General features: G+C 47.1%; 2 protein-coding genes across 4 annotated transcripts; one reads left to right on the forward strand and one right to left on the reverse strand.

Annotated features, from left to right (window-relative positions):
* Window positions 1–39,984: 39,984 nt before the first annotated feature.
* On the reverse strand, window positions 39,985–50,532 carry BLCAP (BLCAP apoptosis inducing factor). Its single transcript, XM_037044033.1, has 2 exons — window positions 50,084–50,532; window positions 39,985–41,910 (listed from the first exon to the last, which is right to left on the reverse strand). Exon 2 carries the CDS (start codon window positions 41,732–41,734, stop codon window positions 41,471–41,473), a length of 264 nt encoding a protein of 87 aa, XP_036899928.1. The 5' UTR covers window positions 41,735–41,910; window positions 50,084–50,532; the 3' UTR covers window positions 39,985–41,470.
* NNAT (neuronatin) lies at window positions 43,443–45,976 on the forward strand. 3 transcript variants are annotated; one of them, XM_037044030.1, is made up of 3 exons: window positions 43,443–43,846; window positions 44,757–44,837; window positions 45,060–45,248. In XM_037044030.1, exons 1-3 carry the CDS (start codon window positions 43,628–43,630, stop codon window positions 45,147–45,149), a joined length of 390 nt encoding a protein of 129 aa, XP_036899925.1. In that variant the 5' UTR covers window positions 43,443–43,627; the 3' UTR covers window positions 45,150–45,248. The 3 variants fall into 3 exon arrangements, with proteins under 3 accessions (XP_036899925.1, XP_036899924.1, XP_036899926.1); XM_037044029.1 differs by lacking the exon at window positions 44,757–44,837 and adding an exon at window positions 44,027–44,129 and having other exon boundaries at window positions 43,445–43,846; window positions 45,060–45,976; XM_037044031.1 differs by lacking the exon at window positions 44,757–44,837 and having other exon boundaries at window positions 43,450–43,846.
* Window positions 50,533–71,196: the final 20,664 nt, after the last annotated feature.

The following is a 71,196-nucleotide window of genomic DNA, read 5'->3' on the forward strand; positions in this document are numbered from 1 at the left end:
TCACACGTGATCTTGGATGGGGCGTGCGCTGCATATTTTGCTCTTGTCCTCTTCTGTATTCTTGAAATCTATTATCCTAAAAACAGCAATACCTGAACATTGCAGAAAATCTGGAGAGCAACTACAGCATGAAGAACAGACAAACCTCAACAAGAATCCCAGCAGCCACGGTCGTGTTATGTGAAAATACCTCTGAAAAGCACATTTCGTCTCAGTCTTTTTCATGCGTTTGTTTACAACGAATGCTTTCATTATACGTATAATTGTGCACCATCCTTTAACACCGATTATATGCTAAACATTTCCCCATGTTAGTCAGATTCTTTGTAATTATTATGTGTAACAGTTACCTAATAAGCCATTTAATGAAGGAAGCAGAATTCGGTGAACCATTCTTCTGGAGTTGGAGATGTCGATAGCTTTCTGGGGCTTTTTCTTTCTTTTTAGCTGTTATGGATAACGCCACAGCACAGGTCTTTCTACACCCTTCTTCGGACAGGTTTGTGATCATTTTCTTGGGATGAGCTTCTTGTGAATGGAATTTCCGAGTCAAACAGTACGAACCTTTTCGTGGCTCCTCATGCATCTCACCCAAATGGCCTTCTAGAAGGGTTTTGCCACTTGAGAGCCCTGCTGTCTGTGCAGGAGAGGTCCCATGCCACCAGGACAGGCGGCTCTGTGAGACTCTCCTTTTGGAGTGCGCTTTCGATGGGCCCGGAGTGCGCGCTCTCCATTCTCATTTGGGTTGCTTTATTACGACAAGTTCAACATTTGCAACTGAAGTTGCCTTTTGAACTTCATCTTTCACAAATGGACTCTTACCTCTTTTTATTGCCTCAACGTTTCATTGTGAAAATTCTGACTGCCTCTGAGAATGTTTTATTTATGAGAATTTTCTACACACAGAAGCTTTATATTTCCCACAGTCAGTTATATTTGTATCTGTTATATTTGTATCAGTTATATTTGTACCATTTTAATTCCCTCTATTGCTGTGAAGGCTACAATGGCCTCTCTCAATCACAATTTGGATAATAAATCATTTCCATTTTTTTCTAGTTAGTGGTCTGCTAGGTTTTTCGTTTGTTTGTTTGTTTTTGCACTGGGCTGTTTAAAAGTCATCTGGCATTGATTTTGGTGGTTAGTATAGGAGGTAAAAATCGCTTTTTGTTTCCTAAATAGACAAAAAGCATTTTCTAGCCCCACTCGATGACAAATCCTTCCTTTCCCCGTTCACCTGTGACGGCTCTGCTCCCGTAGGTACCTGCTCGCAGCAGCAGGCATCCTGCGGTTCTGCATCTGGGCTTCTTGTTCTACTCCATTGTGATGTCTTTCTATCTTTCTCTTTCTCTCTCTTTCTTTTCTTTTCTTGCAAAAAAAATTCTTATTTTGTTCTATATGGAATGCAATATCTGTTAAGATGAGAACCCTTGAAATCTCCCATGTCAGATCGGCAGCTCAAGCATCCAACTCAAGTTCCCCACAGCTCCGCTTCTTCACACACATACGCATTTTTTCTGGCTATCTCTTTTCCCAGGAAGGCAAATGCATCACTGTGGTCTGTAATGGCAGGTGAGTGGAGGGTACAGCCTTGAAATCAGGAGGCCACGTCAGGAGATTTGGGTTGGACCACTGCCCCTGCCAGCCATATGCCTCAGTTTCCCTCTTTTCAAAATGGGGTTTCAAGGACCGAGTGAGGTAAAGACCATCGACACAGCTTTATTCGTTCTCCTCTCAGCTCACGTGTGTAAGGCGCAGGTATACCGGAGTGGTCAGGGAAGAAACCGTCTCTGAAGAAATGGCCTCTGAAGAGGGGCCTCCTTGGGGTGGGGGGCTTCAAAACAGAGAGAAAAGGCAACTCCAGAGAAATTGTTACAAGGGCCCTGAGGAAGAGGAACAGGACACTGAGGAAGGAATGGGGCAGGGCCCTTGCTCGGGACAGGTGTCTGGGGAGAGCCTCGCTGAGGGACACTAGAGCCTAGTGGAGAGGGGACAGGGTGGGAAACTTCCCCAGGGTGAGGGACGATGGGAGCTTGGTGCCCTGAGGTGCTGAGAGCTTTAGCTTTTCGGGGAACAGGACATGGAGCATCCGGGGTGGGTGGAATACAACGGGCAGGTCAGGGGAGTTTGGGAAAACAGCGAGACTGGATTGTGTTCTCAGAGCAGTAGGAAGTCACCAAAGGCTGGGAATACAGATGAGAATGACTCAGTCCTGTTTGTGTTTGAAGAAGTCTGTTTTCACTGCTACGTGGAAGGTGTGAGGCCCCAGTGGGAGACAGGAGGTGGCTGGAACCAGGCAGCAGCAGTGAGGGGAGGAAGGGCCAGATGCTGGAGACAGAGGTCGAGGATTCCCTGGAATTGGGTGGGACAGGTGAGGGCCGGACAGGCCCAAAGATGACTCTCAAGGGCTGAGTTTGGGAAATTGGATTGAAGGTGAGGCCTTTTGTGGAGAAGGGGACGATACGAGGGGAGCAAAAGTTTTGGGGAGAAGTGAGCATTCCGATCGGCTGCGGCAAATTTGGGGTGATGTCTGTGAAAGACATCCAAGTAGAGCTGTCAGCTGGACAGTCGGGCAGGCCAGTCTCAAGAGAGTGGGGTGGGACACAAAGTGAGAGTCATTAGTGACACCCAGAGGGAGAAGACAGAGGAAGACGGAAAGGGCTCAGATGTGAGTCTTGTCCCGAGGGAACCCAACACCTAGATGGTGGGGGGAGGAGGGGCCACCGAGGGTAGGGGTACACTGGGAGACCTTGGGGCCATGGCAGCGTCCTGGAGGCCAAGGAGAGGTGCTTTTAGGAGGGAGTGGTCCACTGTGTCAGATGCTGTCATGAGGCCGAGTGAGTTGAAGGAGAGAAAAGCGTCCTTTGGATTGGGCAGTGGGGGTTGTCGAAAATGGCAGCGGTGACCAGGTGGGGGTGACGGCAGGCCTGTGGGCACCACTGTGCCCCGTGAAGAGCTAGGTCTATGTGGGTAGGAGCAGTCCTACCCCTTCCTCCTGTACACGGCCTTCGAGCACCTCTCCTGGTGCTCAACCGTGGAACTACCTGGTGACGCTTCCAAACCCTCAACCCTTCCCTCCTCGGCTACCCTAACAGCTTCTTTTGCCTACAGTCTATCTCACTGACTCAGAGTCCCCGCATCGTGCTTTTGGTTGAAAGAAAACTTTCTGAACCTCCGTGTCAGACGTTGATTTCCAGCAGAAAGTAATTACTCTGCCCCTACCTAGCTCGCTGCCTGTTGCTAGGTGCCCAAAGGTACGAAGAATGAATAAGACATGGCCCCAGACACAGGCGGGATGAAACCACTGCTAATTAGAGCTCTAGTTAAGCACCCAGAGGGCAGAGGAAAAGCCTCCAGGAGAACATGAGGATCAGGTGACTTGGTAAAATGTACATAAATCAATTTTGTCCATTTCCGCCAACACAACTAATCCCTTCACCTCTGCACTTAATCCCAGCGCTCTGGGGCCCCTTTCATGACCTGTCCTTGCTCTTCAACCCCAGGCTTACTCAGCCCCCCTCCCCTCAAAAGTCAGCGTGTGAGAAACAGCGCCTCCCCTGACCCCACTGTCCCCTTGAACGTCTTCCCCCCTTTCCCTCTGCTTTCTTAACCAGTTCATTCACCACTCAGGTGGGCTTCTCCCTCCCCCAAAGCTGCCATGGGAAAGGTCCCCAGTGACCAGACCCCGGAGGTGCCCTCACCTCCCCGACTTCTGTACATCTGACCCGGCAATGTCCACTGTGCCCTCTGGACATGCTCTTTCACGGACTCCCCCGGTCCCCCTTCCCTTTCCTTCTCCTCTTTCTCAGACTCCCCTCCCCAGGTCCGTTGGTCTTGGGCCTTCTTATTCACTGTGCACCTTTCCCCTAACACTTCGCCTACTCCCGGGGGGGCTGGTTCCCCAAGCTGAGAGTCCATCCAGTGCAAGCTGCCTCTGACCTCCAGGCCAACGTGCCCGTCTTTCTCTAACAACGGGCCTTCCTTCCATTTGCAGCCCAGAGCTCTGCTCTGAGCTCCAGACCCGGATGGTCAACGACCTACCAGCAACATCGCAGACGTCTCAGCTACAGGACCCAAATGACACTTCCGGGCTCTTTTTCTCTTTGGGCTACTTTACCTCTTTTTACTCAAACCTTTCTTCCCAAATTTGTGTTCATCTGGTGTTTTTTATTTGGGGGAATGACAATACCGCCACAGGAGACACCTGACAGTCCCCCGAGTACCTCCCCCTGACTCACCTGCCACATCCATTGTGAGGCTGGTTGATCTACCTCTAACCGCCTCTGTCATCAACAGTCGATTAGGCCGGGCCATCCTCTCGTGATCGGTGCACTGCCGTTACCTCCTTAAACCCATTCTTCCCACCAATAATCCACCCGCTACAGAGCAGCCAGGGTGGTTTTTTCAGAATACGTATCTTTTTTTAGGCCCACATCCTACTTAAACTCATTCAGCCGCCCTCGGAATAAGGTCAACTTTGATTCGCCCAGCTTCATCATGGGCCGCCTCCCCCCTCCACCAGACGTGGTTCCTGCCAACAGTCTCTTCTGCTTCGTTCTTGCTAACAGAATGTCCCTCTCCATGTGGCGTAGATTGACCTGAGTCTCAGTGGTCAGGTACACTTTTCTTGCCAGTGATTGGTTTTATGAGTGGGCATTGGGTACACATCTGACCAATGAGAGGTGGTAGTGGTGGGGCCGTCTATAAAAGGTTTCTTAGCTCTTAAAAAAAAGCACGAGGAAGAACCACTTCCTTGTGTCAGTCTCTGGGTCCATCGCTGCACGGTGGATACAATGCCTGGAGTGTCTCCAGCCACATGGTGACCGCGGGGATGAAGTCCACATGCTGAGCCTGGAAGAAATGAAAAATGAGCAGAAACGGGGCCCTTGGTGACATTAGAGCTGCCTCCTTCGGGACTTCTCATGACGTGTGATCATCAATTTCATAGTGTTTAAATGGGTTTGAGTCGAATTCTCTGTCACTTGCCTCACAGTCATTCTTACCAAAACGTTTTGTAGCCACAGTGGACTTCTGGTTGCTGGCAGGCACCTCCCTCCCGCACATGTGCCGTTTCCCTGGGTGCGAGGCTCTCCTCGTTCCCGGTTAACTCCACGAACTGATCTAGGACTGTTTCTCCGTGGCACCTGTCAGTTTCAAATTACGGATTTCTTTATTCGCTTGATTACTATCTGGCTGCTTCGCTGGACTGGCAGCTTGCGCGGGCAGAGACCTGGTCTGTCTGTGCTCGGCATTGTGTGCCCCCCTCGTCATCTGTCCCAGCACTTAGAGCAGGGGTGCCAAACTCATTGTCACTGGGAGCCACATCAGCCTTATGGTTGCCTTCAAAGGGCTGAATGTAACTTTAGGACTGTATAAATGTAACTACTCCTTAACTAGGGGCAAGGAGCTCGGCACTGCTGAGGGGTAGAAGCAAGGTGCCGGGTCAGATAAAACAAGGTGGAGGGCTGGAGTCGGCCCATGGGCCTTGTGTTTGCCACCTGTGGCTTAGCCAGAGCTAGCTCACTGATTCAGTCAGGGTCCTGGTAGGAAGGAGGGTGGTAGGAAAGAGTTTGACCAAAACTAATTTAGTGAAAGAACTATGCAGAGTGTGGCTGATCTAGGCGTTCCAAAAACGACAAGGGTCCCAGGATGAACAACAGTTGGAAGCCATTGCCCGTTCCAGGACTGAAGGGGTGAGAAGTGGGTGTGGGTTTTCAGAAACTGGGGAGAAAGCTGTGGCTTTAAGAAAGGGACCCACCTGTGGTAAAGGAACACAGTCAGCACCGACCCTCAGCACCAGCCCCACCCCCCTGCCCAGCAGCCAAGGAACCTTGCTTTCCTCCCTCCCTCCATTGTCTTGCTGGTTCCTCCACTGGTCAACTCCACTAAAAGCCAGAGGGTGGTGCCTGGGTCATGTCAAGGCTGGCCATCCAGGGCACAGAACAGGGTCGAGAAAGGTAGGAAATGTCTTTCAAGGGGTCCGTGAAGAGTATCTGAGCAGGCATCAAATGACCTTCTAGCTGGTCTATTCAACGTGAACAGGAATCAGATGACCTTCTACCTACTCTGCTCAATGTGCCTGTTCCCTTTCTTATCAGTCTCAGCCACCCTGCAGAATGTGACAGCGCAGACAGCCCCCCGCACAAGGTTTTCAAGATCGGAAAGGGCATCACAGGGAACCTTTTCCGTGTCTCGCCCTCGTCCCTCGACACACCTCCAGTCACAGCCACGTGCTTCCTTTCGACTGGGCTCAGAGGCTGGACCCAAGCTCACAAGCTGTCCCTCTCATCATCCTTTCCCTCTCTGCTAGAGCCTTCTTTCAAGATGAGAAAGTTCTAGGGTCTCTTGTTTTCAAAAAACTTCCCTCGATCACCCCCACATTTTTCTCCCTGCCACCCGGTTCCTCTCCCCGTCACCCAACCTCCTCTCCTACACCGCGTGCTCTATTGCCCCCTGTAAGCTAGCTTTGACTCCCTCCCTCCCCAACAGTTCTCACCAAGGCTCATAATAGCCTCCTGATTGCTAAATGGAAAGGACTTTGCTTTGTATTTTTCTGAGATTCGGGCCATATAGCAGCCTTGATTACTTTCTCCTTGAAACTCTTCACTACCTTGGTTGCCATGGCAACCCCCTCTCCAAGTTGTTTGTCTCCTCTCTCAGGTCCTTCCCTCTCTCTCTCTCCTTGGTCAACCACCCACACCTCAGTCAGCCCCTCAAATGTCGCAGTAATTCACGATCCTGCCCTGGGCCTTTTCCCATTTTCTCCCCACCCTCTCTCTCGCTGGAGTTCCCATTACTCTGTCCCTGGGTTGGCCCTTCCAGTCTAATCTCTTCCTGAGCCTGGGGCTGTGGGAACCAGCTTCCTGCTGGGCCTCTGACCCCTCAGCTTCATCTGTCTGAGAATGGGTCCATTGTCACCCGCCTCAAACTGGCCCCCATGCTGTGTTCTCCATCCTAAGCACTTCCCTACAACTCACTGCCCCACCCTGCTCTGCCCCCAAGACACAGGAAACCCCACCCTTGGCTCTGTCCTCACTCTCACTCTGAGAGTCATAATCAGCAAACATTTCTGACTTTATTTCCTACAGATTTCTGGGTTCTGTCCATTCCCCCTTCATTGCTTCAGGTCAGGCCTAATCCTATCTTGCCTGGACCATGACCACAGTATCTTAGGTGGTCTTCCTCCCTAGAGACTAACTTTTCAAATCAAGCCATCACGCTGGCTACCACAGCGCTTTTCCAAACCACACATTGGAAATGTCACCGGTGTAAAAACTTGCACTAGTGCCCACCGACTATAGAATGGTATCCAAACTTCTTGATGTGTGTGGGGCATTCAAGGCCCTACTGGCTTGATCTCTGCCCTCTTCCTTGGTGACACGCTTCCCGTCCCCTCCTTGCTACTCCTCACTTCCTGGGCCTTGCTCGTGCTGTTTCCTGGGCTTAGGATGCCCTTCCAATCCCTCCACCTTGCTCATTCCTACTTATCCTTAAGGAGGCAGACCTGTGCTCGCCTCCCCTGGAAAGCCCCGCGCACGTCTGTGTTCCATTATGGCACCTACCAGACTATATTATGTGGTCCACTTAAACGTGGTGAAGTGGGATAATAGTTTATATATTACTCAATGTGCTTTCCCTCACATTTCCTTGACCAGCACTGTTTTGCGTAATAAATGACCCCAAACCTTAGTGGCTTAAAAACATAATTTATTACTTTTTCGTGGTTCTGGGCGTTGATGGGGCTCAGCTGGGTGACAGCTGGGCTTGACTCAGCGAAGGCTCGGCTGGGCTTCCTCCACATTAATGCCCACTCGTGTCGCTCGCCGTCAGCTGGGAGCCCAGCCGAGGGTGCTGACTGGAGAGCCTCACGGGGACCCACCACACGGGTTGGACTTCTCGTAGCACAGCGGCCGCGTTGCGAGAGAGAGTGTCTCAACACCAAGTGTTTCAGGAGGCCTGTGCTGAAGCTACAAGTGCCACAAGTCCCAGGTGTCTCTTCTGCTACATTCTATTGGCTAAGGACATCACTACAGCCAGCCCAGATTCCTGACGAGGGTGAGTAAACGCCATCTCTTGATGTGAGGAGCAGTATGTGTACAAGAAGGTGGGGGGTGGGAGTGGAATGGGTGGTGATCGTCTTTGGGGATGACCGGGGTCACTTTCTTCTGTTTGAGTCAGGGCCTCCGGGGAAGGGTCAGTGTTGTGGACAGCTCTGCCTGGTTCTAGGAATTGTAACTCTCCCCTCTGCGGCTAAGGAGGAGTCAGTGACCTCTGGAATTAGAGCCGCAGGAGACAAAGCTTGTGTCTGGTAGCAAATGCTGCCTCAGTTTCCTCCCTGCCCCCAAAGCATGGTCAAAAGTCCTTGATGAGTAAGACCTCTCAGAGGAGGGGCAACCTAGGCCAGACACGACCACATGGGAGGCCATCATGGAAGGACTTGAGGAGGCTGCAACAATGGACTACCCCCTGCCCCTCCCCCCGGCTTTGACAAAGCCCGAGTCCCCATGTACTCTGGGAGAAGTGCTTCCTGGCTCTAATCCTCTTAAACCTGAATACCTGATGGGGAGGGGTGCAGTTCCTTATCTTGCTAGGGCGGGTCCTGGGGAAAAATCTGGCATCACAAAGAATTCCTAAAAATCCTGTGGAACTTGCTTTGCTAAGAGTACTTTCATTCATATGTTAAGGGTCCGAGCAGGAAACCCCAAAGTTTCTGCAAACTCCCTTCCTGACAGACTCTGACTCAGACTAAGCCCTCAGATTTCTTTGAAATGTTATCTACTGTTTAATCCTCACCACCCTGTATTCCTATGTACTACAACCCAATAAAAGCCTTTGGAGGAAGGGGCTCAACGCCTTTTTCCCCTGAAAAACTGGCCACTGCTCAAGGCCTTTTTCCTCTGGGAAATTGGCCACCTCTCCTCCCCAAGCAGATCACATCATGTCTCAGTCGTGTTTACTCTCATCCGTGGCACACAGGGGGACGTGGCACACAGTGGGACGTGCGAGGAAAGTCACCCCCACAGGTCAGTGTTGCTGCAGCAGGGATGCAACGGGGAGACAGCCACTGGTTTCAAACAGTCTCCTGAAACCCACGGCAGAGGTGGTGTTTGGGGTTGTGGTTGCTGGCCTTTTGTGTAAAGAGAAAAGAACCCAAGGAACTACAAACTAGAACTTGATGCCACAAACAGTAAATAGGGAAGAAGGCAGAAGCTCTTTTCTGCCTGGAAGGAAATAAATGTTTGACCAGCTTCTGGGAGCAGGAGAGTCCCATGGAGACGTAAGTAATAGTAGATACTAGACCCCCCAAAGGCAATTTGGAGTGTCGCGGAGTAGAAGGGGCTGTTGCCTGGCATCTCGTGGTCTCCCCAGGAGACCAAAACCTCCCAGCTTGGGCTGGAGAGGGTGAGAGCCCTGCTGGGAGGGGGTGTCTGTGGGTGTCCTGTGGGGTCCTGTGTGTACCCACATCAAAGTGCTGATGCTGGTGGTATATTGAGTGCAGCTGGCGGAGCTGGAAATATTGGGTCGGTCAAGGCGTTCGTTAGGCTCTTTTCTGTACAATGGCGCTAGTGGCATTTAGTTGTCTTTAACCTCATTTGAAACAATTTTGTTCGATTGTATTGTGACAGTTGTCATATCAGTGTGAATTAAAAAAAACTTATCAATTGGTGAATTTTGGCATAGCCATTCTAATATTGAAGGTGGAAGAAATTCTGCAACATTTCTGGCATATTATGCTTTATGAATTTAAGAAAGGTAAAAATGCAAAAAAAATATGAAGAAGGTGCTGTGACAGATCGAACGTGTCAAAAGCAGTCTGCGAAGGTTCGTGCTGGTGGAGATTTCTCACTGGACCATGCTCCCTGGCCAGGTAGACCAGCTGAGATTGATAGCAATCAAATAGAGATGATGAGAACAATCAATGCTCTGCACGTGGGAGAGAGACACCCTACTCAAAGTATCCAAATCAATAAAGCTACTAGTGAAAATGAAAAACGTGTCTTTTATTTCACAGAAAAAACTGAACGAACTTTTTGGCCAACCCAATACTTTGTGATCAGGACAAGGAGCCGCTGAAGTGCCTCAACCCAGTGGGTAGATCCCCGTGATCAGGATGCCACCTACCCCCTGGGGCCAGGGCAAAATAGGAGAGCCCAGAACCCAGACCACCCTCGGGAGAAAAGAAGGAGCAGCGGGAAGCAGAGAAGCTGAAAGTGGATCAAGAATCTACTTAGGACAGACTTAGGAAAAGTCCAGATGTGGCTGCATTTACCTTGAACTTGACAAATTAAGTTTGTGCTACTGAATAGAAAGGTGGTGGTGGTGGTGGTGGTGAGCGTGAACTTGAGTCATGCAGGAACAAAGAAGCTATATGTTGGCATGTCTCTGTTTGTGGCACTTTCTGAGCCAGCAACCTGGGGCCATCCTCAGCCTTACATTCTCTCTCATCTCTCATGTCCCCTTCGTCTTCCTCTTGAACTTCTCTCGAATCTGTCTCCTGTCCATCCACACTGTTGTTGAGCTCAGCCAGGCCTCACTTTTTACCTGGACAACTGTGGTGGTCTCTTAGGTACGTCCCTACCTCCAGGCTTGTGAGACCCTCTTCAGACCCTTCTGTGCGGGCAGCCAGAGGGATAACATGATACATCCATTGTTTTCTTTACCCAGACCAGTGCCAACTCCCCTGAGAATTCTTGCTGTGCTTCAACTTACCTGCTTTGAATGGAGTTTGCCTTACTACATAACCCATCTTAATGGCCATCCCTGATTGGACAGGGTAATTGTGCCCCTGACTTGGACTGAGCCAGTCAGAGCCCTTCCCCAGATGTTTTGACTTCGGCACAGAGAAAGCTCATAACTCACATTTCTGGAGCACTACCCGCATGCCAGGCCCCAGGCTGAGCATTTTGCAGACGTTATCTCCTTTGGTTGTGACAACACTCCAAGAGTGGAGCTGTTGTTACTCTCCCGTTTCACAGATAAGGACACTGAGGGTAGAGAAATTAGACAAAATAGTGTGTAGCAAGTAGCACTGACTTCAGCGAGGCTCCTTAACTCTGGCACTCCCACCTTGGTCTCTGATCACAAACCTGAGCGTGAGGCTGGCGTGCAGCAGGAGGTGGAGGCGTGGAGATGAGGCAGAGTGAGTCTGAATGTCACGCACTGGCTCCAGGAGACCTGGAGGCTCAGGTAGTCTGGCCTGTGCTTTGATTATGGAAGCCGAGCAAATTCTCTTTCTGATGGAGCTGGGTTGAGTTGAGGTTCCTTTACTGACAAAAAGAAGTGTGACTAGGAGAATGTGATTATACCTGTTTTCCTGCTTAAGCATATCCACTGGTTCCTCATTGCCCTTAGGGAAGTCCTTGGCATGACACACAGGTCCCGCATGAGCTGGCCAGACTGTTCCGTCACCGCTCTCCCTCCTGCTGCATCCATGTCCCCGACCCTGTGTGCCTCATACATTTTGGACTCACTGTTGTCCCCAAACACCCTCTGGATGTGCTGGCCTTGTGGGGACCAGGTGAGAGGTGAGATCTATGCCTGCTCTTTCCTGCACCCCTCCCTACTCTCAGCTCTCAAGTCCTTTGAAACCAAGTCTACCTACGATTTCACCTGGGCAGTCTCTTCTGGGCTCTGGGCCCCAAACTTATCTCTCTCATACGTCTTCTTCTGAGAACCTGGGTCTTTGACCTTTTTTTTTTAATTACAAAAAACAATTTGTGGACATCTTAGAGAACTGCTAAGTGTCCAAAGTACCTAGAGGCAACCACTATCCACATCTTAATATACTTATCAGAACTGCTTTTTAAAAAAACTTTAGATTCTTTTTTTAAAAAATTATTTATTTTTATTTTTATAGAGAGGAGAAGGGAAGGAGAGAGGGAGAGAAACATCAATGTGTGGTTGTGCCTGGCACATCCCCTTCTGGGGATCTGGCCCACAACCCAGGCATGTGCCCTGACTGGGAATCGAACCAGCAACCCTTTGGTTCCCAGGACCGCTCTCAATCCACTGAGCTACACCAGCCAGGGTAGAATTGCTTTTAAAAAGAGCGATTTTCTGTTTCTTTCCATGTAATACAAAGAGTTCTTATTTTAATTTTTGCTTTCCAACAGTTGATTGAGTTGATCTCTTCATTTTTTAACACACTTATTTTTAACCAAACTTTCCTTCAGTGTGTGTCCAGCTATATAGAGACTATCTCCTCTCATCATCATTACTGGGTGGGGTCAGAAAGAAATCCTGCCGGAGCTGTGAGTTCGTAACTAAGCAGAGGAAGGTTTTCCTTGAAAACAGAGGGCGGAGTCTCTTCTTTACAAGGACCTTTGGCTCTCAGACAAAACTTTTTTTTGCCCAATAACTTAGATACCTTGTTATTGGACTAAAGTTGTTTAACAATGTAATCTCTGCTCTATCACCTACAACTCAATTTCGCAGCCCTCCAAAAGTTGGTCAAACACAGAGCCTGATAATGCTGCATAAAAACAACCACACGTCCAGCAGCAGATACCAGAAAGGGTCCAGTCAGCTCATGAATCTCAAGGTTGGCTGGGGCCAGGGTGGTCTATCTGGGTTTTGCTGGGCCAGCCTGCTTTTAGCCCTGGGTCGGTTGTGGGGGGGGGTGGCTTGGTTTTTAAATCCATGAATTTTCCTCTTAGACTGATTTCTCTGTGTCCCATAGATTTAGGGTTGTTTTGTTCTCATTTTCATTTGTTTCAAGGCGTCTTTTGATTTATTCCCTGATCTCACTGTGAACCTATTCATTGTTCAGTAACATGTTATTTAGCCTCCATATTGTTGTGTGTTTTTCAGTGTTCTTGTGATTCGTTTCTAGTTTCATGCCATTGTGCTAAGAGAAGATGCTTAACATGAGTTCAGTCTTCTTAAATTTATTGAGCCTTGTTTTGTGTCCTGGCATGTGGTCTGTTCTAGAAGATGTTCTGTGTGCACTTGAAGAGAATGTACATTCTGCTGCTTTAAAGTGAAATGCTCTGAAGACATCAATTAAATCCATCTGATCTAGTGTGTCATTTAAGGCTACCATATCCTTGTTGATTTTCTGAAAGATCTATCCATTGATGTCAATAGGGTGTTAAAATCCCTGACTATGACTGTATTATTGTCCGTGTCTCCCTACATGTATGTCCAGCAGGATTTGCTTTACATGTGTCAGTGCTCCTATGTCGGGTGCATAAATGTTTACGAGGGTTACATCCTCTTGTTGGATTGCTCCCTTTATCATTATGAACAGTGGAACCTCAGTTCTCAAACGTAATTCAGTCTGGAAGGCTGTTCGAGAAGCAATTTGTTCAAAACCCCACTCTCTTCTGTTTGTCGTCTGAGACACGTGACCGACCACATGGCTGTCAGCATGAAAGTCTGGTCAGGCTGGGAGCCCAGAATCGAAGCTTTGTTCAACAACTGAGACATTTTTTTTCTGTGAGCAAGTTGGTCTAGAACCGAATTTTTCAAGATGGGAGACATTCAAGAACTGAAGTTTGACTGTAGTCTCCTTCTTTTTCTCTTACCATAGCTCTTGTTTTAAAGCCTATTTTGTCAGATATTAAGTATTGCTACCCAAGCTTTTTTTACAAGTTCGATTTGCATGAAATATCTTTTTCTATCCCTTTACTTTCAGTCTGTGTGAATCTTTTGTTCTGAGGTGGGTCTCTTGTAGACAGCATGTATATTGGTCTTGTGTTCTTATCCATTCAGCTACCTTATTTTTTTTTCATGATTTTATTTTATTTTATTTTTTAATATATTTTATTGATTATACCATTACAGTTGTTCTATTCCCCTCCTTCATTCCCCTCCACTCGCACACTCCCTCCCCCACCATTCTCCCCCCTTAGTTTCTAACCACGTGTCTCAACTTCTTTAGATTCTATATTTCCCCCACTATTCTCGCCCTCCCCCCTATCTATTTTCTACCTACCATCTATGCTATTTTCTGTGCCTTCTCCCCGCTTCTCCCCCTCCCACCCCCCTGTTTCTAACCCTCCATGTGTTCTTCATTTCTATGGTTCCACTCCTGATCTAGCTGTCCTCTTGGTTTGCTTTTGTTTTAGGTGTGGTTGTTAATAACCGTGTGTTTGCTGTCCTTTCACTGTTCATATTTTTCATCTTCTTTTTCTTAGATAAGTCCCTTTAGCATTTCATATAATAAGGGCTTGGTGATGATGAACTCCTTGAACTTGACCTTATCTGAGAAGCACTTTATCTGTCCTTCCATTCTAAATGAAAGTTTTGCTGGATAAAGCAATCTTGGCTGTAGGTCTTTGGATTTCATGACTTGGAATACTTCTTTCCAGCCCCTTCTTGCCTGTAAGGTCTCTTTTGAGAAATCCGCTGACAGTCTGATGGGTACTCCTTTGTAGGTGACTGTCCCCTTATCCCTTGCTGCTTCTAGGATTCTCTCCTTCATTTTAGTCTTGGCTAATGTAATTATGATGTGCCTTGGTGTGTTCCTTCTTGGGTCCAACTTCTTTGGGACTCTCTGAGCTTCCTGGATTTCCTGGAAGTCTATTTCCTTTGCCAGACTGGGGAAGTTCTCCTTTATTATTTGTTCAAATAAGTTTTCCACTCGTGGCTGTTTCTTTCCCCCTTCTGGTACCCCTATAATCCGGATGTTGGAACGTTTAAAGATGTCCTGGAGGTTCCTAAGCCTCTCCTCATTTTTTTGAATTCTCATTTCTTCATTCCTTTCTGGTGGGATGTTTTGTTCTTCCTTCTGGTCCATTCCATTGATTTGAGTCCCAGTTTCCTTTCCATCACTATTGGTTTCCTGTGCATCTCCCTTCATTTCAATTAAGTTAGCCTTCATATGTTACTCTAATTTGTGACTGTGTTCCTCTAATTTGTGACTATAATCTACCAGTTCTGTGAGGATCCTGATAAATAGTGTCTTGAATTGTGCTTCTGAGAGGCTGGCAATTTCTCGGTCGCTTAGAGTTGTTGGCTCTGGGACTTTGAGTTCTTCTTGCACCATCTTTTGGGCTGTTCGTGCCTGTTCCATAGCAGGATCGGAGCCCTAAAGTGTTCACTAGAACAGGGCAACTAAGTTGCTGGGTTGTGACGTTCGTTGTATGTGGGGGCGGGGTCAAAGAGGGACAATGGCTTCCCGTCTGCCACCTGCTGCCGCGGCCCCGGTGCCGCAGCCACCACCGTCACCAGACCCACGAGTTTCGTTCCACTGCATGCGAGTGTGCCACCGCCGTCAGCCCTCCACCACTGGGTTCGCCCCCTGGGGCCTGTGTGGTCCGTCTCACTGTGTGCGAATGTGCGACTGCGGTCAGTCTGCCCCACACCCTGACTGGTTCCAGGCTGCCTGTGTGCCTAGGTCAGGGGATCTGTCCTGCCCGACCCAGCTCCGCTGCTGGCTCTGCCTCTCTTACCGTCCCCGTTGAATGGTTCGTAGTTGTCGGACTTCCGTATAATTCTGTTTTCTGGTCTTTGGGTGTGTCCTAGTTCTCCAAACCTTTGTTGTGTTCAAACTTGGTTGTGGGAGAAGGCACAGTGTTTCCACCTATGCCTCCATCTTGGTGGAAGTTCTTATGTTTTTTGATTGGAGCATTTAACCCATTTACATTTAAAGTGATTACTGATAAGTATGTGGTTTTGCCATTTATTCTTTTAACTATGTTCCTCTGTTTTTTTTTCTTTCCCCTCTTCCTGTCCTCCATTTTCCCCCTCCACCTTTTTCTTCTTGCAGGCCCTTTAACATGTCCTGGAATACTTGTTTAGTGGTAACAGAGCTTTTTCTTGTCTAGGAAGCTCTCTATTTCTCCTTCAATTTTAAATTATAGCCTTGCTGGGTAGTCTTGGTGATATGTCCTTGCTTTTCATCACTTTGAATGTATCAGGCCTATATATCCCTTTGGCCTGAAATGATTAGGAATCAGCTGAAAGTCTTACGAAATCTCCCTTGTAACTAACTGTCTTTCTCTTACAGCTCTTAAGATTCCCTTTGTCTTTAATCTTTGCCATTTTTAAAAAAGTTTTATTTTTAATATATTTTATTGATTATGCTATTACAGTTGTCCCATTCCCCCCCTTCACTCCCCTCCACCCTGAACACCCCACTCCCACCCACATTCCTCCCCTTTAGTTCATGTCTATGTGTCATACTTATAAGTTCTTTGGCTTCTATTATTCCCATACTATTTTACCTCCCCCTGTCTATTTTCTACCCACCATCTATGCTACTTGTAATCTGTACCTTTTCTCCCTCTCTCCCTCACCCACTCCCCTGTTGATAAGCCTTCATATGATCTCAATTTCTGTGGTTCTGTTCTTGTTCTAGTTGTTTGTTTTTGTTTTTGTTTTAGATGTGGTTGTTAATAACTGAGTTTACTGTCATTTACTGTTCCTATTTTTATCTTTTTCTTAGGTAAGTCTCTTTAACGTTTCATGTAATAAGGGCTTGGTGATCATGAACTCCTTTAACTTGACCTTATCTGAGAAGCACTTTATCTGCCCTTCCATTCTAAATGAAAGCTTTGCTGGATAGAGCAATCTTGGCTGTAGGTCCTTGCATTTCATGACTTGGAATACTTCTTTCCAGCCCCTTCTTGCCTGTAAGGTTTCTTTTGAGAAATCAGCTGACAGTCTGATGGGAACTCCTTTGTAAGTGACTGTTCCCTTATCTCTTGCTGCTTCTAGAATTCTCTCCTTCATTTTAAACTTGGGTAATGTCATTAGGATGTGCCTTGGTGTGTGCTTCCTTGGGTCCAACTTCTTTGGGACTCTCTGAGCTTCCTGGACTTCCTGGAAGTCTATTTCCTTTGCCAGATTGGGGAAGTTCTCTTTTATTATTTGTTCAAATAACCTTTCCACTTGTTGCTCTTCTTCTTTTCCTTCTGGTACCCCTATAATCTGGATGTTGGAATGTTTAAAGATGTCCTGGAGGTTCCTAAGCCTCTCCTCATTTTTTAAAAATTCTTGTTTCTTCATTCTTTTCTGATTGGATGTTTCTTTCTTCCTTCTGGTCCACTCCATTGATTTGAGTCCCAGTTTCCTTCCCATCCCTGTACATTTTCCTTTATTTCACTTAGTATAGCATTCATTTTTTCATCTAATTTGTAACCAAATCCAACCAATTCTGTGAGCATCCTGATTACCAGTGTTTTGAACTGTGCATATGATAGGTTGGCTACCTCTTTGTTGCTTAGTTGTATTTTTTCTGGAGCTTTGATTTGTTCTTTCGTTTGGGCTATTTTTTTTTTCTCAGTGCGCCTGTTACATAGTGAGGGGCAGAGCCTTAGGTGTTCGCCAGGGCGGAGCAACCCACCTCGCTACATTGTGATGCTGTATGTGGGGCAGGGGTCCAGGGGTCCGAGAGGGAACAATGGTGATTGCTCTGCTCTCTGCTGGATTTCAGTCACTTCCCTCGCTTCCCCCAAGCAAATTTGGCCCTTCTGGTGCTGATTCCTGTGTGGGTGGGCTTGTGTATGTTCTAGGACCCTGTGGGTCTCTCCAGTGAACTCTCCTGTGAGGCTGGGAGTTTCTCCAGGCACCTCAACCCCCACAGGTGTTTTTGGTTAGTGATTTGAGGCTTTATTTCCACACTGGGACCCTGGGTTGTGGTTGATCCTGCTCCCCCTTTGTTTCGCCTGGTTTATCTGTGCGTGAATGTGGGACCATTCAGTCCGCTAGTTGCTGCCTTGCTGGGCAACTGCAGCCTTGCCATCCCCAGTCCACTAACTACCGCCTTGCGGCGAGTCCTCTCTGCCCAGCTGCCCATCTCCACCCCTCCTCCCAGTCTGGATGAATGTGTCTTCTTTAACTCTTTGGTTGTTGGATTTCCATACAGTTCAATTTTCTGTCAGTTCTGATTGTTTCTTGTTTTTAAATTGCTGTTGTCCTTCTTTTGGTTGTGCGAGGAGGCACAGTGTGTCTACCTACACCTCCATCTTGGCTGGAAGTGCCATTTTAATGGTTTCTACCAATATGTCCTTTTTTATGCTGTTGAGTATCCTTATGACAATCACTTTAATTCTATATCTGATAAGTTGCGTGCCTGCTTTTTATTCAACTTTTTTTCTGGAGAATTCTTCTGTTCTTTCATTTGAGGCCTGTTTCTTTGTTTCCCCATTTTGGTTGCCTCTTTGTGTTTGTTTCCATGTATTAGGTAGGTCTGCTATGACCCCCAGTGTTGGTAAAGGGGCCTTATGTAGTAGGTGTTCTGTGGGGTCCAGTGGTACAGTCTCCTTCATTACCTGAGCTGGGAGCTTCAGGAATGTCGCTTCTATGTGTTGTGTGGGCCCTCCTGTTATAATTGAGTCTTGATTGCTATTGGCCCATTTGTGCATGGGGTCAACTGTCAGGCTGGGTAACTGTGAGGCTCAAACCTGATCACTGTTTGTGAGTCACTGTCTATCTACTGACCACATGGAGCAGAATTTGCCTCAACAGGGCTTGGTGCCTGCCATGAACTTCCTTTGGGTATGCTGTTTGTGAGGCTTATTGGATCCTGCTCTGTTGCTGGGCACTAGGTATGTTGACTCTGGGCCACCTGGGAGGGACAGTGGTACAGACCAATGTCATGCTGCTTGTGATTGGCCCTGGGCAACATGTTTGGAGCTATCAGCAGTCCACAGTTTATGGCTGCCTCTGCTGAGCCTAGGTGCATGTGGGAAAGACCAAGCTGTTCCCCAAAGCTGGCTTTTACTAGAACTGGGCCCCAGGACAAGTCAGCAAAAGTCCCAGAGCACCCCAAGATCCACTTCAACCTGCCTCTGCCTGCTGGCCGCCTGTTAGGCTCAATCACTGGAAGAGTCTCTGGCTGTACACCTCAGCAGGACCTAAGCACCAGAGGCTGGGATGAGAGGCATTCTGGAGGGTGGGGCTATTGCTTTCCCCAGGCTGATGCTGCATGGAGGGGAGTGCTCCTCTCAAGAAAGATGACGCCTGAGGTATGGGGAAATGACTCAGCACAGGCACCCTGGCAGCTGACCCTTCACTCCTCTCCCCGGAGACACTGACACTAAACTCTTTTCACACATCTCTAGTCCACTCTGCCCTCCCTCTGCCAGAGTCCAGGGTGGGTGACTGTGAACAAGATTTTGTGCATTGACCCTTTAAGAGGGTGCTTGTGTCTCTAGCTGTCTTCTGCTTGGCAGACAGAAACCTTGCTGCTTTTCACAGCCGGGTGTTATGTGGGCACCTCTTCCCGGCTCTGGTGTTTTATGCTGAGGAGCCTGGCTTGGGATTTAGACCCCATGTTACTCAGGGGGATCCCTCCCACAGCTGGAATATTTCTCCATAACCTCAGCTTCTGCCTGTGGGAGCCAGCTGACTTGTTTTGTGTCTCTGCCCTTCCTACCAGTCTCGATGGGGCTTTTCTGAAAACCCTTGGATATAAGGCTTCTCTGCAGCGAGCCTTTAGTTGGTGACTCAGGATGATAGCTCTATAATTTTCTTGTAATTCCGATGTGGTCCTAGGAAGAGGTGAATGTAGCATCTACCTATTCTGCCATCATCTTGGATCTTCCTCTGTCATTATATTTTCAAGTCGGTTTTCAACGTTTTCTCTTTCTTCTCCTTCTAACACACCTATGATGCAAATGTCGATACACTCTAAGTTATCTTCAAGGCTCCTTGCGCGATCTTCATTTTTTGGATTCTTCTTTCCTTTTGCTCTACTGATTGTGGTGGTTTTTGTTTGTTTTTTGTTTTGTTTTTTGCTTCCTTACATTCCAAATCACTGATTTGATTCTTGGCTTTATCTATTCTACTGTTGATTCCTTGTGTATTATCCTTCATTGCACATAGTGTATTCTTCATTTGTAACTGGTTCTTTTTTCATAGTTTTCATGCTCTTTTCCATGCGGTTGAAGTTCTCATTAAGCTAATTGAGCATCCTTAAAGCCAGTGTTTTAAACTCTGTAATCTACTCAGTTTAGTAGATTGCTTGTCTCCATTTTGTTTAGTTCTTTTTCTGGAGTTTTGTTCTGTCCACCACCCCCCCCCCCTTGGGACATGTTTCTTTATCGCCTTATGTTGATAGCTTGTGGGTTTTTTCAATATAGTATGTAGAGCTGCTATGTCTCCCTGGCTTGGCAGAGTGGCCTTATGCAGTAGGCGTTCACTAGGGTCCAGTGGCGCAGCCTCCCTAATCACCCAAGCTGGGCACTCCCAGTGCACCCCACTCTGTGCATGTGCTGTGTATACCTTTCTGTTGTAGGTAAGCCTTGATTGCTGTTGGGACGTCAATGGTCTCCCGGGCCAATTGGCTATAAGAACTGCTTGTGATCATAGACGGCTATGAAAAATCAGCTGTGGGGACCACCCCACAGGGCAGGACTTACTTCAGTGGAGCTCTGGTGCCCACTGAATCCTCCCCTTGAGTTGTGCCACTTGTGGGGTGGTGGGGCGGTGCTTCAATGTGGTCTGAAACTGTCCACAGGGCGCACTGGCTCTGGGGCCTCCCAGGAGGTGCAGGCCAAGGTCAGCTGCCTCCTGTGTTCTGCCTTGGACCACCCAGCATATATTACAAATTGCCCTGCAGACGGCTGCTGCTACTTATGCTCAGCTTGGAGGTGCCCAGGCAAGGCTAAGCTGTGAACCAAGGCTGCCTGCTGGTATGGGGTACACTGAGGCCTGATGCTGCTTGTTTGAGAGATTATAGGAAAGTCTGAAGCACGAGCCAAGACAGGTAATTGATGTGGAAAAGCCATTGGAAACAACTTGGATGGGCCCACAAACTGGGTGGAGCAGGTTGTCAGGGAATCACCAGGGTGGGGCAAACAGTGTCAGCCAGGTTGGTGGAAACTCAGATCCGGCGCCCACCTGCTGGTCGCGGTGGTGGTGGGTCTCAGAAAAGGAGCAACGGCCTCTGGCAGTACTTCTTTCGGGGAGAAAGCTGCACCCCCACCAGCTTTTGCTCTGATGCTGGACAGTTCAGCTCCTTCTCATATGTTCCTGGTGCCTTTTGAGTTGCTACCCCAGTGCTAGAGCTCAGAGGGAGTGAGTCCGATTAAGTCCTAGTGCAGGCCCTTTAAAAGGAAAGTCTGGGACTCCAGACTTTCTTAAGTCCAAGGCCTCCATCTCACTTGGCCACAACCCTGGTTTTTGCAGCCAGAAGTTACAGCCAGGATTTCTCTCCCTGCCACGGGAACCCAGGGCTGGGGAACCTGGTGTAGGGCTGCGGCTCCTCAGTTCTCAGGGGGGACCTCTGCAATGAATACACCCCTCTCAATTTTTATCTGCCACACTGGGTGTGGGACCAGCACCTTCCATGTCTCTGGCCCTCCTACCAGTATCGCGTGGCTTTTTGTCTTAAGCCCATGGTTGTAGGACTTCTGTTCAGCTAGATTTCAGGTGGTTCTGAATGATGGTTCTGTAGTTTAGCTACAATTCTGTTGTGGTTGTGGGAGGATGCAAGTACTGCATTTAGCTACACCTCCGTCTTGATAAAGGCCCCACACATGTAGCTTTTAAAAATCCAAGAGGACAGTAGAGGCTTGATGAAGACCAGTCTTCTCTGCCTTCTCCTCACCCCCAAACTCTCACCCTAGAGTGGGTAAACTTCTCCTGAGGTCGCCTCTCCAGCTCTAAAAAGCTCTTAGATTCCTTGTATTATATAGGAGGCTTTCACCAGTACCTAACAAGACACCCCATGGTGGCTTAAATAGTAAGAACATTTATTTATTTCAAAGAGTGATAAGTCTAGAAGTCCGTGGTTTCAGGTGTCCCGCTTCTAAGTCAGCAGAGAGCTGCATCTCCTGGCCTTCGCCTCCTGGTCACAAGATGGCTGTCAGGGCTCCAAGCATCACGTTTTCACCTAGGCAGAAAGGAATGGGCAGGGCCAAGAAAGCTCTCTGGGTTGTCTCCTAAATCAGTGAGGAAAGTGCTTCCTTGAAGCTGCCTGAAGATGTCCCTTTGTGAGATCCTAGTCAAAACTGGGCCGCAGAAGTCCTCTGAACAGCATCTGCCACACGCTGTTTCTGGTTTACAAGGCCCCTGATATCCCATATGACAGACTGCACTTTGGGTCACTTGAAAACTACTCCCGTCCATCCCTGCTTCTCCCAACATGGTTTAAAAGTACCTCTGTTGTTATCTTGTAAGTTTTTAGAAATCTTCTTGCCCCTTCACTCCTGGCCCACTGTATGTTCACAGAGGTTCTTGCCTCCCTTCTACCATTCCTGTTAGCCCCCCTCCCCACTCCCCGCACTGGTATCTCCCAACTTCTGTATCACGACTTTCATGTTGTGAGGGATGATAATATTAACATTCTTTGCTGTAGTCATAATCAAATCCAGGTCAATATAAAAATTGAACATATCAAAGTTTGCCATGTATAATACACACTTTTTTGCCCAAAATTTTGAGGGAAAAATAAAGACGCACATTATACATGAGAAGCACTAGTCTATATTTATATAAATGTTTTAAATTCTTTTATTTAGGCTTATGTGTTAAAAGTGTAACTCTAGAAAACAATAATGGTATCTGTATGCAAAATAATACCCTGAAATACAGTAATTGGGTTTTTTAAAAAGATTTTATTTATTTTTTTTGAGAGAGGGGAAGGGAGGGGAAAAAGAGGAAGAGAAACTTCAATGTGTGGTTGTCTCTTGCTTGCCCCCTACTGGGGACCTGATCCACAACCCAGGCATGTGCCCTGATTGGGACTTGAACCAGCGACCCACTGGTTTGCAGGCTGGCACTCACTCCACTGAGCCACACCAGCCAGGGCATGATATCCAGTTTTGTTTCTAAATATAATTAATTAATTAAAAATTAAAATGAAAGCTTGCGCTAGAAACATGGGTGTACATGATAGATGGTGAAATACGGTAAATGAAAACTGGAAAAGACAAAATTATCATTCTTTGAGACAACTATTCCCTATACGTCCCATAGGTACCTACCCATGTATTTACGAGTTTGTAGAAAGGCTAGAAAAGCACCCACTGAGTCCATTACAGTGGCCACCTCTGGGGAGAAGGCAGGAAATGGGATGGCGGTGGGTGGCCAAAAGGGACTTGAGCTTCATCTGCTATATTCTAGTTTTTTAAAAAGGAGAATGCATTCATGTTTTGCTAGTGTGATTAAACTTTAATTTGAAAAACATCCCCAGTCATCTTCAGCCAGCTATGCCGGCTCTGTGTGTTTGGCAGCACTGGCGCGTGTGTGCCCAGGGAGAAAGGACAGTTACTTCGTGTGTGTGTCTGAATGAAGCACAGTGATTAGTAAACAGACGTAGGAAAATGTAGCAAGCAAAACAAAACAAGACAAGGGGGTGCGAGAGAACTCATTCGCCACCACAACACAAACTATAGGGATGGACCCACCAGCTTCCGTGTGGAGAAGACTGAGATATATGGCCGAAGGGTATCCACAATGATCAGAATTAGGTAGGGCGCTACTGTGTTCACAGGTCAAAAGGCTGAGTGTTGTATTAATGTCAGTTTTCCCCAAACTGATCTTTAAATTCACGGAACTTGACAGGCAGGCTTGTAAAGTCATATGGAGGACTTAATGTGCAGTAACAGATCGTTGGAAAGAAAGCTCGATGAAACAGGGTGTTTTATTTAACGATATCAAAATGGTCTAAAGCTACAGCAGATAAAACAGCCTGGCACAGACAGGAACATATAGACCCTGATGAGACAGAACAGGGGCCTCAGATCTCCCCAACACTGTGATTCAGGGTGTGAGGGAGTTTCACTTCCGCTCGGCAGAGGAAGGACGGGCTAATCAATCTGCTGGGCTGCAATGATCAGCTGTATGTCGGGAGAAAGGTTCGGTCATATCTCATTTCAACCATAAAAATAAATTCCAGATGCATTAAAGACCCAATTAAGAACAAAATTATTAGAAAAAAATACAGAATATATTTAAACCCTAGGGGCCAAGGAAAGCCTGGAACATAATATTTAAATGAAAGGAATACAGAGAAAGATGAATACTTCTGATTATGTCAAAATTGATAGCTTGTCTAACACAAGATCCTACAACGAGTTAAAGGCAACAAGCTGGGAAAAATATTTCCCATATAGAAACAAAAGATTAATATCCAGGTTATATTAGGAGATTCCACAAATCAACCGGATAAATAATTTAATTTTTAAAAGAGGAAAAATAAACAAGTCATTCACAAAAGAGAAAATACAAATGCTAAACACATACTAAAATCTTACTAGCAAACAGGTATATTTTTAAATGATGCAATGTTTTCATCTGTCAGAGTGCCAAATATTTAAAACAACTCTTTAAAGAGTCCTCTCATACCTTCTGGTTGGAAATTTAAATGGTACATAGATTGTGGGGGTCACTTTAGTAATATTGTTAAAACGAAAAATGTGAAGAGCCCAAGACCCCAGATTCTACCTCTCAATAACTACGGTGCAGGCATGTCTAGGTTGCTTTCCTGCGGTGCTGCTCACAGTGAAGGGAGAAGCAACTAGATGTCTACAGATCATGCTTCTGCAAGAGGAAATGTGATACATTCACGGGAATAAATACAATACAGCTAGTAAAAGGAGTGGGCAAGGGCCATTTGTATCAATATGAATATATCTTAAAATACAAGAAGTGAAAAAAACACAGCTTACACTGAAGTTCCTACGCACTGGAATGATTTATTCAAACTACCTACATTAATACTATCCATTTCTATAGAAGAAGACACAAAACTGTAGACGGGGTGGGAAACGAAGACTTCAGAGTGTGGTCAAAGTCAACTTTAGCTATAATTGCACTGTTCTACTTGCAATAAGGAGAACGCACTGGTGCTTTACTTGTCTGATTAGAGTATAATTGGGAAAGATTCTAATTTGTTTCCAGCCAACTATGCTGGCTCGTGTGTTGGCTGCACCCGAATGTTTACGCTCAGGGAGGAAGAACATTTACTTTGCGTGTGTGTCTGCACATCAGGCACAGTGATCAGTGAATGGGTTGTGAGGAAACAGGAAAGAGCAAGAAACAAACAAGAGGAGGGTCCTATTGTCAGTTGACAACAAAGCCTATAATAAACCTGGAAATACATTTACCAGCAAATGTCAAGACTTAGATCAGAGGAAACCATAAAACGTCCCGGAAAGACATAAAAGGTGACCAGAACTGAGAAATGTAGCAATGTGCACTGGTAGGAAGACTCTGTACAATAAAGATGCCAATTTTCTTCAAACTTAACCATAAACTTAATGTAATCCCAGTTAAAATCCCAGTGGAAATTTATCTGAAACTTGACAGGCTGATTTTAAAATTCATGTGGTGGGACAAGCATGCAAGGATGACCCGGGCAATTTGCAAAAACAACAAAGAGGGTGGGATTTGTCTCATTTGTTAACAAAGCATATTATCAAGCTCAGGAGTAGACAAATAGATTAGAGGGCCAGAAAGAGCTCTGACATGGGCCTGCACTGGAATCTAGTGTAGGGCAAAGATAGCAATTTGAAATCAGTGAAGAAATGATATATTATTCCATAAATGGTATCGAAACAATTACCTATCCACTGGCGGTGAGGAGGGATTAAAGTTGGATTCTAAGACTCATGCACATAGAATTTGTTTTTTGTACACAGTTTAAAGGCTTAAATATATGCATATATGTGAACTCTAAATTTTAGAAAATAAAACACAGAAAATGCTTTTGATCGTGATATAGGGAAGGCTTTCTTATATAAGACTGTAAAAAAGTCATAAAAGATTGGTACATTTGTATCAAAAAGTAAAATTCCTCCATGACAAAAGATACAATTAAATGACAAGAATGTAGAAAACATTTGCAATATATAGAACAAGGGATAAGTATTCAAAATGCACGAAGAACTCCTAAAAGTCAATAGCAAAAAGTCCAAAAAAAGAAACTTTAAAAACAGGCAAAGGGTATGAACAAGCAATTCAGAGGAGGAAGTATAAATGGATAGTGAACGCATGAAGACTTCATTCAGCCTTGCAGGCAAATTCAGCAAAATGCCAGCTAAAGCAAGATGCTATTTTTCACTCATCAGACCGGTTAAAAGTGTAGAACTTGGAGGTGGTCTGGGTAAATGGACACTCTCAAAACACTACTGGCAGGAGATTCCGTTAGCACGGCACTTTGCAGAACATGTTAGCAGTCTCTATTAGAATTTAAGATGTGTACACCCTACGACCCATAAATTCTTTTTCTAAGAATCTCTCAGAGAAACACTGGAATGTGTGCCACTGGGCAATATACAAGGAAGCTCTTATGGCTTTGTCTTAATGGAGTGACACTGGGAACATTTTAATAGTCAATCAGTAGGAAACAAGGAGTCCAGATGCGGCGTCATCAGTCACGGCCGCCTGCTGCCAGCTGCGAGGAGCCCTGTACTGTTCAGCAGGCTATACCAAGAGTCCCGCAGGGCACACTAAGCTGAAAGCAACACCTCTAGTGTGTACACACCATGTCTGTGCAAACGCACACATAAAAAGCATAAAAGATGTGTTTCAATGGGAATAGGAAAACGTTTGGGGCAAACAGCAAAAGCCTAAAAGCAACTACTTCTGAATGTGGGGAGGGGCCTGAGGAGGAGGTGTGGCAGGTTAGTAGAAACCTCTTTGTCTGTAACCGTCTAATTTTATTTAAAAGAAAATATATTCATGTTTTATTTGTATAATTAAAATTTAATTCAAAAGTTCTAATTCATTTCCAGCCAATTAGCTCTACTTTACATGTGTACTGTGTTCTCATTTGTGTGCTCAGGGACAAAGTACATTTACTCTGAGTGTGTCTGTGAATAAAGCATCATGATGAATACATTGATTAAAATTTGGAAAGAAAAAAGAAAAAAACCAACTTTTTCTGCTCACAAAAGCAGCAGCACTGATAAGGTACTCAGGATTAAACCTATTAAGAAGTGTGAAAAACCTTTATGACAAAAGCAACCAACCTTTATTAAAAGTCATTAAAAACCAACCCAAACAAATAAGACTGATTAAATGGAGACAGACACCATGTTCATAGGTGGGAAGAACTGATCTCCTAACGATGCTATTTCTCCTTTCAACACAATCCCACTCCAAATTCCAACAGGATTTTTTTTCATGTAACTTTAACAAGCTGATTCTAAAATGTATGTGAAAAAGTAAATGTGTAATATGACCAAGGTAATTTTTAAAAAAAGAATAAAGGACCAGGAAGAAAGAGGTACTTACCGTATCAGGTAGCAAGATAAAGCTTTGCTCATTAATATCTGGTATTGGCCTAGAAGTAGACAAATAGATCAACAGATTGGACCAGAGTCTAGACACAGGGAACTAGGAGAAAAGGTGGCATAGGCACAATGAATAGTGCGTACCGCTCTCCATTTGGAAAAAGATCAAATTAGACCCCTGTCACAGCATACACGAAAAAACATTTCAGATGGGTTAAGGACTGAAGCATTTTATTGAAATCCAGGCATTTTTAGATGCAAATATAGAATATCTGTATCATTTGCTTGGTGGGGAGGCTTCTTAACCAGACCACTTCCTGCCCTAATGCCCCTGCTGCCGACCCCACCACTGTAGATAGATAGGGTGCTTGCATATCCGGTAGGTCTCCAGCTGGACTGGGCGGCCAGCCTTTGCAAGTGCCTGCGGAATATCCTCACCTGGGCCTGGCAGACCCCTCTTCCCCTTAAGCTCAGCCTGGTCCTGGGAAGGACCATGATACTGGACGGACCGAGGGCTGAACCCAGCTCCTGCCACTTGTGCCGTGTGTCGCTAAGGCACTTCCTTCTCTGGTTTCCACTTCCTCCTCTGTGAAATGGGGTAATGCTGTGTCTTGTAGGGGGATGGGAAGTTCATCGAGACGGTGAATGTAAATGGAATGCAGAAATGGCACAGAACTTACAAGGACGAGGGGAACCCACTCCTCTACTTTCCTGCACCCATCCACACCCCCGCCACCCACGACTTAGTAGTCCAATTCTTTCTTCTTCCCTGCACTTGAACTTCTGAAGTATGACAATTCGTTTTGGTCAAAAGTGTGAATGTCGACTTCAGATACTTGACTCCAGGGCAGAAAACACCGATTTGTCACCTGAAGAGCTTGCTGCCTGTTGCTAGGTGCAGAGAAACCCCCAAAATAGGAAGACACCCCCCAGCCATGAGGCAGGGGGAAAGCGGTGCTAACTAGCACTGCAGTGAGGACACAGGTCACAGGAAAGCTCCCAAAAGGACATGGAGATCAAGTTACTCTCTAAAAGGTAAATAATTTAATTTTGCCCCTTCCAGTCAAATCCACATTATTGCCCCAAACTAATTTATCCACCTCAACACTTGATCCCAGCCCTTGGGGAGCTCATTCCAGTAATTGTCTGTCCTTAATCGCTTCATCACTCAGGCTCACTTCCCTCAGAGTATTTATATGCCAGCATTGCTCTTTCCTTTAAGATTAAAATTAAAATTAAAAAAGCCCTAGACTTTGCTCCTTCCTCTGTTGTCTCCTTAGTTAACAAACCCCACCCCACCCCACCCCACCCCACCCCACCCCAAGCTGCCTTTGGTAAACGTCCCCAGAGCGCTCTCAAGGGCCCTGGGACTATGGATCTGCAAGGCCACCAGGCACTTAGTTCCCGGGGCGCCATGTTGACTGCGCGGTTGCACACTGGAGGGCTCAAGGACCAGCCCTTGTCCTTGACCTCTCTGCACATACCCTCTGCTGTCCACTCCCGCTTTCTTCTGAAAGACCACTCTGGCCCTTTCTTTACAGTCCCTGAATGGGGGTGCTTCCTGGGCTAGGTTTCTGGCTTCTTCCTCACAGCAGTCCTCACAGCCCCAGAATGTTCCAGAAACCTGGTGTCACTTCAGTTCACATGCCACCCAGGGTTCCTCAGGAGCTGGGAGCAGGTCTCTGTCATTTCCCACCCTGTACTCCGCATCTATGCAACCAGCCACCTCCCCGCCACCTCCATTTGGGTGAGTCTCAGCTGTCCACCACCAGACTTGGGGGCTGCCTCACAGACCCAGTGCCTCTCTAGGGCTCTCCAGTTCGGCGCACAGCACTGCCACCTCACCGGTAAGGCAGGCCAGAAACCCAGGTCGTCCTGAAAACCTCCTGCCCTCCCTGCTCCTCTTCATCCCACCCAGCGCCACGTCTACCCGGAACACGTTGATGTGTCCGGATCCTGGCCACCGTGGCAACAAAAGCTTCTTACTGGTTTCCAAGTCTACTGGGCTGCCTCTAAGTTCTCCACAGAACAGTCTCAGGCTACAGCGGCACACTAGGGCAGGTCTCACCAGCTCCCCTTGTGTCTGCAGATGTACTCAGGTGCTCAGCTCCACTGCCAAAGCCCTACGGAGCCAGCACCGCCTGCCTCTCTGGTCTCACCTCACCTCCTCTGCACAGGCCATTTGGTCTGCCCAGAATGCTTTCCCCCAGTTTGCTCTGTCCTATTAACTCCCTTCCCCTTAACAACCTGGTTCGAGTGTCACCTCCTCAGGGACGCCTCCTGGAGTTGACCCAGGGCAGGTCCCCTTGTTGTATACCCTCCAGTACTGACTACCTTTCCTTCAGAGCACCTGTCAATGCTGGAAGTTGGATGTTTGTGTGATTACCCGAAGCATGTGTCTCCCCCCACCCCATACGAGTGCCACGAAAACAGGGACTTTGTCTACTTTAGTTCTTTCACCCGAGTATCCACAGTGCTAGCTAGGCACACTGCCAGGCACACGGTGGGTGCTAAATTAGAAAATGTGGAATGAGTGAACCTGTGTCACTAAAAAATGCGTATCACATTCAGGAGTTAATGTCTTCCTAGAAATGCCTCATTCCTTTCTTATGTTCAATCCCCCACCCCTACCTCTCACACCTAGAAGTCCTTCCAGACTCTTCAAAGGGTTCTTAGTGATGGATTCACCACCCCCTCACATCTTGACATTATTCCAGCTTATGCCCCTCATCACTCTCCTAAAATGCTCTTATGAAGGTCACCAAAGGCTTACTAATCATCAAATCCAAAGAAAAAATTCTGTTTTTATCTTTTTGGAATTCTCGGCTGCATTCAACAGTGTTGATTACTTTCTCCTTGAAACTCTTCACTACCTTGGTTGCCACGGCAACCCACTTTCCTAGTTGTTTGTTGCATCTTTGAGGTCCTTGCTTCTCTTTCTTTTTTGTTGCCTGCCCACACCTTGATGAGTTCCTCAAATGTCACTGTAACTCATGATTCTGCCCTGGGTCCTGTCCCATTCTCTCTCTGATGAGCTCAATTCATTCTCAGGGTTCCCATTACTCTTGGAATGGCCACGGCTCTGGGTTGGTACTTCCGGTCAAACCTCTTCCTGAGCCCCACATCCAGATCCAAGTGCCTGCTGGGTGCCACCTGGCTGTGACCCTGACCCTGCTGGCTGTACCTGAATCCGCAGTTCTGCCCCTCACAGTGGCTCTCCATGCTGTGTTCCTCATCCCAGGGGCCTCCCCACCCCTCACCCCAACACCCAACTTTACCCAATGGCTAATCTTGCACCCTTATGGCTAGTCATTCACCAATTACTTCTGTGTTTTTTTTCTACTACAAGTTTCTAACCTATTTCCCTCCATCTCCACTGACCCAGGTCAGGCCTCTCACTCTCTTTTCTGGACATGGCGTCCTCCCTGCCTCTAGGCTAGTTACTTCTTATAATGGATGTCTGTGGGTTTGGGCTTTCTAGTGCCCCTTGTTTTCTTCCCTAGTGCCTCTTGTTACATTTAGTGAAGTTGCCTTTTCCCTACCTTTTCCCCATTTTAGGTGGCTGTGGTAGGACCTGGCTGCTTTCTCATACAGAAGTCACAGAGGCCCTTCCTCCTGGTTCTTTCTTTCTTTTTTTTTTAGATTTTATTTATTTACTTTTAGAGAGAGGGGAAGTAGAGACAGAGAGAGGGAGAGAAACATCAGTGTGAGACATACCGGTTGCCTCTCACAAGGCCTCCAACTGGGGACCTGGCCTGCAACCCAGGCATGTGTCCTGACTGAGAATCAAACCAGTGACCTTTCAGTTCACAGGCTGGTGCTCAGTCCACCAAGCCACAGCAGCCAGGGCGTCCTCCAGGTTCTGCCTTTCATCCTCCAGGTCCTGTCAGGGGGTAGCATGAGGCCTGAGCTCAGCCAGGCAGACCAAGGCTCTCCCACCAAGGGCTCATTCAGACTTTGACTGCTGTCTGAATGTGAAAGAAGTGGAATTATTGGATGTCTAGGAGACACTGCCAGGTAGTGGAGGCAAAGACATGGCATTTAGGACTGTGACCCAGTCCTCACCCACTTCACTGCCCATCATTCTCTCCCTCTGACCTGCTTCTCTGGGTCTGTTTCCTAACCTGTGAAATGGAGCTAAGGGTGGCCCACTAGGTGTGTGACATCATGGAGGATGTCTCCTCCATGACCAGAGGAGACAATGGTCATGACGCCACCATACAAACTGGAAAGGGCTATGTCCAAACTGGAACGCAGAGTGTATTTCCTGAGATCCAGACAGCCTCAAACTTGACCTTTTCCCCCCTTGTTCATTGATTACCTGGGAATTGTTGCAAAATCTCCGTGGTAAAACAAACTGAACCTCTATTTCAGACATTTGATTTCCAGCAGAAAGTAATTACTCTGCCCCTACCTAGCTCGCTGCCTGTTGCTAGGTGCCCAAAGGTACGAAGAATGAATAAGACATGGCCCCAGACACAGGCGGGATGAAACCACTGCTAATTAGAGCTCTAGTTAAGCACCCAGAGGGCAGAGGAAAAGCCTCCAGGAGAACATGAGGATCAGGTGACTTGGTAAAATGTACATAAATCAATTTTGTCCATTTCCGCCAACACAACTAATCCCTTCACCTCTGCACTTAATCCCAGCACTCTGGGGCCCCTTTCATTACCTGTCCTTGCTCTTCAAACCCAGGCTTACTCAGCCCCCCTCCCCTCAAAAGTCAGCGTGTGAGAAACAGCGCCTCCCCTGACCCCACTGTCCCCTTGAACGTCTTCCCCCCTTTCCCTCTGCTTTCTTAACCAGTTCATTCACCACGCAGGTGGGCTTCTCCCTCCCCCAAAGCTGCTATGGGAAAGGTCCCCAGTGACCAGACCCCGGAGGTGCCCTCACCTCCCTGACTTCTGTGCATCTGATCCATCAGTGGCTGCTCCGACCTCTGGACATGCTCTCTTCCTTGGGTCTTCGGTCTTCTCTTCTGGCCCCTCCTCAGTCTCCTCCTCCTGTCTCCATCCCTAACATGCCAGTGACAGCTCAGCATCTGGCCCTACTCCTGGAACTCTGTGCCTTCTAATCTAATCCCTAGTTCTCCATCTATCCTCCTTGGGACATGCCCACACCCTCTCTGTGAGCACCTAACTGGTGTATAGACTTTCCAACTTGACAACAGCTCTAGTCAAGGTCACCTGAGAACATTTCCCCTCCTTACCACCCTTGTCCTCCATCTTGCCTCTGACTTCTGCAGACAGGAGGACTTCATGTAACAGCTCTATCACCCTCTCTTCTGCCATGTCTCCCCCTATTTCCTTTCAGGCCAGCTCAGAAATCCTCTCTGACCCAAATCCTAACTCTAGCAGATTCTCCCCAGGATTCCAAACTCCCAGGACAGGCAGCATGGCCGCCTGCCTTCCCTTCCCCTCCCATTTTCCTCTGGCCACCTCGGTTCCATGATGATTCAATTCAACTCCATGAGGACTCAGGGCCCCCCTAACTGCTTCATCCAGTGGGCTCTCAGTCTCTATCTAACTGGCTTTTCTCTTTTGTCTGCCTATTATTCTTTCCTGGAAATGCTCCACATCCCTGGGGTTTCCATGCCAACACAGGCTCCAGTGCTTTCCCATCTCTGGCTTCCTTTATCACCTCATGGGCCCTTTCTTTCTACCTACCCCTTAAACGGGGGACTAGGTTCTCTGCCCAGACCCCTTCTCTCCTCAGCCGCCGCATTATCCTAGGGCCACCTCACCAAAGCTCATGGCTAGAATTGCCATTAACCACACCCCAGTCTTTCGTTCAAATTTCCTACTGGGTCCAAACCCTCTACCTACCTCCACCTGGACACCCATGTTCTACTCAACTTGTCCAAAATTGAGTGTAACCATCTTCCTCTGGCTAGTCCCCAAAGTCTGTTCTTTCTCCTGGATGTTCTACTCCATAATCCAAGATGGAAACATAGAAGGCACCCTTGGTCTGCAGGTTCTCCTAATTCTACCTTCTTGCCATCCTCTTGGCCTCCACTCTCATTCAGGCCTTACCCTCTCTACCTGGACCAAGGCAATCATTTCCTCATTGGTCTTTTTGCACTTCCACAAATCTTCAAGCAACCAGAATAATCAAGCTAAAATAGAAATCTCACCACAAAACCTGCCTGCTCTAAATGCTTCCATGGTTCCCTTGCCAAAAAAGACCCCATTCTGCATTCAGTCGGACAGACTCAGCACTGTGTGATCCGGTCCTGCCTTCTCCATCCCTGCCTCTTAGTTCACACTCTGGCAAGCCTGAACTGTCTACAAGCTCATCCATGGTGCTTCTTACTCTGGTCTCTGCTCTGTACCTGGAAACTGCTCATCCAGGCACCTCTTCTGGGAACGCCCCTGGATACTCCCAGAAAACTTCACACTTGCACCACCCACCCCAGTGGCTCCATGCTTTGTCCACGTCCGAAGCGTATCTCCGGCCATCTTCTTACTACGTATCATTTTAGTGTCTGTGCCTTTCTTAGCTCTTTGAGCAAGCACCACAGCTTATTTTCTGATTATAATGCCCAGCACCACACCTGACACAGAGCAGACATTCAATAAATGTTGTATAAATATACAGATCATTGCCCTTTGTGAAACTTTCATCTCTCCATCTCTTCAACCATCACATCACTTTCCAAAAAGCTTACACCCATTCACATTTGCCTTAGCGCTGAATAGCAGTACCCGTTCCACTGTGTCCTCATCGGCTTTGGGTATTCTTAAACACTTCTTCCTAGTTTGTTGATAAAAACTTTTATTTCCTTAATATTTTCCATTGTTGATCTTCACTCATTAGTGAAATATTTTTTCAAAAAAGTGTTAGGCAATTCTAGTTCCTCTTCTGTGGACTCTGTTTAGGTGAATTACATACTTACCTGTTGCATTTTTACTGTGGATGTTTTTACGTGTGTCCTTCCATACATTACGGATCTACAAATAGTTTATTCTCTCTACTTTCTGGTTCTGCTGGTGATATTGTTTGACTTTGTAAATATTTAGTTTTGTTGCAGTCAGGTTGGTTGGTCTTCACTCTCTTGATGTCACTTCGTTGCTTTTCAGCTTAGTGGGTACCCCGCCCCCCATTCAGACACTTGTAAATATCCAATTCCTTTCCTCCCCGGTTTTTAGTGGATGCATAGCTCCTCACTGATCTTTTAAAATAGTTTTTGAATTTGGGTATGTGTTCTGAGGCGAGATTGGAAATAAATTATTATTTTTCTTTCAATAGCGAGGGCCCCCGTATCGGACAAGCCTTCCTCTTGTGGCTCTGACTTTGAATGAAGCTACTTCTCACGGATTATGGCATCAGGGCCTCTGCCTTCTCAGCGAACACCCCCTGGACAGGGATCCGGAAGGCTGCGGGAAGGAATGCTTTCAGGCACAGTGACAATGAAACACAGGGAGGCGTCTAAGAGGTAGGAGAAGAAAGCCTTTCTGGAGGCCCTGCCAGGACAGTGTATGAAAAGATGGGTCACCTACTTTGCCAATATTAATGGCTGAATCTACTTGGTAGCGACCAGTCTTGGAGGCTTCTGATTTTGCAAGGCAACATTATTTAGGGATTGTAAGAGGAGAGCCCATCCCCATGCTTCACCTGCATCAACCTACCTGTATAGACTCTGCCCAGACATTTCACCATAGCAGAAAAACCTCTTGACCAGTTACTGCCAAGTTCATCTTCAAGGGTGCTGCGACCATCACCATGATTCCGCCATGCTCTAAGATGTGGACTTGACCCAGATCCTGGAGTCATCAGGCCCCTTGTCCAATTGCTGCCCTAGGTACCAAGGCATCTGAAGGCGATGCTAGAGCTAGAAAGGAACTCAAGAATTATCTAGTCCCACCACCTCATCTGACAAATGGGGGAACTGAGATCCAATGAGGGGAGGGGACTCACAGCCCCATGTTGCCACAGGGAGGTCACCAGGCTGTGGAGCCTTTTACGAGGTTCTTCTCGCATATTTTTGGGAGATACTAGTGTCCGTGATATCTGTGTGTAAAATATTAAGTCTGCAGACTGGAAAATAGTGTCACTTCGGAGGTGGCAAGAGAATTTGGGAGACAAACTCAATTCCATTACTTCTAGGAATTGGGAGAATGAGGTACTTAATTTCCTAGAGAGTCTAGACATTGATTGATTGAGCCACCTGTCCCTCTACCACCCCCACCCCGATGCTGCAAGCCAGACAACTGGCAGGTTCTGTGCCAGGCCTGGGCAAGTAGGTACTGTGCGTGGTCAAGGGACAAAGACTAAGCCGTACCCTCAAGGGTCTTGATGGCCAAGCTAAGAAGTTGGGACCACAGGTAACAGGGAACCACTGAACAGCTATCCGTCTTCCTCCCTCAGAGATCCTGCCAGGTCTGCCTTGATTTTAAGCTAAGATTCTTGAAAGTTCTGCACCCAAGAGATTTAAAGTTGATTCTTTAACACAAAAAGATCTTTTGATTAAACTTGCTTGTTTTAACACACTTTCTTTTACACCATGTCTCTAAGACTGAAGTAACAAGGGTAAAGTTCACTGATGTTTTACAGAAGATGGCTTTAGAAATGTTGGACTTCCTGGTCTAGCACCCTGAAGAAGAGTGAGCAGAGCGGAGCGGAGCAAAGCAAGGTTGCACGGGCAGTGAACGAGGATCAGGCTCAGGGCCGAAGCTCCCTGGTTCTCCCCACCCACTCGCACCCCTGGGGCAGCCACTATCAGTGCAGGGGCTGGGGACTGGCGGAGGGCTTGGTTTGGAAGATGAAGTGAGCTATGTAAGTGCTGCCTTTCCACAAACTGCCAAACTGCCTAAGAAACATGGTGAGAGGCCAGAGCCACTCAAAGGATGAGTCTTTGGAGAAGGGTCATGTGCAAACCACATGTGACAGCACCCAAACACACCCCGACACTTGTTCCTCATGAGGAAAAGGCTGGACAGACAGCGACTTCTCTCCAAGAGCAGGGAAAACCCACGAAGGTCCTGAGAAAGCTGGTGGCCAAGCGGGGATGCAAAGCAGGGGTGTGGCCTCTCAGGAAAGGGCTATGCCTTGATATCCTCTCCTTTTTAAGATACTGTCATTTGGGGGCTTGTAAAAATAAGGAAATTCATGCTAGACATACAGTCTCTCAATTTCTCGCCTAACTCCGCCACAGCCTGAATGACATGGCACTGTAATTATCTGCTTACAGGACTTCCCACTGCCCTCCCTCCTGCTGAGTTGAACCCCTCAAGGAGGGGATGGACTCATTCTGCATCAGTTCAATGCTCCTTACATGAATGAATGAATGGGAAAGCTGATGATCAGATCGCATCTATGCCTGAGCTCAAGAGTGGTTGGTGGTCGGGGGCCACCAAAGAGAGGAAATAACATTGTGAAGACTTCACCTTGAGCAAGGTTATGGTGGATGTTGATATCCATGTTACAGGTAAGGAAACTGAGGCTCAGTGGGGCATAGGCACCAAGGCAAGGACATAGGGCCTGGGACTCCCAGAGGCCTCTCCTTTCAAGGTTCATTAGGCCTAAGCTGTTTCCAAGTTCACCCCGACCCACTGTTTGAGCCCTGATAGCCCAAAGGCAGACCAAGGGTGTCTCTCTGAAGCCTCCCTAGCTGCTGCTTAGGCAGTTTCTTCCCTTCACCTTGAGCCCACTCTCTAATTGAAGTTTTTTTCAAGATATGGAATTCTCCCTTAGAAGCCTGGTGGACCAAGCCCTACCCCAGCTTTGGCTTTCAGGAAGGCACTGGGAAAGGGGGGTGTGCTGGGCTGAGATCAGATAAGCCTCTCACAGTCAGGATCAGCTTCCATCACTTGCTGAGATGAGCACCCCTTAGTTTTCCCTCTTTTCAGAGCAGTGACCTTTTCACCAATATGGGGGGGTGGGAGCGAGGGCGGGCTCTGCACTGGGTGCTGGAGACAGGGTTCCCACAACCTTTCACTGGCTCCTTTCCTGCAGCTATTCCATGGGAGTCAGCTTTCCTTCTCTCATCTTTGTCCTCCTCCCTCCCCAGCCTGTCTTCTCCTGCCTTCCCCACTTCTCCCCATTCCCAGTGACTTAGAAAGGGCAATGACCTTCTTGATGGCCCTCCTGCTATCACTGCTCAAACACTATCCTGTTCCCTACTGAAAAAAAAAAAATCGCACCTCGAATGCTGTTCTGACTGGGTCACCTCTTATTCCCATCAGACCCTTGTCTGTGATGGTTTCAGTCAGCTGGAAACTGAAGAGTTCCTGGGGCTGAGTTTTGGGCCCTGTGCCTCCCAGCCCAGTCCTCTAGCTTCAAATAGACTGATCTCTAAGCCAAAATCTGACCTCTAGGCCTTTTTGGGTTCTAACTGCAGAGTAGCCAAGTACTACTGGTGGTCCATTTTACTTTCAGCCCAGTCAGATGCTTGATCCAATGGTGGGAATTAGCATCTCATTTACTATTTCACTGTTCAAACATTTATACTTGTCCTCAGGGGCAGCCTGAACATCAGTCCTCCCCAACCTACATTAGCTCCCCCTTAGACTCTTCTTATGGCACCTACCACAATACATGCTATTTTTATTTATTTATACACACACACACACACATCCGGATGATTCCTTGATGGCATGGACTGTCCACCTTGTCTACTATGTGGCCCAAAGTCCTGCATTCCTACATGGGAGTCTGACAAGGACCTGTTGATCGAATAACTCAGGCCCCCTTGGAAGATAAGAGGACCCCAATCACTACAAAAGAAGGTGCCTAGCCCTGACACCAGCATTAAACAGAGGGCTGAGTAAGGTGCTTTAGGCAAGTGGATCTCCAGGGCGAGGATGAAGTCCAGGAAGGCTTTCTGACACAGGCATATCAGGTCTTACTGGCTTAAGCATAAAGCACATGCAGGCTGCCCTGTAAGGGCACTGCCACCTTCCCAGAGCTTACTCACCTTCCTCAAATGTATCCAGGAGGATCCTCATATCCTAGGAAAAAGGATTCCCTGTATATCAGGGCTAGGATGGTTGTGTTTGTGCCAGAGACTACACTTTACCTATAAGGAAACTAAGGCCCAGAGCAGGGACACAGACTAGTTCCTAAAGCAGCCCAGAGACCAGCAGAATTGGAGAGCATGCTTCTGCTCTGTTCCAGAAGAGGCATCTACTTTTCCTTTTCCTGAAAGGTGGTTCAGGAAAGAGGGGGCAGGGTGCTGTTGGTGCTGCCTCGGTAAGGTGGAAAGTACCGTTGGGCAGAGAATGCTGATTTGGCAGTCACCTTGGGAGGGCTGGGCTGCAGGCTCCCTGCTGGGAAGGGTCAGAAATCTTTCAGAGGGAGGCCTATTTGTGACTTTTAAGCAAGCCTGACCTGCAACAGAAAGCTGGTTTCTAAGGGAGAGCAAAATAAGCAATAATCTTGGCTTCATTTATCATCCAGGTGCCTCCACAGGAGAGTGGGGCCACAAAAGCCTTTTTTTGTTTGTTTTGTTTTGTTTTGTTTTTGGAATTTGCAATTGTCTATTTTCTTAGTCTTCCCACTAGGCTAGAATCATGTGGTCCTGTGGAGTCAGGCCCAGGTCTTGCCCCTGAAATATCCAGCAAGCACAGTACAGGGACTCAATGTTTGCTGAACAAACCTTCCTTTCCACATGTGTGCTCAGCTTAAGACTTTGCTGAACCAAGAAATATATCCCGAAACCCAGAAAAGAGGAATTCAGACAGAGAAGCACGGAGAATCAGACAGGAAAACTACTCAGCAGATATAATCAATAAAAGTTTGGTTCTTTGAAAATACCTTTAAAATGGACAAATCTTTGTCAAGTTTTTTTTTAATTTATAATCCTCACCTGAGGACAGTTTTAAATTACTTTTAGAGACAGAAGAGTATCGATTGGTTGCCTCTGTGCCTGGACCCGGGATTGCTTGTGCCTGAACCGGGGATCAAACCTGCACCCTAGGTAAGTGCTTTGACAGGGAATCGAACCCACAGCCTTTCAGTTCCAGGATGACACTCCAACCAAATGAATCACACCGGCCAGGGCTTTGGCAAGTTTTGACCAAGAGAAAACACTGATAAGCAACGGCAGGAATGAAAAAAGGAAAACTGACAATAGGGAGATTTAAAAGGACAGGAGAAAACTACACAGAACTACAGCGAGAAATTAAAAACCTAGGTAAAACAGGTGAACTATGAAATTAGTTCAAAGACCTATGAAATTAGTTGCAAAGATCTTTTGCAACTGTTATCTCAACAAACCCTCATCACAACAGCTGTGTCTTGGACATGTAGGGCTCCTGTTAGGTTTTCTAGACGAGACCAAGAGGGAGACACCCAGCACTGGGCCCTGGCAAGATGCCCTGCTTTGTCTCAAAGGTCACAGCCAGGGGAGCACATGCGCATCGACGACACCAACCCGCACCACTGTTGCACTTGTACCCATTGCTTTAAGCCTAAGCCCCCTGTTGGATGGCCAGCCTTATTTATTTTTCCAGTTCAGATGCCATAAGGCGTAAGGGGTTTCACTTTATTTTTACTTCAAAATCAGCACCATAAAAATCCTTGATGATTAGGGTTCCAGCTGTCTTAAGTTGTCAGGGGATCGGTTACTCAAGTCTCCTATAGAGGGAAAGTTTCAGGCGAGAAGCCACGGGAGCTGAGAAACGCGAGTGTCTCATCTCCGAAAACTTTCAGACTCCCTCCTGTTCACCGCCTGGCCTGCCCCTGCTCCCCCTCCCTCAACCCCACCATCTGCTCTCCAGAAAGCAGATCAAATTTTCGGGCTAAGGTACTCTGGCGCCGAAGACTCAGCCCCTCCATGCTACACCCGGCCCCCACCAACTCAGAAATCCAACACCACGACCCAAATGGACTGCAGCCACATAAAACCACAAAGTAAAGTTTATAAAGCTTTATTAAACATTTCAAACAGCTGTGCAACGAACACACCAGAAGTAAAAGCTCCAGAATGCAGTCCAAATGTTCCACAAGTGTGGCCTTGCGGTCCCATTGCCTAGATGGATTGCATCCAGTTCTGTCCTCTGCCTGGCCCACCTCCCTCCCCGCTCAGGCAAGAGAAAGATGGTGTAGACTGGAGGGACAACTGTGCTGATCCCCAGTGGGCAAAGGCCAGGAGAGAGTCTTGTTGCCCACACTTGTTACAGAAGTGCAGAAACAGAAAAAAAGCAAGTGACAGTCACAAAGTCTTCCTGTGTATTCTTCAAAACGTATAGTCTCTGTGTGCAGGACTGAAGGAGCTCCAGGCATGAGGACGACAGCCACTGCTGCTCTGTCTCGTCTGAACCACCTCGGAGTCCGGTGTGCCGGTCACTCTGCAACACCCATGCTAAATAAACACTGTAGCGGCACCCACTATAGCTAGCTATTGCTAAATCTCAGAATCAGAACACGTTCAATAAAGCTTCTTGAAAAGGAATATACACATGTATTTGTACACGTATACACACACGTACGGCACACCAAAAGATATCCAAACACCTATCGAGGGGATCGTGGCTGTTACGAAACACACAGTACTCTTCCATTCACTCGGCTGGGGACTGCTAGGTCTAGATCTGCACGAACACGCTACACCTCAATCCTGCGGAGCATGCACAGGAGACACAGTGAGGCACCCGCCCCCTCCTGGGGACAGCTGAGGAAGGCAGGAGGAAGGGCAAAGGAAGTGAGGCTGGGCATGAGCCCAGACCCCTGGTGAAAGAGTAACTTGTATTTGTCACTTCTTTCTTAAAAATGAAGTTGAAAAAATACTGGAGATTTCGTGAACAACAAACAGTCAAGATACAGTTCTGTCTAGCCTGCTGACCAGGGAAAGAAGAATGAAAAAGCGAGGCTCTTGGGCGTCAGCAATCTCTTTAAATTCGAGATAAGTGCAAATACGAGCACTGTCTTGGACAGATGCTCCCCCCAAAAAGGAAAGGGGTAGAAGATAACTAAAGGGAGGGACTGAGGAGTTGGGAACATACTGGAAAAGGAGGAGACCCGGACAAGGAGGGGTCACAGAGGTGACAATGAGAATTGGCATTTTATCAGCCCAGGTCATGCTGGGGTGGTTAATCAGGATGGGTGCAGACTCCTCGCAGGAATGAGGCGAGGGGGGTGGCCATCCTACCAGCTGGGACCAAGATGGGGACAGAATACACACAACCACAAGACCACCCACGACTATAGGATTCTACAATAAAAGCACCGGTCAGTGCTATTATTCACATTATAAGGATAAAACATCACAGGCCAAAAAGGCGCCGTCAGGAATGTGGCACCCGCGGGCTGCGGGATTTGAAACTCCAATGCTTTTATGACCTATGTCAATGCCTCCCCTCCCGTCTTCTGCTTCCTTGGAAAGCTAAACAGGCAGGCTGTTAGGTACCCACAACGCTGGGGTCGTGTGCCGATTCCGGAAGTGGGGAATCGGAGCAGTGGTACAGGAAACAATTTCCCCAGCAGCTATAGCAGATGAGGAAGAGGGCTGCCAGGAAGACCAAGGCACAAATTGTGCAAGGTTTCCGCTCCAGGAGGAAGCTGAGCAAGTAGAAGCCCATGAACATGGAGTGGCTGAACCACAGGGCGGGGTTGAGGGGCTTGGGGATGAGGAGGACAGGCAGCAGCCACTGGAGGCAATACATGATCTCTGCCAGGCAGGGCCTTCGCCAAGGCCGCTGGGCACCGCTGCAGGAACCGACCTAATGGGAGCCAGGGGGTGCGGGCGGCTGCCCTCCGCTTTCTTCAACCCTCACTCTCCAGGAGCTGAGCCGCTGTGCTCTCTGGCAGTCAGCCTGGGATCACCAAGGCAGCAGGGATCCTGAAGAGAAAAGTCAACATAACAGACAGACAAAAGACAGACAGACAGACAAAAAAAAAAAAAAAAAAAAAACAGGAACAGAATGTATACTTATTTGGGAAAATGGATCATGGTTAACAACAATAAATGTGAATGCCCTTTCCGCCCTGCCCACCCATGGAAGTCTACTCATCTCTGAGTCACCATTTCTGGAAGCCCCCTGGGGTGTCTCCCTGGTGCTTCTTGGGGACTCTTCCCGCAGGTCCCAAACAGTGGACTGGCTTTGCCTGGGCCCTGCCCAGCAGAGATCATGTATCGCCTCCTGGGGCTGCAGCCCGTCCTCAAGGGGTCCAGACCTCACAATACCGCCCTGTGGTTGCCCCCGGAAGGGTCATGCCCCACAGGATTAGCACAGGGTTCTCTCTCACAGCAGGTGCTGAGTAGAGTTAGAGCAGTTCGAGGCGCGCCCTGCCAATGGAGATCGCAAGCAATGGATCCTTGCAAGCTTCGGGAAGCTGCAGCGGCGGCTGCACCATCAAATACTTTGTTTTAAGATGGCAGCCTGGGACGAGCTTGCCTTTTTCAAACAGCCTGGCATCATTTTGCCGAAAGCAGCCAAGTTCTTCGAAAGTCAATATAGAAAAAAAAATCACCATGCTACTTCATCCAAACTGACCTCGTTTGGATGACTTACACTCTCCATCTGCTGCTGGCATGGTATAGAACCTAACCTCTGTGAGCTTTTAATCAAAATTATTTTCCGTCCACATAGGGACAAATGGCAGTTGTCCCCTGTGCCAGGCAGCGTGCTGGAGAGAGGTGCTTTCCAGAGGTGGGCCACTGGTGCTCTGTGACCGCGCTCGCAGACCTCGGTCGGCAAGGTCTAACTGCGGCGCCTGGAAACGGAGCTGCAGCACCCACAACCCTCTGGTGGCGGTAGCAAAACCTCGCTCCAGCCGCCCAGCGCAACGGGTACAAAGAATCTCGCTGGCTGAGGACCTACCGGGGTCTGGGGGAGCAGAGCAGAAGCCAGAGGTTGAAATGACCTGTCCAAAAGCAAACTATCCCAGAGAGAATTTGACCACTTCACGGGAGAGCTCATCCTGTCCCGCCCCGCTTATCAAAGGCACCAATTCCTCCCGTAACCTTCCCACAGGAAAGATACCTGGTAACTACCACTTTCCCGCCTAGAGTTTAGGGCACTGTAGGATTCCTACAATCGCCACCGCCGTAGGTCTGGCAACCGTAAAAAGCGGGACTCAAGGATCACGGAAAGATTACTCGCTCGCAGACTCTTGTGAAACAGAAGATGCTGCCTTACAACACACCAGATGCTAGAAAAAGTGTTGAACAGGGGCCTGTGAAGCTAAGACTCCGGGAAGGGGCATCCTTTTTACTCTGCCGGGTAGATGATCCCTCTCTCAATCAGGTTCCATCTGGGCCCAAGGTGGGTTCTGGTACGGCACGGCACACTGGCTCGGAGAGAGGAGGTCCGCACCGAGAGGCACACCCCCCAACCCTTGCGCTACGTGCTACTAAGAGTTGCAGTTCCCTTCCATTTTACACTAAAATTCAAAAGCGGGTACGGCGGAATCTTCTGGAAATGGGCTAAAATGAAACTCGGGAGGCGGGGGTCGGTGTGGAAAGAGCAGATGGATTATTTTTTCCTCTCGTAGCGAATGAGAAGCGCCTCTGGATCCCCCCCGCCCCCCCGCCCATTAGACCCCTGTAAACGCACATGCGCACTTGGGTGGCGGGTGGATACTTAAGGCACGGCCACCGCGGCTGCGGCAGTGCGCCCAACAGCGGACTCCAAGAGACCCGCGGCCCTCGGCGAACCTGCAGCCTTCGGCACACTCACTCTCGACGACCCACTCTCGCAACCATGGCGGCGGTGGCAGTAGCATCGGCTGAACTGCTCATCATCGGCTGGTACATTTTCCGCGTGCTGCTGCAGGTAAGTGGGCCCCGGTTCTGGGTGGGAGAGGGGTCCTGATACGCGCCCCCAAACCGGCAAGCCCATGTTGTAATTGCCGCCTCCCCGACCCGTCCTATCCTGATTGCCGCGATCCCTGCCTGCCCGAGTGCCGCGGCCGGCACCACGCGCCCCCACCCGTTCCCTGCGCCCTCCTCTTAGCGCAGACCCTTCTCAGTGCGCCCGCGCCCGGCCGGGAACAAAGAGTTGGGGCGCGGCGGGCGCCAGCCGCCAAGGAACGCCGAGGCTCTTAGCGACCAACGTGGTAAGAAAAACCCGCTATACCCAGACTCGACCCCAGGAGGGAGGCGGGGCACGTCTGTTTTGCGAAAACAGACTTTACAACTCACAGAGCAAAATTTTTTTGCTTTAAAGAATTGCGCATTGCGGGGAAATTGCATTAAAAAAATAAAGTGATTGCGGGGCTGGGACAAAAAATAAGTTAGAAAAGGCACTTCTCAAAAACAAATGCAAAGCACTTAACAAAAACCAACCCACAACAAATTAGATTCACGGGAAAAAAACGAATTTGAGAAAATGCGCATTGCAGGAAAAATAGACAAAAACACTTAGAAAAATTGCATTAGATAAAAAGCGCATTGCAGAAAAAATTAGACAAAGGAGCTAACAGAAAGTGAATCAGATAAAAGCGCTTTGAGGAAAATAGAAGAAAAGGTTCTTTGCAGAAAAATGGAAGAGAAAAAAACCACTTCCTAAAAATCCAATTTTGCTTTATTAAAAAAATCAAATTGAGGCAAAGTGCTTTGTTTAAAAAGAAAAAAATCAGAAGAAAGCACTTGTCCATAAAATCATTTACTCTAAATACACCCTTTGCAGGAAGAATTCCCTGCTAAGGAATTCTTTGCCAAAGGAATTGCATATTTCCTTCAAGGTGTTCCTGGAATGCTGCATTTACTGGGTAGGATTCCCTTTTCGAAATCATCCAGGGACCCAGCCCATTGCAAGAAGTGAGGTATACATAAGTTGCAGGTCCAATCAGCTTGCCACCATGCAGCCTTCAGCCCAGCTGGAAAAGCTCCAGCAGCCCTGACTTGTGGGCAGGCTGCGCCCTGCCCGCCTTTCCCAGTAGGGCAGGCGGGTGGGGCGGGGGGTGGGGGGTGGGCGGGCACAGCATTGCTGCAGATAGGCTGCGGGTGCCGGCCACTAAGGGCAGGTCCTGGGTCTCTCACTACAGGTGTTCAGGTACTCCCTGCAGAAGCTGGCGTACACCGTGTCGAGGACCGGGCGGCAGGTGCTGGGAGAGCGCCGGCGGGCCCCCAACTGAGGCCGCAGCCCCCAGCCCTGGGCGGCCTTGTCACCAGGTGCTCCTGTGCATCTCACCCAGCATGGGAGCCAGTGCTGCCCAGGAATGGGGGGTCCCCTGTGCTCTCTCGCCAGAGGAGCACTTGCCAAGGTCAGTGAGGGGCTGGCAGGCCTCCGGAGAAGCAGCACCGCTATGACGACAACACTAGATCCCTTCCCAACCCCCTTTGCACCCGTCCCGCTGGGGGGTGGGGTAGAGGGAGAAGGGGGGGATGGAGGGAGCAGACCTCTGAGATTTGGGCATAGGCATTCTGATCTGGACCAAGCTGGAACAGCGACATCCAGCCCCACAGCCACGGCCACAGCAGCAAGCCCACCAGAGATCCAGACAACCACACCAGCCAGCAGAATGGACATTCCAACACCACCAGCTGAAGCCCTGAATCTCTGAGCAGCAGACAAGGAGCCAACTACATGCCTGTGTGGCAGGACTGGAGGGCATGGGTGAGGGAGGAAGACCGTTAAGAAACAGAGTGTGGCCCTCTCAGTCCCTTGCCTACGGCATGTGCATTCCAGCCCTGCTGCCTTTGCTCCCTCAATTCCCCCTCACTGCCTCCCAAGCCCTCCCCACCCTAAAAAAAATGTGTCACTCAATTGGGACCTATTCAACCAGTAAAAGAATCCCAACTTTACTAAAACGCTTTCTCCGAGCCCCCAGCCACTCACTGATCTTTTCCCTGGTCTCACGCAATTGTGGTCAATATTGTTGTGGTAATCGCTAATTGTAATGACTGTGTAAGTGTGCATTAGTTGTGTTTCCCCAGCTAGATTGTAAGCTCCTGGAGGACAGGGACCACCTCTACAAAAAATAAAAAAAGTACCTCCCCCATCTTGCACAGTGTCCTAGGACCCTGCGGGGCGGTGCAGGTGCACCAAAAAGTTCTCTCTTGTGACTTCTTTTGCGGCTGCGATATATACATCTAAGACTGGGCTTAGGTGCCCAGTATATCTTTGGCATTGTGGAGTGAGCAGGATCCTTAAGAGAGGGAGGGCAGGCAACCCAACAGGAATAAATTGGGACCCTCACACAGCCAGTTCCATCTCAGCATTGTCCTGAGATGAAGGGTCATATCCCGTTCTAAGGGAGAAGTCCTCACTAGTGGTCTTGGAATAAGGGATCACTACCCCCTTACAGAGGGGTGGGTGCCTTCACCTGTCCTGGGAAAGGGGCCTGCCAGGTAATCACTGGGAAAGATGGGAGGAGGTGAATGGTGGGAGTGGCTCTCAAAATGGGGCACTGGCAACGGGTGGGGCAGGGAGGCAGTGGCCAGAACTTCAGAACACAAAGTCCTGTCTTCATCCAGGAGCTCTAAGGAAATGAGAATTGGGCAGGGTGGGCACTGGCTCGTACAATGAGTACAGGATAAGCAGTGTGCTGTGGTGCCTCCCAACCCAGCTCACCCCTCTAGGCCCTATACCCTCTACCAGAACCACTACAAAGGCATCCTGCCCTACTCCCCAGGGTCTCTCCCACTACCCCAGCAACCTCTCTCCAGCTCACTCTCCCCAGTACTGGGTTCTGTGCTGCTTCTGCATTAGCTTCCATATTCTTAGGGGGGCTTACCACGTCCCTGGTCCTGGGGTCTCCCCTGCCATCAAGTCAGGGTGGGTGGGTGGGTTGGCTGCTGAGCTCACTTCTCTCCTCTTGCCCACTCCTCAGTGAATCAGGACTCCTTCCACATGGGGTCAGCTGACTGCCTCACCAATTGGCCCTGCTGTCTGTTCTGCTTTGTCTGTGGCTTTACATGTCCCTGTCATCACACACCTGTTCCTGGGTCAGCACCAAGGGAGGGAGTTGGAGGGCCATAAATCTCTCTCTGCCACTTCCTCAAATCCCTTAGTCACAGTTGTCACACACTCTGCAATGGACAGCACTTTGCTCTCTTGAGCCTAATGTTTTCCTCCTCTCAGCAAGCACCTTGTGTTTCTCAACCCAACTACCAGCACCTCTCACTGCAGCCCAGCATCACAGGAGTATGGGGGTATAGGGTGCAGACCTCGGTTCTGATATTGGCTTTGCCATCAGTCAGCCGAGGGAACCTGGCCAGGTCACTTCTTTACCCTCCTCTTTAGTTCCTGTCTGTAAAAGGGCTGCTAAGATCTCAGTGAACTCTAACACACTAGAAACATTCTGTTATCAAAATAGCAATCAGGACTCACTGGACTGGAATGGGGATGTGCAATCTGAGACTCCATCTTCCTTAGGCTGGGTGGCTCCAGCTCTTACCATAGCCTGAAGGTAAAACAGGTCTCCTCTTGCCTCATCAGTAGGCAATGCCCACACCTCCCTTCTAAAGCCCATCCCTTGGCAAGTCTGAAGACTGGAGTTTCTGTGGTTTTCCACACTAAACCCCAGAACCATGAACACATTTCAACATGTGTTCTTAATGAAGGCTGCCCCTCCTCCCCTCAGAGCCTTTGAGGGATGTGCCCACTGCCTCGGATGCTCTAACCTCAGCCCAGTTTTAGGGTAGCTGGGTTCAGGAAGACAGGCTGCAACAGCAAGGAAGGGTCTGGCTGCTCTGGACACAGCAGGCCTCTCTTAAGTCTCCTGTGCCATCTTTAAAAGGCAGGAGGCTTCTGGGAGCCCCAGGGCTTTCCAGAGGATCTTGGCAAAGCCATCTGTGGGGCTTCCTCCACCCATACATCAGCAGGGCTCAGAGCATGGTGAGATGACAACCTACACCCACGTGGGCAGGCTTGAATGGACATGTCCATGGCCTCTTTTGGTCCCCCATTCCCAAATCCTCATGCTTTGGCAGCAAACACAACCCAACAGAGAAGACAGGAGTGTGTTCACTTTCTATTCCAGTGCTAGGCCTAGAGGTCTGATCCAAACACATCTTATTTATAATTTGCCCCCCCCCGCCCCCACAGCAGTGATACCATTAAAACATTGTATTCTGATAGAGAGCAATGGGAGGAACTGAAAATGACTACAGAGTTTTACTGCAAATTCCTTAGTCCACAAGGCTGCAAGTCCACAGGCCTCCCCTTTCCCTAAACTATCTGATACCCCGACAAGGCCAAGGATAGAGGAGATGAGTCGGGAGAGAACTGGGGTGGCTGTGTGGAGCTGCAGCAACAGGTGAGACTGCCCCAGGAAGAATGTTAATTTCTTAGCCTAACCAATTTAAGTTAAGCCGCAGGGGAGTTCGGGTACCCTGACCCTCAGGGGCGTTATGTGACACTGTTACCTCTATCTATGAAGTATGTGGATTGTGACTGAAGGAAGGGGCAGGGAGGACAAGTTTCTTGAGCTTCCTCCCTGGAACAGCAACACTTTATTATGTGTGCGTTGGATGAAGGAGAAGGTCTGCTGTGAGCCGTTTGCTAGACATCTATTTTCAAACGTGTACCTGCTCAGGAGCCAGCAGGCTCCTACAGTGAAAGAGTCTGAATTTGCAGTTTGTTTTACCCCCAGGGGCTTAAATATGCACAAGTGTGTACATGCACACACAGGCGACGTTAATCTGGTCTCTTTTTTCTCCTGGTGACCTCTTACTTCATCTATATGCCCCAGAGACATGTCACTGTCTTCTCTGGAAAAGATCCTGTTCACCCTTGTCCCCTTGTCCTTCCCACAGGGCCCACACCCCATTAGGACCCAGATTCCTGAGCATTCTCATACAGGAAGTCAGAGAGGCAGGCAACACGTGGTCCTTGGTATATCACACAGCTACAGGTTTAAATGGAATGCACATGTTTCAATGTTTCCAATATTAGAGAACAACAACAAAAAGGTGGCCAAACCCAGACTTCCAGATTCCTCCTCCAAACAACAATGTATTACACATAAAAGGTTAAATGACTTTTGGCAGGAATTATAACAAGACCCATTTCAGATACAGAATTGATATGGTCACTGGAAATCGGCAAGGGCTCTGAACCTTTTAACACATTTGCTTGGCATTAATTAGTCTCTTATTTAAAACAAATAAACACGATCTAACACTTGGCATTAACACTTAAGCTGGAACTGTTTTTGGTCCTGGCTTTGGTGTTGCCGTCCAGAAGGCTGAGGGGATGGCTGGACCATGTCAGGCAGGGCAAACAGAAGCTGTCCCCAACACACCAGTTCCCTGAAAGGGATAAAACATGATCCAAACCTATAAATAAGAAAGACCATTTCTTTCCTAGGACAGACTCCAATCTGTCCCAACATTTAGCACTGAAAAGGGACGCGGAGGCCTGGAAGGAAATGAAAGGTTTGGAAGGGGTAAGGAAAAAGCAACTGTCCCCCATCCCCCATTCCTCTTTCCAGGCTATAAGTGTGCCAGGCATTCCGTTCCTTCGGCTGCCCTTGAGAACCACTCCCCATATATAATGGAGGAAAAGGAACGAGTGTCCAGACGACGTAGAGCTAAAGAGAGTAAAAAAAGGGCCCGAGACTCAAAGTTGAGTCAAACTATCATCCCAGACACTGAAGCAGGGGCCCAGGGCGGGAGACCCTTTTCTCCTCTAACCCACAACCCTTCCGACATAAAAATGCAACTGAAGTGGCGGGGACAGAGTGACAGGCCTCCCGGAAGTCGGGTCTCCTGCCACAGGACCCGGGGTTGAAGAAGGGTGGTCGCGCCCCCAACCCTGTGCTCCCTCCGTTCTGCCTGCTCCATCCCGGGAGCGGACAGCCGAGCGCTGACCTTGGAGGCCACAACGAGAACCCAGGAGTCCTGTAACCCGCCCTCGGGCAGGGAAAGGACCCCCCCAAAGCCCGGGCTAGGGCCCAGACAGGGCAATCACGTGACACCAGACATAGGTGGCTAGACGGTGCGCGGAAAGAAAATCCCAGAGAGGGACAGGAGACGCCTAAGGTGACCCCAAAGGGGCAACATGGCGGCGCGGACGCATTGAGGGCCTCTCACCCACTCCCCCAGGAGGCCGACACCACGGTACCTGAGAGCCCTGCCATTAGGCGCCGCCGCCACTGTCGCCTTCGCCGTCACAGCCGGCCTCCACCCAAGCTATCCACAGACGTCTCGGGAAGCAGAGGAGACGCCCCCTTCGTCTTCTAGTCCAACCGGCCGAGGACCCCGTCTGAGATCTGGCTGTCTACAGAAGACGCCTGATCATAAGGTCCAAATTGAGGATGCCCTCGCCCGATATCCCCCAAATGTCCACTACAAATGATCTTTTGAGGAGTTTCTTCGTACGTGTGCGGAACTCTGGGGGCTCTCAAGTCTTCAAACCACAAGAATTTTTAGTCAGGCACATCCTGGGCAGTCCAGAATCACGGACCCATGGTCCCCTCATGCATATGCACCAGATTGTGATTTTTACTCCGGAGATCAGCGGGGGCGTAACTCGGTCTCTGTAAGTGAGCCCCTGTCGCCTGTCGTCCACGTGGATGACCGAGGCTCAAAGTCCGGTCCCTTCCTGGCCCTTTCACTAGTGGGCCAAGGCTCAGGATCGGAAAAATCCGGGCTCAGGACTTAGTACCGGACTTGACGTCAAGACCTGACTCCTCCCCTTGCCCTGTACCTCGGGCAAGCCACTTGCTTACCCAGACTCTCAGCTTCCCCTTGTCTGATGAAATACCTACCTCACAGGGTTGTTATGGGGGTTGAATGAGTCAGTGTATTCAATTATTAGCTAATTAGGCACACTTCCTAAGCACTTAACTATATAAAAGTGCATTGCTAAAGGCAAAGCGGTAGAATGGAGGGTAGGATAGGCGCTATTCTAATCTCAAAGCCCGGCCAATCTAGTGAGGAAGAAGACCTGGGGGAAGGGAGAGGAAGGACAATCGTCATACACTATATCTTAATCATTGTAATCTAACCCATGCATCACGGGGAGTACTGTGGGGCAAAGTATAGTTATAAAAAATTAATGGAGTCCTAATGTAAGGTGTGGGAAGCTGGCATTTAGGCCGAGAGACCAAGGACAATTAGGAGGTGTATAGCACCAAAGTGAGAGGGGAAATGTTTTGGGCAGAAAGAACCACTTGTCCTAGAGGTGAAGGTGGGAGGAACCCGGGTGAGAGTTAGAGGTGAGCAAGGAGTAGCGCGGGTAGAGCTCCCTAATGAATTTGGGTTTTATCTAGAGCGTAATGAGAAGCCATTTTCTTCAGGGGAATGATACCAAATTTGGGTTTCTAAAGGTGCGTGGAAGTGGGCATGTGGAGACCAGTTAGAAGGCTGTTGTGCAGCTATCCTGGTGCAGAGTATGGTGACTCAGACCGGGCGGTGGCTTGGGAAGGTAGAAATGTAAAGGATGTAAAATTGGATGTGGTTTGGTACTGAGCTATTGGCAGTAACACCTGAGTTTTTGTCGAGTATGAAGGAGTGAAAGAGCCCTTGACTAAAGTGGTGAAGCCTGAAGAAGGATCAGACTGAGGGGGAAGGTCAAGAGTATGGCTTTGAGAAGGTAAGTTTGAAATGCCTGTGTGGCATGTAGGTGGAGAGGGTCGGTGGGCAGTTTTGTATGAGATTGGGGCTGGCCCAGAAAGGAGACCTGGTCTGGAAATACATATGTGGGTAACATCCACTCACAAGTGATATATCGTGGTGCTGTGTAAGATCCGAAGGGAGGGGAGGTAGATCAGATGGTAGGCAGAAGAGGAGGAGTCAAGAAAGGAGGCAGAGAACTGACCGGTGGAGGAGGAGGAAGACCAGGGCAGCATGGGATCCCAGGGAGAAGGTTTCACGGAAGAGAGTGCTCAGTGGGGCTGACTATGTGGGGACAGAAATGGCACCATTGGGTTTGGTTACGAGGAAGGTTTATGGTCTTGACAATTGCAAGTTCCTTTATATTGTAAGTTCCTAAATGAAAAAAAAAATCAGATCCGAGCTGAATTGGCGTAAAAAAATAAAAAAATAAGTAGCCTACCATTCAATGGCAGGTTGACTGAGTGGCTCGGCAAAGCCATCAAGGCCATGTTATCTCTCAAGTCCATTCTGTCTCTGTTCTACCGCCTTAATGTTGTTTTCATGCTCACGGTCATAAGATGGCCATCACAGGTCCTAGGGTTACATCCATGTCAAGAAGATGCCCATCTCTTCTCTAGTGGAGACTCAAACAAGCTGCATGTGGCCTCTCACTGCCTTGATGCTTATGGGCTGAGGGATCAGTGTACCTATGCTGCGCACACCCGATACTCACCTCTGGAGGAGAAGAGGAGTCTTCGAGTGAAAACTCTTGTTTAGAAAAAGAGAAGGGGCTAACTGTTGGCATGGAGGTGGAACAACTGAAATTCTTGCACACTGCTAGTGAGAGAAAATTGGCAACCACTTTAGAAAACTGGCAGTTTGAACTAAATCTAAACATACACCTATGCTATAACCTAGAATTTCCGCTCCTAGGAATTCATTCCAAGAGAAATGAGTGCCTATGTCTACAAAATGACCTGTGCAAGAGTTTTCATAGCAGATGTGTGCATTGCTCGAACTGGAAATAGCTCCATGTTCACCAACAGGGGAATTAATAAACAAACTGTGGCATATTTATTCAACAGAATACTACACTTTGCATCTAAAAGTACAAAATACTGACATTCGTGACACCGCAGATTAATCACATGCACAGTAGGTGGACTAAAAGAATCCACACACAAAAATAGTACTTATTGTATGATTCCATCCATGTAAAGCTCAAAGGCATGCAAAACTGATTTCAGATGATAGAAATCAGAATAGTAGTCATCTGGGTTGGAGGTGGAGTAGAAATGGGAAAGGAGCAGGAGGAACTTGGGAGCTGGAAAAGGTCCGTGTCTTAATCTGGTTGCTGATTAATGGGCAAAAATTCATCAAGCTCTACCACAGGCTAAGGGGACTTTATGTATGTTCTACCTCTAAGAAAAATAAAACATAAGGGAAGAGAAAGGGATTCTGCCAACCTATGTCCGGTGACGTGCTGTCGAGCAAGAATCAGAAGGTCCATTTTGGAGGGACTCTGCCTTCCTGTAACCTTCATGCCAGGTCTGAGCACTGACAAAGCCCCAGTGGCCAACCCTCTCCTCTTTGGTGCCCCAGAAAACTGGAAAAGATGAGGCAGGGCCTTTTAACATGGGGCTGACTCATCCTGGTGGTTCCCGTCCTGTGTACCCACAAGACCGCTTCACCCTGCAAGCTCAGATTTAGGTGGTAGAAATGACACCAAGGCTGGGCTCTGACTTCAGGAACCTGGAAGGTCTTTCTGCCCCAAAATTTTGCTCAGCAGATCTCCCTTTCCTGCCAAGGCCTCTCCCGCTTGCCATCTGAACTTAGCTATCATCCTGCTTACTCCTGCTCCACACTCTCCTAGTCTCGTCCATCCCTTCTAAATTCCCCTCAGGATTTCTCTGTCCCCACTGAGAAACAAGTTACTTAACTCCCTTGTGCCTCGCTTTTCCCATTCACAAAATGAGGAAGACATTAGGATCGACCCCATATGGTTGTTTCTGGGAATTCAACGAGTTCCCATGGTACAGTGCTTCGAAGTACACCCTCACATAGTTAGCACTCACAGTTACCTATTACTATAAGTGGGTAAAATAGCCTAGCCCAGGCCCTCCAACCATGGCTTTTGAGTTCACTATCCTTAAGGAGGCAGGACAAGTGGGTTCAAATCTCTTTTGATTTTGTAAGGTCTCTGCCTACTCTGTCTCCAATTTCTCCAGCCCCAGAGCCCTTTGTTCCAGGGTTCTTAGGGCTTGTACGCTTGGAGGCTGGTGCTGCCATTTTAACCAAGTCTGTGCCGACACCTAGTGGGAATATGAAGAAATGCCTAACATTCTTACTAAACTGTCATCAACCTATTAATGCCATGGACTGTGATGGTATATTAAGGTCTTCCTGTGTGCCAGGCACCGAGTGTTACATGGATGCTGGTGTTAACTTTCCATTTCACTCTCTAAAGAATAGATTCTGTTGAACATTCAGGAAGACATGGCAGTTGTCTAGGTGAGAGCTGGGTTTGAATCCCCAGAAGCCTGCATTTCTAACCCCTCTATACCAGGTCTCTGGATGAATACTGGGGAAACACAAAAATTAAATTTTGGCCTCATACATACCTATAATCAATAGCTATTTTAGAATAAATAAGGTTTAGACCCCATGCATGGATAAGCTATAAAATGACTCCGCAGTATCTTTTAGAATATTTAGGACCCAGGGAGCTTTTCCTTCCAAGAGCCAAGTCCTTAGAGAAGATTATGGGATCCTGCCAAGGACTCGGGATGAAGCTCAATTCCAGAATCCCAGCTGTCACTCATTCGTCATCTCTATAGCTGGCGCTTACTGAGTGCCCAATGTAAGCCAGCCATCATGTTAGGCTCTAGGAATACAGTGGTGAACAAGAGGGTGATTTCACTGAGCTCACGGACTGATGACAGAGGAGCCAGACGTGAAACACAAGATTGTAAGCATGCCACTGTGTGACCAGGAAGAACTATAAACAAAGGGACCTAAGTTAGTCTGGGGTGGTCAAGGAAGGCTTCCTGAAGGTGGTGACATTTAACCTGAACCCGGAAAAAGAAGAAGGAATTTTCTGGATCATGAGAATGGGTGACAGCATTATAGGCAAAGAATAGAATTTGAGACAGCTCAGAGGTGAGAGACCAGGGCTGTTCCAGAGACCACAGGCAGGTCAGTGTGTCTGGATCGGAGGGTGAGAGGGGAGTGGTCTACATCACTACGTCATGAACATACCATGCGGGGTCTTATAGGCCAAGTTGAGGAGTTTGGAGAATGGGGAGCTGTTGGAAGGCTTTGAGCTGAAGATTTGAATTTGTAAAAGATTGTTCTAGATGAAGTAAATGGATTGAAGAGTGAGACAAGGAAGTGTGGAGATAGGAGGCCAAGGCAGGTGTCTGGGTGGTAGGGGCTTGGTTGAGAGTGGAGGCGGTGATGAGAGAGGGAGGTGGGCTAGTGTGTGACGTGTTCTGGAGGCAGGGCTGTCAGGACTTGCTGACTGCGTAAATGTGACAGGGTGAGGAAAGAAATCAAGGATGATTCTTGGGATATTCGCTTGAAAAATGGGTGCATTTACTGAAATGGATTGGAATGAGGGAAGAGCAAACTTGGGGAGATTGTCTTGAGTTCAGATCTACCTCAGAGGGCAGAGGGGCTTTTTTGTTGGTTCTGTTTGGCATAGATTATGCTGGGAGATTACTGTTGTCACGGGGAGGGGAGGAGGTGATGAGTGAGGGCCAGAAGTGTTGCTGAGAGAGAGTGCTGGGCTTTGCTGCCTTGGCAGTGTATAGCATAGTGCCAGTGACTCATTCTGAAGACCCAACAAAAAGAAAAGAGGAAACGAGATTGCTTTTCAATACTTAGTTATACAAAAGTATACTCTTTACTTTTCCTTAGAGAAACCAGATACATATACATTAGCACAGAAACTCGTTGGCTAGAAGCCAACGACTCCACTGAGGTAGGAATTTATTTGAGAGATTCAGGATAATATGACCCTGAGAAGAGAGGGCAGACTGTGGCCAAAAACCCCCACCTAAAATGCAAAGAGTATATCCCATTGGTGGGAGCAGTGGAATTCCATCTAATTTAAGTGAGAGGAAATGTACTTCAGGATCTTGGGGCACACGGAATTGAGAGACTATAGAAGAAGCAAGCTTGGCAAGTGTAGGAACCTAGGAGGCTCCCTTTCTGCCCAAGGGCCTTTGCACCTTCTGTTTCCACTGCTAGAATACCTCACCTGGCTGACGAAAACTCCTTAAAAGAACTAACACCTATCCCCAAACTATCCCAAAAATTCAAGTGGAGGGAAGACTCTCAAACTCATTTTACAAGGCTCGCATTATCCCAATTCCAAAACCAGATGAAGATTACAAAGAAAGAAACGTAAAGGTCAATATCCCTGATAAACATAGGTGCTAAAATCCTCAACAAAATATTAGCAAACTGGATCCAGCAATATATTTAAAAGATCATACACCACGAACAGGTGGGATTTATTCCAGAGATGCAAGCTCGGTACAATATCCACAAATCAATAATTGTGATACACCACATAAGCATCATAAAGGATAAAAAGCACAATCACATGAACAGATGCAGGAAAGGCATTTGATAAAAGTCTAGCACCTATTTATAGTAAGATAAAAACTCTCAGCAAAGTGGAAATGGAAGGAACATACTTCAGTGTAATTAAGGCCATGTTATGCCAATCCACAGCTAACATCATAGTCAACAGGCAAAAAGTGCTTCCCTTAAGACTGGGAACAAGACAGGGATGTCCACTCTCACCACTCTTGTCCAACATGATATTGGAAGGTCTATGCACAGCAATCAGACAAGAAGTAATGAAAGTCATCCAAATTAGAAAGGAAGGAGTAAAACTGTCATTATTTGCAGATGACATGATACTGTGTATAGAGAGCCCTAAAAATTCCACCAAGAAACTACTAGAATCGACAACTGAATTTAGTAAAGTAGCAGGATATAAAATAAATACTCAGAAATCAATTGCATCTCTATACACCAATACTGAACTATCAGGAAGGGAAACTAAGAAAACAATTCCATGTACAATTGCAGAAAAAATACCCAAACAAACAAACAGGAATACATTTAACCAAGGATATAAAAGACCTGTACTCAGAAAATTAAAAGGCATGAAAGAAATTGAAGAAGGTACAAATAATTGGAAGCATATATCATGTTCATGGACAGGGAGAATTAACATCATTAAAATGTCCATACTACTCAAAGCAATCTATAGATTCAATGCAATTCCTATCAAGATACCAATGGCATATTTCACAGAACTAGAACAACTGTTCCAAAAATGTATATGGAAACACAAAAGACCCTGAATAGTCATACTGATCTTGAGAAGTAGGAAGAAAGTTGGAGGAATCATGCTACCTGATAGTCAAACTATACTATGAGGCCATAGTAATCAGAAGAGCATGGTACTGGCATAAAAACGTATATAGATCAATGGGACGGCTAGAGAGCCCCCAAATAAACCCATGCCTTTATGGCAATTAATTTTGACAAAGGAGGCAAAAACATACAGTAGGGTAAAGATAGTCTATTCAATAAATGGTGTTGAGAATATTGGGCAGATACGTGCAAAGAAAAAAGATGAACACCTTATATCATACACAAGAATAAACTCAAAATGGATTAAAGGCTTAAATGTAAGACTCAAAACCATAAAAATCCTAGAAGAAAACATAGGCAGTGACATCTTGAACATTTCTTATAGCAATATTTTTTACGCTATATCTCCTTAGAAAAGAAACAAAAGAAAAAAACAAATGGGACTACATCAAACTAAAAAGTTTTTGTACAGCAAAGGAAAACAACAAAATGAAAAGATAACCCACTGAATGGGACGCCATATTTGCCAATGATACATGTAGTAAGGGCTTAATGTCCATAATTTGTAAAGACTTTATAAAACTCAATACCAAAAAAAACCACCCACAATTAAAAAATGGGTAAAGGACCTCAAACAGACACTTCTCCAAACGGGACATGCAGATGGCCAATAGAGAGGAAAAGATGCTCAGTGTCACTAATTATCAGAGAAATGCAAATGAAAACCACAATAAGATATCACCTCACACCTGCCAGAATGGCCATCATTAATAAATCAACAAACAGGTGTCAGCAGGGGTGTGGAGAAAAGGGAATCCTTGTGTACTCTTGGCGGGAATACAGATTGGTACAACCACTGTGGGCAGCAGTGTGGAGTTACCTCCAAAAATTAAAAATAAAACTGCCTTATCCTGCAATTCCACTTCTGGGAATTTATCTGAAGAAATCCAAAACACTAATTTGAAAGAATATATATTCCCCTATGTTCATTGCAGCATTATTTACAATAGGCGTGATTTGGATGCAGCCCACGAGTTCATCAGTAAATGAGCTGATGCATTTACTGTGGTGCATTTACACAGTGGAGTACTACTCGATGGTAAAAAAAAAAAGGAAATCTTACCCTTTGCTGTGGCATGAATGGACCTGGAGAGCATTATGCTAAGTGAAATAAGCCAGTCAGAGAAAGACAAGTGTTGTATGATTTCCCTCACATGTGGAATCTAATGAACAAAATATACTAATAAAATAGAGACAGACTCATAGAGAAAAGACTGCCAGAGGGGAGGGGATTTGGTTGTGAAGCTGGGTGAAAAATGTGAAGGAATTAAGCAAACAAAAGAAAAACTCATAGACACAGACAACAGTAAGGTGATTGCCAGAGGAAAAGGGGGTGGGGGGAGGTAGAGAGGATGTGGGGGATAAATGGTGATGGAAGGAGACTTGACTCAGGGTGGTGAACACACAATACAAAGATGAAGTATTATAGAGTTGTACAACTGAAATCTATATAATTATATTAACCAATGTCACAACAATAAATTCAATAAAAAGTAAAAAAGGAATAAATTGAGAGGTTGGACATGATAGTTAGAAAGAGAAGGTATGAATATTTTGTGAAATTTCCTATTAATTAAGTAGTCAGTTTTGCATAAGAATTGAATCTTCCCCCTAGAAATATATCATGTGCTTAGACTGCTGAGGCAGGGGGTCTAGACTTTTCTACAATTTTGAAACTTAAAATGAACTTTAGAACCTAAACTTTGACTAGGGATTTTGCTGAATTAAAAAATAGATTTCAACAATGTGAAATTTCAAAGATCCAAGATGGTGGCAGAGTAGGTAGGTTCTCACATTTTCCCAGGATCAAACTGCAATTACAACTAAATTATGAAACAGTCATCTCAGATACTCAAATGAAGACTTGCTAAAGAAAAGTCTTACGAGTTGCAGCCAAGATGGAGGAGTAGGTAGAAACCCTTTGCTTCCTTGCACAACTAAAAGGAGGATAAGAGCCAATCTAAGTGCCAGAAAATCAGACTGCATGGAACTCCAACAACCAAGGAATCAAAGAAACAGTCCACAAGACCAACCAGACCAGTAAGACAGTGGACAGAGAGAACCCAAGGCAAGGCAGCTGACCATGCGAGTGGGGCCGATGAGAGAACTCCCATGCAGGCAAGGCAGGCTGCAGCCAGGCCTCAGACCCCATGGCAGGGCTGATTGAATGGGAAGCTGAGACTCAGAACTCATTGTGGACTATGGTGGGGGTTGCTGAAGTGGGAGAAACTCCCAGTCTCATGTGAGAGTTTGTTGGAAATTGGGGCTAGAGGCAAGCAGGTGAGCTGCATTGTTCCCTCTCTGGCCCCTCACCCACAGGCATCACCCCATCACAGCAAGGAGGGTTGCCCTGCCCTGGTGAATAGTTAAGGCCCCACCCCCTTACAACTTAACAGGTGTGCTGAGACAAAGAAATAGGGCCCAAATGAAAGAACTGAGCAAAACTCCAGAAAGACAGCTAAGCAATGAGGAGAGAGCCAACCTCTTTGATGGAGAGCTTAAAGACCTGCTAATCAAAATGCTCACAGAACTGATTGAACTTAGTCAAAAAATGAAAGATACTCAAAGTGAAATAAAGCAAAATATTCAGGGAACCAACAGTGACAGGAAGGAGATCAGGACTCAAATCAATGATTTGGAACAAAGGGAAGAAATAAACATCCACCTGGAACAGAATGAAGAAACAAGAATTCAAAAAAATGAAGAGAGGCTGAGGAACCTCTGGGACAACTTTAAATGTTCCAATATCCAAATTATAGGGGTGCCAGGAGAAGAAGAACAAGAGCAAGAAGTTGAAAACTTATTTGAACAAATAATAAAGGAGAACTTCCCCAATCTGGCAAAGAAAATAGACTTCCAGGAAATCTAGGAAGCTCAGAGAGTCCCAAAGAAGTTGGACCCAAGGAAGCACACACCAAGGCACATCCTAATGACATTACCCAAGTTTAAAATGAAGGAGAGAATTCTAGAAGCAGCAAGAGATAAGGGAACAGTCACTTACAAAGGAGTTCCCACCAGACTGTCAGCTGATTTCTTAAAAGAGACCTTACAGGCAAGAAGAGGCTGGAAAGAAGTATTCCAAGTCATGAAATGCAAGGACCTACATCCAAGATTGCTCTATCCAGCAAAGCTTTCATTTAGAATGGAAGGGCAGATAAAGTTCTTCTCAGATAAGGTCAAGTTCAAGGAGTTCATGATCACCAAGCCCTTATTATATAAAATGTTAAAGGGAGTTATCTAAGGCAAAGGAGTTAAAAATACAAACCGTGAAAGGACAGCAAACTCACAGTTATTAACAACCACACCCAAAACAAAAGCAAACTAAGCAGACAGCTAAAACAGGAACAGAGCCACAGAAATGGAGATCACATGGAGGGTTAGCAACAGGAGGAGGAGACGGGGTGGGGGGAAGGTACAGAGAATAAGTAGTATAGGTGATGGGGAGAAAATAGATGGGGGGAGGGCAAGAGTAGTGTGGGAAATATAGAAGCTAAAGAACTTATGACACATGGACATAAACCAAAGGGGGGGATGTGGGGGGAGGGGGTGTGCAGGGTGGAGGAGAATGAAGTGGGGGAAAGGTGTCGACTGTAATGGCATAATAAAATATGTTATAAGAGAAAGAAAGAAAAAAGAAAGCAGGCGCAAATGCAGGAAATGCAGAGAGTCCCAAACCAGATGGACCCAAGGAAGCCCACACCAAGGCATATCATAATTAAAATGGCAAAGGTTAAAGACAAAGAGACAGTGTTAAAAGCTGCAAGAGAAAGATAGTTAGTTACCTGCAAGGGTGCTTTCATAAGATTGTCAGCTGATTCTGCAACAGAACATTTCAGGCCTGAAGGGCTTGGCATGAAATAATTCAAAGTGAAGAAAAGCAAGGACCTACAACCAAAACTGGTTTACCTAGCAGGGCTGTCATTTAAATGAAAGGAGAAATAGAGAGCTTCCCAGACAAGAAAAGCTATATGAGTTTTTACCACCAAACCAGTATTACAGGAAATGTTGAATGGCCTGCTAGAAGGAGAAGGAGAAAAACAAACAAAAAACAGGAGCACAGTGAAAGGAATAAAATAGCAATAAATACCTACCTGTCAGTAATAACTTTCAATGTAAGTAGCTTAAATTATTCAATCAAAAGATATAGGGTAGTGACTGGATAAAAAAAAACCAAGACCCACATATATGAGGCTTGTTCAGAAAGTATCCAGCCAGCAATATGCTATGACAAATAGAGAAATTTATTGAAGAATACTCAAGACACATTGTACATAGGACAATGACACCTCAGTCCCCTTCAAAGCAGGCGCCTTAGGACCTCACACAGTTCTCCCAGCATCTCTTCCACTGTTCAAAACACTGCAATATCCTGTGTTAGAATTGCCACAAGCTGCCCTGCTGTATTTTCCTGAATCTCATCAAATGATCTGAAATCTCTTCCCTTTCAAAAGTGATTTTAGTTTTGGGAAAAGCCAGGAGTCTTTGTTGACTGCAGGCCCTACACATTCAACATTCTCAGGGGTTCTGCTTGTTGCAGGCCTTCCAGAAAGAGGATCACTTTCAACAGATGCTCGACCACCTTGGAAGCATTTGCGCCACACTTTGATTGTGCTGCACTCATGGCATCATCCCCGAGAGCCTTCTGAATCATCTGGAGAGTTTCTGTAGCAGAATGTTCAAGCTTAATGCAAAATTTGATGCAGAATTTTTGCTCTGCTCAGTCATTTTGAATAGGATGGCCACATGGTTCATTTGCTCACTCACTGGCTTCTTTCTACTGGCCCCACTGACTACAACAGTGAAGTCATTGCTCTGGCATGTGCATTCCAGTCCACTCTCCTTGGCTGCCAGGTTTCATTCATGTCCTGCAAACCATTCTTGTTATATTACCACTGGTTGGACTTTTCCCCAGCAGACCTTGGTGCTGTCTATAGGAGACCCACCTCAGAACAAAAGATACACACAGACTAAAAGTAAAGTGATGGGAAAAGATGTTTCATGAAAATGGAATTTTTTTTTAAAGCTGGGGCAGCAATGATTATATCTGACAGAATGGACTTTAAAAACAAAGCCTATAATAAAAGACAAAGAAGGACATTACATAGTGATAAAGGGAGCAATCCAACAAGAGGATGTAACCCTTGTAAACATGTATGTTCCTGATACAAGAGCACGTAAATGTGTAAAGCAAATTTTGCTGGACATACAGGGAGACATACAGTCATAGTTGGGGACTTTAACACCTTATTGACATCAATGGGTAGATCTTCCAGACAGAAAATCAATTAGGAAATGGCAGCCTTAAATGACACACTAGGTCAGATGGATTTAATTGATGTCTTTAGAGGATTTCACTCCAAAGTAGCAGAATGTACATTCTCTTCAAGTACACATGGAACATTTTCTAGGTTAACTCACCTGGTAGGATACAAAAGTCTCAATGAATTTAAGAGGATTGAACTCATATCAGGCATCTTCTCTGGCCATAATGGCATGAAACTAGAAATCAATCACAAGGAACTGAACTGAAAAATACACAATGCCAGGGAGACTAAAGAACATGTTACTAAACAATGAATAGGTTAACACTGAGATCAAGGGAGAAATCAAAGGATACCTTGAAAGAAATGAAAATGAGAACACAACACATGTGACCCATGGACATGAACAATGACTGTCAGAAAATTTACTTCACCTGATGAATGCAATTTCAAAGAGAAAAAATTCTTGAGGTCAAATAACTAATCTTTGGAGATGTAGGTAGAAACCCTTCACTTCTTGGCACAATTAAAAGGAGGATAAAGCCAATCTAAAATAAATAGACAACCAAAAGTGTCAAACTGCATGGAACTCTGCCAACCAAGGAATTAAAAGTCAACCAGACCAACCAGACCAGTTAGACAGGTTGGATGGATAGAACTCGCAGCACTGTGGCTGACCATTAGAGTGTGGCTGACTGATTGGGGAAACTGAGACACAGCTGGCTGTGGACTATGGTGGGGGTTGCCATGGTAGGAGAAACTCCCAGTCTCATTGGAGAGTTTGTTGGAAATTGGAGCTAGAGGCAAGCAGGCAAGCTGCATTGTTCCCTCTTGGCTCCTCCCCCACAGGCAACACCTCATCACAGCAAGGAGGGTTGCCCTGCCCTGATGAATACTTAAGGCCCACCCCCTTACAACTTAACAGGTGCGCTGAGACAAAGAAATAACTGAGATGAAAGAACTGAGAAAATGAAAGAACTGAGCAAAACTCCAGAAAGACAGCTAAGCAATGAGGAGAGAGCCAACCTCTTTGATGGAGAGCTTGAAGACCTGCTAATCAAAATGTTCACAGAACTGATTGAGCTTGGTCAAAAAATTAAAGATACCCAAAGGGAAATAAAGCAAAATATTTAGGGAACCAACAGTGACAGGAAGGAGATCAGGACTCAAATCAACAAATTGAAACAAAAGGAAGAAATAAACAACCAGAACAGAATGAAGAAACAAGAATTTAGAAAAATGAAGAGAGGTTGAGGAACCTCTGGGACAACTTTAAAAATTCCAATATCGGAATTATAGGGGTGCCAGAAGGAGAAGAACAAGAGCAAGAAATTGAAAATTTATTTGAACAAATAGTGAAGGAAAATTTCCCCAATCTGGTGAAGGAAATAGACTTCCAGGAAGTCTAGGAAGCTCAAAGTCTCAAAGATACTGGACCCAAAGAGGAACACACAAAGGTATATCATCATTAAATTACCTAAGATTAATGATAAAGAGAGAACTTGAAAGCAACAAAAGAAAAGGAGACAGTTACCTACAAAGGAGTTACCATAAGGCTATCAGCTGATTTCTCAAAAGAAACTTTGCAGGCAAGAAGGAATTGGAAAGAAGTATTTGAAGTCGTGAAAGGCAAGGGCTTACATCCAAAATTCCTCTATCCAGCAAAGCTTTCATTTAGAATGTAAAGTCAGATAGAGTGCTTCCCAGAGAAGGTCAAGTTAAAGGAATTCATCATCACCAAGCCCTCATATGAAAGGTTAAGGAGACTTATCTAAGAAGTGAAAGAAGATAAAAAACTATGAACCTAAAAAAATATAAACAATAAAAACAAAAACTAAGCAAACAACTAGAACAGGAATGGAATCAGAGAAATGGAGATCACATGGAGGGTTTTAAGTGGGGAGGGGGAGGGGAGAATATGCTCCCTGTGTGTGTGTGAGTCAATGGATGAGTTAAAACAGGTAAGAACGAATCCCCAGGCAGAAGAAGCATAACTGGCAGGCATAATATAGACAGGGAGCGGTCAGAAACGGTATAGCAAACAGAATTCAAAGACCTTATATGTACAACCCCTGGACATGAACTAAGGGTGGAGGGAATGCTGGAGGGTTGGGGGGTACAGGGTGGAGGTGGGTAAAGCGGGAAAATTGGGAAAACTGTGATAGCATAATCAACAAAATATCCTTTAAAAACAAAACAAAAGAAAAAAACAAATAAATGGTCTTCGGTCTCTGGAGAATGACAGTGAAAATGCTGTTTGACCTATTCTTATAAGAAAAAAGGTTTTTGAAAACGGGGGACGATTACTTTACTGGGAACCTGAAGTTCTGCCTGGGGATTCGTTCTTACCTGTTTTAACTCATCCATTGACTCACACACACACACACACACACACACACACACAAAACAACAACAACTCCAAATCTGTGGGACAGGGGGAAAGAAGTCTAAGTGGGGAATTCACAGTATTACAGGCCTATCCCCAAAATAAGAAAAATCTCAAATAAACAATGTAACTCTACACTTAAAGGAACTTGAAAAAGAAGAACAAACAGCCCACAGTGATTAGAAGGAAGGAAATAATAAAGATCAGAGAAGAAATAAATGAAATAGAATCTGAATAAGTACAAAAGGTCAATGAAACCAAGAGCTGGTTCTTTGGAAAGGTTAACAAGATGGATGTTACATTCGAAGAGCGAGTAACCAAANTCTCAAATAAACAATGTAACTCTACACTTAAAGGAACTTGAAAAAGAAGAACAAACAGCCCACAGTGATTAGAAGGAAGGAAATAATAAAGATCAGAGAAGAAATAAATGAAATAGAATCTGAATAAGTACAAAAGGTCAATGAAACCAAGAGCTGGTTCTTTGGAAAGGTTAACAAGATGGACAAACCTTGAGCCAGATTCACCGAGAAAGAAAAAGAGGACTCAGATAAAAGCAGACATGAAGGAGGAGAAGTGGCAACTGATACCAAAGAAATACAGTGGATTGTAAGAAAATAGGAACAACTATATGCCAGCAAATTGGACCATCTGGACAAAATGGATAAATTCCTAAACATATGATCTTCCACAACTATTTCGGGAAGAATCAGAGAATCTGAATAGACATATTACAACTAGTAAAATTGAAGCAGTCATTTTTTAAAGGTTTTATTTATTTTTAGACAGATGGCGGGGGAGAGGGAGAGAAACATCAGTGTGTGGTTGCCTCTCACATGCCCCACACCAGGGGCCTGGCCTGGAACCCAGGCATGTGCCCGACTGGCTATCAAACCAGCAACCCCTTGGTTCGCAGGCCAGCGCTCGATCCACTGAGCCACACAAGCTGGGGCTGAAGCAGTAATTTTTAAAAAAAAACTCCAACAAGCAAAAGTTCTGGACCAGATGGCTTCACAGGTGAATTTTACAAAACATTCAAAGAACTAACACCTCTCCTTCTCAGATTATTATAAAAAATTTCAAAGGAGGAAAGAGTCCCAAGCTCATTTTCTGAGGCCAGTGTTATCCTGATCACAAAACCAGATAAAGACACCACAAGGAAAGAAAATTATAGGCCAATATCCCTGATGGATACGGATGCTAAAATCCTCAACAGAATATTAGCAAACTGGATCAGCAATACATTACAAAGATCATACACTGGAATCAAGTGGGATTCGTCCTGGGGATGCAAGGTTGGCACAGTATCTACAAATCAGTCATTGTGGTCATCACGTAAACAAATTGAAAGATAATAACCATGTGATCATATCAATAGATGCGAAAAAGCATTTGATAAAACCCAGCAGGTTTGAAGAAGGAGGAACACCTCGAACTCATTCCATATGTTAGCCTGGCACCAAAGCCAGATGAGGACACAACAAAAAAAAGAAAACTAAAGACCAACTTTCCATATGAACACTGATGCAAAAACCCTCAACAGAAAACTAGCAAACCAAATATGAAAAGCAGTATTTTAAATGACTATACGCTATGACCAGGTGGTACAAGGATGGTTCGACATAAAAAAAATCGATCAGTGTAATATCCACCACATTAGCAAAGTATAAATATATATATTTTGTACAAGCCCTAGAATAGTAAAACAATTATGAGGCAGAAAAATAAAATGGGAGGAATTACTCTATCTGATAATGAGATTTACTATATAGCTACAGAAATTTAGGCTTGTTTGGTACTGGCAGAAGGGTAGATGCACAGATCGATGTAGGAGAATGCAGAAGCCCAAACTCCACCTACATAAATGCGCCCGACTGATTTTTGACAAAGATGCAAAGGCAACTCAGTGGAGGAAAGGTAAGTCAGTTGCTGGAACAGTTGGAAGTCTACAGGCGAACACGCACGCAAACATGCCCATCAACTTAAATCTCACATATGACGCAAAAATTAGCTCAAAATGTGTTGTGGACTTAAATGGAAAACTGTAAAATTTGTAGTAAAAAAAAAAGAAAATATTTAGGATCTGGACAGCAAAAGCATGACCCATAAGAGGAAAATCTGACCTCATCTATTTTGACCCCATCACAAACTTTGCTCCATGCAAGACCACATGAAAAGATAAGAAGACAAGCCCTGGCCACCTCCAGCCTTAACCCTCACCCTGTCCTGGGACTTCAAGTGCGTACTCCCACTCCTGCCTCATATTCCATTACTTAAGGTCTGTCTGGTAATTGCAACTTCCAAGAAGTTTCCAAGGAGCAGGGACACCCTGTCCTGACCATTTCACTTTGCCTCTTCCGGCTCCCCCCAGGCCCCTGAGGCTCTGGGCCAACCCATCTCCTTTCTCTTCCCTTAGAATCCTGCCTCAGGTGCTCACTCACACTTTGCCCTCCCCCCCTGGGTGCCACACACACGCAACTCTGTCTCTTGAAATCCCACCGTGCCTTGAATTTTCTCCCAGACGTCTCCACGACCCAGAGGTTTTCCCACCCCTTCTCAGTTCCATGTGATTTATCCTGGGCAGGGTTGGCAGGCCGTTTCCCAGGCTACAGTTCCCCACGGTACAGTTTTCCCACCTGGTGATTTTCCATTCCTCCTAGGCCTACCTAGGTCTGTCAGACATTCCACAAAAATAGAATCATACACTTTGTGGTCTTTTGTGTCTGGCTTCTTTCACTTCGCATGTGTACCCTATATCAGTCCCTTGTTCCTTAATACAGCTGAGTAATACCCCATCGTATGGAAAGGTGCATTTTTGCTTATGCATTCATTAGTTCATGGACATTTGGGTCGTTTCCACATTCTGCCAGCTGTGAAAATGTTGCTATGAACGTTTCTATACAATTTGGTGAAGGTGTATGTTCATTTCTCTTGGGGGTGTAGCTAGGAGAGGAATGGCTGGGTCACGTGGTAAGTCAAGGTTTCACTTTTGCCACCCTGTTCTCACAGCCACCGCACCATTTTACATTCCCGCTGACGATACATGAGGGCTTCAGTCTCTCCACAGCCTCGCCAACACTTGTTATTTTCTGTCTTTTTGATGACAGCCAACCAGAAGGTGCGAAGTGGTATCTCATTGTGTTTTCTCCTCGGCTTCCTGACCCTGGGTGGCACAATCGCCTCCCCCTCGTCCTGGCTCTGGCTTCCTCGCCCCTTTGTGGGGCCTTTTTCATGCGTCTCCACCTAGTTCCTCAGAGGGTTCCGTGGGGTCCGTGGCAGTGACGCCCCCACCATGCTCTGTGTTGGCTCGCTCTCCTCTGTCTCACTTCCCAGCTCCCACACATGCTTCCTGTGATCACTTTCTATGCCAAGTCCTGGTCGAGGGAACCCAAGCTAAGGCACATTGCCTGAAGGGTCACCGTGTGAAATTAAGAAACTATTCTAGCCCCGGGTGGTGTAGCTCAGTGGATTGAGCTTGGGCCTGCGAGCCAGACAATCATGGTTCGATTCCCAGTCAGGGCACATGCCTGGGTTGCAGGCCAGTTCCCAGCAAGGGGACTCATGAGAGGCAACCATACATTGATATTTCTCTCCTTCTCTCCTTCCTTTTCCTTCAAAGATAAATAAATAAAAAATCTTAAAAAAAAGAAACTATTCTAGGAGCAGTGAGAGGGGCTTGAAGAGTTTCAAGGGGAGGGGAGATGGAGCCTGGTCTCTCTTCTGAAAGATCCCACCGGCTTCCCTGTGGGAACCAGCTGTGAGGCATCGGGAACAGGAGAGGGACGGCAGGGAGGCGCCCTTTCCACGGTCTGGCTGGACTGAACAGGGCCCCGAGGAGCGAACTGGCCAGCAGAGTGTCCGACAAGGACCCAGTGCTTGCCAGCTGGGGTCTGGGGTCGGCCTATCCAGCATAACAGGATGCAGCTTTAACTTGAGCCGGACAAGAGGTATCAAGAACAATGGTCAGCAGAAATGGCACCCGGCAACCAGCTCTAGCCAATTAGACTCTGACACCCCAACCAGTTACGCTTCAGGGGATTTTGCGATAAAAAATCTTGCCCTAAGAACAACCGAGCAAGTCTTAACCTCCCTTGGTTGGCTCCCCAAGCTCCCTAGGTTGGCTGCACTATATTCGCTGCACCCCCCCGCCCCCACCCCGCTGCGCAAGNGGCACCCGGCAACCAGCTCTAGCCAATTAGACTCTGACACCCCAACCAGTTACGCTTCAGGGGATTTTGCGATAAAAAATCTTGCCCTAAGAACAACCGAGCAAGTCTTAACCTCCCTTGGTTGGCTCCCCAAGCTCCCTAGGTTGGCTGCACTATATTCGCTGCACCCCCCCCGCCCCCACCCCGCTGCGCAAGCCCCAAGCTCCCTAGGTTGGCTCCACTTTCCCTCTTATTCCCCACTAATAAACCCTGCTCCGTAGCTCGCTGTGTCCGTCTGGTTTCTTGAGCGACCCCAGCCTAACAATGCCTGGACTGGGCAAATCCATACAGACAGAAAGTAGGTTAGTGGCTCTCTAGGGCTGGGGCAGGGGTGGGGTGGAATCTGAGATCGTAGCTGGTTAAGGAAGGGGTACAGGGTTTCCTTGGGGGGGACGAAAATGTTCTGGAATTAGCAGTGATGGTTGCACAATTTTATGACTATACCGGAAACCACTAAATTGCACACGTTAAGAAGGTGAACTTGATGATCTGTGAATTATATCTCTACAACTGTTATAAAAACATTTAAGAAGGCCTCCACTGTCAGGGGCTGATTCTACATTTGCACAGCCCTGCGAGTGAGGATCTCAAATTTTGAGTTCTCGGCTCCTCCCTTCTACACTGTCATCCTGGCCCTGGAGGAAGATGGGGTATTTACCCTCTACACGCTGGTCCTCACTGACTGAGGCGTGTCCCTGACGTTGAACGCTCCTGGCTTGTCCTCTGCATCCAGCCAAGCTCAGTGCTGTGGGCAGGTGACTCCCTTAGGCAGAGAGACTTGGGAAGCCATGGCGGTGGCACTGTCAGTGTCTGCCATACCCTGTGTCATCTGGCCACCATACCCTGTGTCATCTGGCCACCAAAGGAGCTGGCCACCATCAGTCGGACAGCTCCCTCCCGCTCCAGGCATTCACTGGTCTGCTTGCCGTCACTGTAGCTTAGCTTTTCCTCTCCTAGAATTGCACACCATGGAATAATTAATTTGGCACGTACTCTTTGGTGTTTGATTTCTTTTGCTCAGCATCGTGTTTCTGAGATTCACACATGTTGTCGGGGGTATTGGTTATTCACTCAGCCTTATTGCTGAGCTGTGTTCTATCGTGTGAACGTCGTTTGAATTGTTTATTCACTCTGCTGTTTGGGCACCTGAGCCGTTTCCAGTTTTCAGCTATGAGGACTAAATCTTCTGTGAACATTCATGTGCAAAGCTTTCTGCGGACAGATGGACATAAGCTTCCGTTTTTCTTGAGTACACCTAGCAGTGGAATTGCTAGATTATCAACTGGCATCGTATTTCCTATTTGCTTGCTTTTTAAAAAAATGGTCCATCTTTCCCAGCAAGCTGCAAGAAGATGGGGACTTTGGCCCCCACTGGAGGCTCGGGTCCCAGCGAGCACGTGGCCTGTAGGCGGGGCTCAGCAAGTACACACTGAGTGAGTGGAAAGCCAGCAAGGCCGATTTCCAAAGGGAAGAGCTCCAAGCCAGGGGTCTGAGATGCCCAGGCGCTCTCCCCCAGCCTCAGGTTCCCGCTGCAGCTCCTGCGGGGCTGGATACTCTCCGAGCCATGAGGGAAGTAATCCACGGGGGAGGGATTTCCTGTGACGCTAACTTGTGACAGTGGAGAGGGCCTCCTCTCCTCTTCCTTAGGACCTGACCTTGAGAGTGGCACTTTTCCCAGCGCTGGGTGACTGGGTACGCCTTTCCCAACCTGGAGTGTTTATGCAAGCCTACCTCCTCCCGCTCCCCCCCCCCCCCCCCCACACACACACACACCACGAGGGGCCCCGGTCCACTGGTCCAAAGTCTGCCCACATCTTCCACCACCAGCCACCCCTTCCATGCTCTTCTGGGCTCCTGAGAAGGTCCCGGGTGGTATTGTGTCCATGTTTTAGAGTGGGCCCGGAGCGTCTGAGGCCGGTGGATATTTGGGTGTCTGTTGATCTCTTGCCATCTGTGGTTCCAGTCTGGTGGCACAGCCAACCCCGCCTGCAGACAGCACCCACTTCGGTGAGAACCAGGGCTGCCCTCCCGCCATAGTCCAGCAGGTGGCGCCAGTGCTCCACGGAGGAGCGCCGCGTCGTGCACTCCCGACAGGTGCCCTGGGAGGATCGACCCCGACCGCGAGAGATCACGCTCAGCCGGTTCTGAGACTCGTAGTTTCAAGACCCCTCGGTTGTTCGGAACGGGTTAGGAATGCTAATGAGCTCTCGGTTCCAACCCAGTGTGCCATACCACCTCCAGACTTAATGGTGGGGGGTCTGTAGGAAAGGGTGGGAGTACTGTTCTCTAACTGGGCTGTTCAGACGTGCTTCTAGGCCGGAGGGATGGA

This window comes from Sturnira hondurensis, unplaced genomic scaffold, assembly GCF_014824575.4.
Source record: "Sturnira hondurensis isolate 20B ecotype Veracruz unplaced genomic scaffold, ASM1482457v3 Scaffold0004136, whole genome shotgun sequence".
Lineage (NCBI taxonomy): Eukaryota > Metazoa > Chordata > Mammalia > Chiroptera > Phyllostomidae > Sturnira > Sturnira hondurensis.

Excerpts from the sequence above, each read along its gene's own strand:
- BLCAP (XM_037044033.1), bottom strand. The coding sequence starts at position 41,734 with ATGTATTGCCTCCAGTGGCTGCTGCCTGTCCTCCTCATCCCCAAGCCC.
- NNAT (XM_037044029.1), top strand. The coding sequence starts at position 43,628 with ATGCGCACTTGGGTGGCGGGTGGATACTTAAGGCACGGCCACCGCGGC. Across the intron at positions 43,847-44,026 it reads TTTTCCGCGTGCTGCTGCAG|CGCAGACCCTTCTCAGTGCG; the intron begins GTAAGTGGGCCC and ends CCCTCCTCTTAG. Across the intron at positions 44,130-45,059 it reads GGCTCTTAGCGACCAACGTG|GTGTTCAGGTACTCCCTGCA; the intron begins GTAAGAAAAACC and ends CTCTCACTACAG.